Source organism: Thalassophryne amazonica, chromosome 11 (genome assembly GCF_902500255.1).
Source record: "Thalassophryne amazonica chromosome 11, fThaAma1.1, whole genome shotgun sequence".
Taxonomy (NCBI): Eukaryota; Metazoa; Chordata; class Actinopteri; order Batrachoidiformes; family Batrachoididae; genus Thalassophryne; species Thalassophryne amazonica.
The window spans coordinates 90,223,830-90,295,918 of record NC_047113.1 but is presented as its reverse complement, the minus strand read 5'-3'; the positions used below and the strand labels follow the sequence as shown (position 1 = coordinate 90,295,918).

General features: G+C 40.7%; 1 protein-coding gene across 1 annotated transcript; it reads left to right on the top strand.

Annotated features, from left to right (window-relative positions):
• Window positions 1-12,570: 12,570 nt before the first annotated feature.
• On the top strand, window positions 12,571-71,726 carry LOC117521007 (plastin-2-like). Its single transcript, XM_034182335.1, has 16 exons — window positions 12,571-12,652; window positions 20,774-20,842; window positions 28,343-28,494; window positions 28,594-28,723; window positions 34,727-34,853; window positions 43,375-43,456; window positions 46,553-46,718; window positions 47,450-47,592; window positions 51,320-51,415; window positions 60,311-60,497; window positions 63,665-63,743; window positions 63,852-63,966; window positions 64,331-64,464; window positions 70,150-70,273; window positions 70,449-70,573; window positions 70,887-71,726. Exons 2-16 carry the CDS (start codon window positions 20,782-20,784, stop codon window positions 71,017-71,019), a joined length of 1,854 nt encoding a protein of 617 aa, XP_034038226.1. The 5' UTR covers window positions 12,571-12,652; window positions 20,774-20,781; the 3' UTR covers window positions 71,020-71,726.
• Window positions 71,727-72,089: the final 363 nt, after the last annotated feature.

Genomic DNA, 72,089 nt, shown 5'->3' with positions numbered 1-72,089 from the left:
TTTTCACTGGACTGAGGAAGTACACAAAGTTTTTTTTTTTTTGGAAGTATCACGGACCACATCTTAACTGTTTTTCCAAGTTGACTGAGAACAAGAGAACAATTTTGGAATCCTATTTAAAGCTCCTGCAGGACTGTTGATGTCAAAGCACGAGTGATGCACACCAAAATGTAAGTCCCTTTTCTGTTGTTTATAAATTGATATAATATCAAATGTTAAGGATCTATTTTAGCCGTTATATAAAACAAATAATGTTTTTACATTCTTTCAATGGAACAAATAATTAATTAAATTTCGTTCCATTGAACATTCATTATTTGTATGTTACTGAGTTTGTGTTTAGGGGATCCAATCGTTCTACTCTCCAAACAGTCTTACTTTCAACTGACCAAAACTCTCCTCGATCATAGCCACACATTTTGAGTGGAATCTATAGGGTTTATATTTTATGTCAAAACCTCGCACTAAGATCTGAGCCACTTCTTGAACCAGTCACGTGGTACAGCCGGGCTGCAAGGCTTCACAACATCATTGATAACATCATTGATAACGTCATCGATAACGTCGCTAGTCTGAAATGATACAAGCCTCAAAACGCACATTGCAAAAACACTTCCTGGATTACTCGACACACATTTCAAAGCATTCGGCACAACACCTAACATCACTAGTAAATACCTGTCAATCAACTATTCATGATTATTCCTTCTGCTCACACAGTTTCATATTCAAATTGATTTTTTTTTTTTTTTAATAAAACATGTTCTGGTGAACAAAAAGCAAAATTTGTGAACAAGAAGCAAAATTTGCTCTCCCATTTGTGTACCTGAATGCACTGGACTTTACCAGAAGTCAAAGGTCAAACCCAGGATATGAACAAATATCCTCCCATAATGTCTGATGCTTCACCAACAGGTTGATTTTTAATATTTGTCCCCAGTGGATCTGTGATTTTACATGAATAGCAATCCAAAAATAGAAATAAATAATAACAATAATAATAATAATAAGAAGAAGAAGGACGTTATGGACAAAGGCCGTTCCACCCATTTATCAGTTCAGGTTCTGGAGCTTTTTGATTTCGACACACATCGTTGCTCAAGGTTCTGGTTGGCAACCATGCAGCAGACAACTCACCCTTCACCACCTCCTAAAAATAATCATCTGTTTGCCTTGTTTAAAAACAGTCATCACTTTGTCATCTTCAGTGACTCATTAGGTTCCAAGTTTGACACCCACACAGGAAGCACAGACCCTCAAGACTGCAACAGGCATCAACATCGCCAAGCACCAGATCCGCACACATTTTTGCTCAATTTGTATTTTTGCAATCAATCGTTTTTGTCTGTTATTTTAAACAATGATTGTAAAATCAAGGCAGTTGTGCTGACTCTGGGTTCTACAAATAAACATGACTTAACTTGCACTTCTGTTGTCAGAAATGTTATGCAAGTAAATTTTATCTGAATTACATTGCAACTGAAAACAATACTTACACACATGCACGCTTGGTGAGGGATGCTTGTGTCCCAGCAGTCAGTAATTCAGCACTTTTGCAAGCCCCACCCAGTAATTCCTGTAAGAACAAAGAGCAACCTGGAACAGGCCTGAAAGATTTGTCCTCGCATTATAGTTCACAAATGTATCTGGTTCCTGCTTCTTTGGTGCAAATTTCCTGCAGGACAAAATGCCGCAGTGACAATGAATAAATTCCAGCATCAACTCAGTGTTGCCTGAATTGATTAACAGATGCCTTAAAAATCAGTGGCGGCTCCACGTTTTTTTTCTTCTTCTAGGTGGGCATATGATTATTTGGTCAAGTAACAGACATGGCGTCAGATGTGCAAATATGTGTTTATACATTTCAAGTGCCCACAACAAACATTTGTTCACACGCATTGGACACAACGAACAGAAATAACAATAGCAATCATTTAAAAATCAAAACACATCCTCCTGACTGGCTATAAATTCATGTTTGCAAATCTGGTAAATCCTACAAATAACAACCCTAGCATAAGAGATAAAGCTAAAGCCATACCGCTCAGACATCACCCGTGTTTAAGAAGATCTGCAATGGGGAGGTGGTGGTCTAGTGGTTAAACATTGGGCTTCAGATCAGAGGATCTTCAGTTCAAAACCCAACCAGACCGGGAAAATCATTAAGGACCCTTGGGCAAGGTCCTTAATCCCCTAGTTACTACCATTGTGTAGTGAGCGCCTTGCATGGCAGCACCCTGACATTGTTGTGTGAATGTGAGGCATAATTGTAAAGTGCTTTGAGCTTCTGATGCTATATAAATGCAGTCCATTCTGCATGAGTTGTTGGAGAATCAAGACAATCTGATGGGATATGGGGCTCTTGGAACAGTCCATTGCTGGACAAGGAGTGCCACTGTAACAGCAGGCCCAAAGTGAAGGACTACATGCACTGTATGAAGACCAGCATCTACCCTGACTAAGAAGCAACTGGCTGCTCAAACATCACTTGTCTTGTGATTGAACGAGTGATGTTTGAGTGATTTGCTATTGCATATTGTAACACTAATAGTATCTCAAAACCCCGAACTCCCATGATGCATTGCAGCACAGCATCTATTGTTTATTGGTTAGCTAAAATTGCTAATTTCTCCAAAAATATAAGTCCTATCAACTTTCCATTTCCGCAGCATTCATCCTTGACCCAAAATACATAAACATACCAAACGGCAAATGTCAGCTTTACCCGGTTTTTGCGTGATCAAAGCCATACACATGCACTCACACACACACAGAGACCACTTGGTGATTATAATATAGATGATAATAATAATAATAATACTGATAATAGTGTGTATATGATAAAAGAACCTAAACAATTTATAAATACATTAAGACAGTAAATTAACATAAAAACAATCTGTAATTAACAGGAAATAAAAGGGTTGAGTTCTTCCCCTAAAAATTGTTGTGGTCTAAGGCTCTAAAAACATTCTGGACTCACACCATTCCAACTCATTATAGAAACTTTGCATAATTTATTACCACCCTTGAAAAATGTCAGCTACCTATTTTATAAATACTACCCAATCTAGAGCCCATGGACAACGTGCTAGTATACTTTATTTTTGTAAACAAAACTGGATCTGGTTTGTTCGCTATTTGAAAGTATTACATCTATTTGTGAACTTTAAAATCAGTCTGGCATTGTAATATACACCATCAAATAATATAAAGAGGTTAGGACCAGTGGACCCTAGGAGCAGTGAACCCTAAGACCAGTGGACCTTATTATCAGCAGACCCTAGGACCAGTGGACCCTATTACCAGCGCACTGTAGGACCAGTAGACCCTAGGAGCAGTAGAGCCTACTACCAGCAGACCCTAGGACCAGTGGACCCTATTACCAGCACACTGTAGGACCAGTAGACCCTAGGAGCAATGGAGCCTACTACCAGCGGACCCTAGGACCAGTGGTCCCTATTACCAGCGGACCCTAGGACCAGCGGAACGTTGGACCAGTGGACCCTATTACCAGCGGACTGTAGGACCAGTGGACCCGAGGGCTCTCCCTGATTCCATGAGTCATTCTTGTGTATTCTTTTCTCATTCAAAGCCCTAAACTCTCAACACTCAAAACTGCAGCCGAGAGTTCACGGGACTCTCATGCCTAAATGTACAACAAGCTAAACTAGTTTCATGCTATCCAGAAAATGACTTTTCATTTTCGACCAAGAAACTTAAAAGGGTGCCCCGGACCAAAACAGCCCGGGGAAGAAAAACTGAAAGTAGAGTGAAGAAAAAACAAAACAGGCAAGAAACTCTGGGCTTTACACAATCTGAAGTGGCCAAAGGACATGAAGCACCACACAATCCCCCAACACACAGAAACAAGAACATGAAGCAACACGAGACTCAAAACCAGCGAAGATACGGGACGGCAGGTGTCATGACGGCTGGAGCACAATGGCACGACCTTGTGACCTTGAGATGGAAATTGGTTAGACTGTTTTTAACCTCTGTGTTGTGTTTCCCCACTCAGGGCACAAACTGACAGTCTCCCAGACCAGAGGCAGACACTGTAACCACGAGGCTAAAACCCAGGCCCCTCGTGTCTGTCTCTAGAGGGGCGTGAGGCCTTCTGACTGCATGTGCACAGCACTTTGGCTTGCCTCCATTATATATGCACCAAACAAATTTTTCAAATCTGGCAGTCCACCGACGCTGTGTGCTGATTGGTCAGTCAAATAGGCAGCACAGATAGAAAGAACACGCTCACCTGTTACTCTTCCTACGTGTTCCTTCTGGTTGTGTTTGTCAGGCTGTGGACAACACAATTCACAAAATAACTTCCAAAGGACTTGTAGGAAATCTGGTGGACAGTTAGACCTGGGTTCAAAGAAAGGTGGTTCTGCATGTGGATGAAGGAGCATTATTATACACGAGCAATCAGAGATTTGTGACGTCCAGCAATCCAGATCACCTCCAGAATTTAGTGGAGTCTTCCATGGCCTAATATGTATCTGTGGTGAAAATTTCATCAAAATCCATGCAGTAGTTGTGACGTAATCTTGCTAACAGACAGACAAATAAATAAATAAACAAACGCTGATGATTTTATTACGTTCTTGGTGGACGTATTAATGGCTTCCACTGGTTACTCTTTTATTTGTAGTTTGGTGAAACAGCGCCCCTCACAGGACATTGCACACACTTAAGCACAGATGGTCGTCCTGAGCACTGGTGAAGGTTTGAACTCTTTGAATCAGAGTGAAATCTGTGTTTACGGCTCTTAAACACTTTGACCGTGACTCTGCTGTCACATGACTGCTTTTCAGTAAATATTCATGTGACAACAAAACCTCACTCACTCACTCGTTCACTTACTCATGCACGGCTGCAGTCTGACCAGTGTGACACTGATGCTGATTAATAACAAAATATGATTTTTTTTTTTCTTTTTTAAAGAACAGAATATGGGCTCCATGCAGATGTTCTCACCTTCTGGAAGGATGTTCTGCTGCAGAGGAGGAATGTTCTCAGACAAGATTCAGCACATCACTCTGTGAATAGAAAGAAGGAATGAGAGGAGGAGGAGAGAAGGAATTCCTGCATGTAGAGACTAGTAGGAAAACTCACACACACACACACACACACACACACACACACAATGATAGAATGTATTTTACAAAGGGAATAGCGACTGATCAGCTAATTTTTTACTGTTTGTTGTGTTGATGTTTTGTTGTAACGGAGAATCAGAAAGCGCGTGTGCACGTCTGCACATCTGCACGTCTGCACTCACACTGAACTTGGAGCTTCCTGTCTTATCATCAGTGAGTCAGATCATATTTGCAAATAATATTTTTAGCAGATGGGTGAGGCAGTGAGGCTGGCCTTGAGGCCTTGAATGAAATGTTGTTTGCAGAGATGGAGCTCCAAATGTTGAGTGAAAAGGTCATGATCAGCACACAGCAACCACAAAAACACTATGAACCTAAACACTGCTGGGGTCCAACAAAAAAAAAAGGAATATATTAAATACTACTTACCTTCATATACGCACAGACAGACAGAGATTTCAGACAGTCTTGAAACAAGCTACTTAAAAAAAGTAATGAACAAGTGTTTGACTTACGTGTGCAGAAGGACACTGCAGAAACTGATATCTGAGAAAGTAAAAAAAAGACTTGTTTGAAGAAAATTTGACTTCATTTTTGCTTAAATAGAAAAATAATCTTGTCATTGTCTTAATAATCTTGCATTTTGTACATAAGAAAAAATGTTATTTTGGGAAAATGTATCTCACTTTTTCTTAATATTTTTTTCCAGCTAATATCAACTTATATTTAACCAGTAACAAGGAAAGGCAACAGATTTAAAATCACCCAAGCAAAGGAACTACATTGTTTTCCTTATTTGAAGACAGAGGCTCATCTTAAAATTAGAATTCGGTGTAGTTTTAAGGCACATTTTGATTATTCATTGCCTTGACATTTTGCTAGTTTTGAGAATTCTAACCAAGTAAATTTTTCTAACCCCATTGGCATATATATATACAGTAGTGTTCAGAATAATAGTAGTGCTGAGTAAAAAGATTAATCCAGGTTTTGAGTATATTTCTTATTGTTACATGGGAAACAAGGTACCAGTAGATTCTCACAAATCCAACAAGACCAAGCATTCATGATATGCACACTCTTAAGGCTATGAAATTGGGCTATTAGTAAAAACAAAAAGTAGAAAATTGGGGTGTTCACAATAATAATAGTGTGGCATTCAGTCAGTGAGTTTGTCAATTTTGTGGAACAAACAGGTGTGAATCAGGTGTCCCCTATTTAAGGATGAAGCCAGCACCTGTTGAACATGCTTTTCTCTTTGAAAGTCTGAGGAAAATGGGACGTTCAAGACATTGTTCAGAAGAACAGCGTAGTTTGATTAAAAGGTTGATTGGAGAGGGGAAAACTTATACGCAGGTGCAAAAAATTATAGGCTGTTCATCTACAATGATCTCCAATGCTTTAAAATGGACAAAAAAAACAAAAAAACAGAGACGCGTGGAAGAAAATGGAAAACAACCATCAAAATGGATAGAAGAATAACCAGAATGACAAAGGCTCACCCATTGATCAGCTCCAGGATGATCAATGACAGTCTGGAGTTACCTGTAAGTGCTGTGACAGAAGACGCCTGTGTGAAGCTAATTTATTTGCAAGAATCTCCCGCAAAGTCCCTCTGTTAAATAAAAGACGTGCAGAAGAGGATACAATTTGCCAAATAACACATCAACTGGCCTAAAGAGAAATGGAGGAAAATTTTGTCGACTGATGAGAGTAAAATTGTTCTTTTTGGGCCCAAGGGTTTGTGAGACGACCCCCAAACTCTGAATTCAAGCCACCATTCACAGTGAAGACAGTGAAGCATGGTGGTGCAAGCATCATGATATGGGCATGTTTCTTATTCTATGGTGTTGGGCCTATATATCATATACCAGGTATCATGGATCAGTTTGGATATGTCAAAATACTTGAAAAGGTCATGTTGCCTTATGCTGAAAAGGACATGCCCTTGAAATGGGTGTTTCAACAAGACAATGACCCCAAGCACACTAGCAAACGAGCAAAATCTTGATTCCAAACCAACAAAATTAATGCCTCGCAGATGTGAAGAAATCGTGAAAAACTGTGGTTATACAACTAAATACTAGTTTAGTGATTCACAGGATTGCAAAAAGCAGTTTGAACATAATAGTTTTGAGTTTGTAACGTCAACAGCAGATTCTACTATTATACTATTATTGTGAACACCCCCTTTTCTGCTTTTTTTTTTTTACTAACAGCCCAATTTCATAGCCTTAAGAGTGTGCATATCATGAATGCTTGGTCTTGTTGGATTTGTGAGAATCTACTGAAACCTTGTTTCCCATGTAACAATAAGAAATATACTCAAAATCTGGATTAATCTTTTTACTCACATAGCACTACTACTATTCTGAACACTACTGTATTTTGCTTAATACAACACAATTTGGTGGCATCACAGTGTCTTAGTGGTTAGCACTGTTTCCTCACAGCAAGAAGGTCATGGGTTTGATTCCCACCTGGGGCCTTTCTGTGTGGAGTTTGCGTGTTCTCCCCATGTTTGCGTGGTTTCTCTCCGGGTGCTCCGGCTTCCTCCCACATCCAAAGACACACAGGTTAGTTGGACTGGAAACTTCAAACTGTCCGTATGTGTGCGTGCGGGTGTGAATGTGTTTGTTTGTCTGTATGTGACCCTGTGACAGACTGGCATCCTGTCCAGGGTGCTCCCCACCTTGAGCTCTATGACTGCTGGGATAGGCTCCCCCACATGACCCTTAATTGGACTAAGCGGTTGAAGATGAGTGAGTGAAGACATTTTGGATTATTTGGTTTATTTTGAGAGGGACAGTTTTTGCAGAAGGACAGCATGGGAATGAATGAAGCACTTTAACACACGTTTTCTAGAACTACTGTATACCAGGCAAAAACACAAAGTCAGGGTCAGGCAGCAAACAGAGAGACACAACAGCACAGTGGACACAGGAAGACTTGGCAATACACACAAGACTTGGTAGCACAAAGGAGCCAAAGGGAAGGGCTTAAATACACTGGGGAGGACATCAAAGTAATGAGGAACGGGTGCAGAGGAACACAGGAAGAAGACATGAGAGGGGACTGTCAGAATAAAACAGGAAGTGATACAGATGGAGGGAATCATGACATCAACACTTGAAGATATGAAATGCTGTATTTATTAACTCTTGTGTCAACAAGTCTTAAATAGGACGTTTTAATGGGAAACAGAATATATAATTAATTGCAACAATTTGTAGTAATGTATGCATATATCTTTATACATCACTGAATAAACAGCTGTGAGCTTGATTAGTTAATCAGGTTAATGCTATTTGTCACTTACTTTGATTTATCTGTTATCATTAACACAAAATACTTTGTCACTATTCCTGAGGTGGGGCTGGCTTGGAAGTGTTTGTTGAGTTAAAATAAAGTTGGGTACTGTGACCTTATGACTGTGTAGCAACATGGGAACTGAGGTGCTTCGTGACTGGCTGGATTTGGACCTCTAGGTTTTGCTTTTTTGCTTTTTTCCTAGGAAGGGTTCTAAATGGCAGCCATGAACCCCCCTCCCCCCAATCCCCATTAGGAAGAATACAGTCATTCATTATAATTTTTGTTTTTGATAAACAAATAACTCACAACATACATATTTTACACTTTATGTAACATTTGCACTTCTAATGTTGACAATGATCTTTGAGTTCCCCTAGGGCGTCTCAGACCCCAGATTGGGAATCAGGTGTCATCATCATACACTCAACAAAAATATAAACGCAACACTTTTGGTTTTGCTCCCATTTTGTATGAGATGAACTCAAAGATCTAAAACTTTTTCCACATACACAATATCACCATTTCCCTCAAATATTGTTCACAAACCAGTCTAAATCTGTGATCGTGAGCACTTCTCCTTTGCTGAGATAATCCATCCCACCTCACAGGTGTGCCATACCAAGATGCTGATTAGACACCATGATTAGTGCACAGGTGTGCCTTAGACTGTCCACAATAAAAGGCCACTCTGAAAGGTGCAGTTTTGTTTTATTGGGGGGGATACCAGTCAGTATCTGGTGTGACCACCGTTTGCCTCATGCAGTGCAACACATCTCCTTCGCATAGAGTTGATCAGGTTGTCACTTGTGGCCTGTGGAATGTTGGTCCACTCCTCTTCAATGGCTGTGCGAAGTTGCTGGATATTGGCAGGAACTGGTAAACGCTGTCGTATACGCCGGTCCAGAGCATCCCAAACATGCTCAATGGGTGACATGTCCGGTGAGTATGCCGGCCATGCAAGAACTGGGACATTTTCGGCTTCCAAGAATTGTGTACAGATCCTTGCAACATGGGGCCGTGCATTATCCTGCTGCAACATGAGGTGATGTTCTTGGATGTATGGCACAACAATGGGCCTCAGGATCTCGTCACGGTATCTCTGTGCATTCAAAATGCCATCAATAAAATGCACCTGTGTTCTTCGTCCATAACAGACGCCTGCCCATACCATAACCCCACCGCCACCATGGGCCACTCGATCCACAACATTGACATCAAAAAACCGCTCACCCACACGACGCCACACACGCTGTCTGCCATCTGCCCTGGACAGTGTGAACCGGGATTCATCCGTGAAGAGAACACCTCTCCAACGTGCCAAACGCCAGCGAATGTGAGCATTTGCCCACTCAAGTTGGTTACGACGACGAACTGGAGTCAGGTCGAGACCCCGATGAGGACGACGAGCATGCAGATGAGCTTCCCTGAGACGGTTTCTGACAGTTTGTGCAGAAATTCTTTGGTTATGCAAACCGATTGTTTCAGCAGCTGTCCGAGTGGCTGGTCTCAGACGATCTTGGAGGTGAACGTGCTGGATGTGGAGGTCCTGGGCTGATGTGGTTACACGTGGTCTGCGGTTGTGAGGCTGGTTGGATGTACTGCCAAATTCTCTGAAACGCCTTTGGAGACGGCTTATGGTAGAGAAATGAACATTCAATACACGAGCAACAGCTCTGGTTGACATTCCTGCTGTCAGCATGCCAATTGCACGCTCCCTCAAATCTTGCGACATCTGTGGCATTGTGCTGTGTGATAAAACTGCACCTTTCAGAGTGGCCTTTTATTGTGGACAGTCTAAGGCACACCTGTGCACTAATCATGATGTCTAATCAGCATCTTGATATGGCACACCTGTGGATGGATTATCTCAGCAAAGGAGAAGTGCTCACTATCACAGATTTACACTGGTTTGTGAACAATATTTGATGGAAATGGTGATATTGTGTATGTGGAAAACGTTTTAGATCTTTGAGTTCATCTCATACAAAATGGGAGCAAAACCAAAAGTGTCGCGTTTATATTTTTGTTGAGTGTACGAGGTCTATTAGAAAAGTATCCGACCTTATTATTTTTTTCAAAAACCATATGGATTTGAATCACGTGTGATTACATCAGACATGCTTGAACCCTCGTGGGCATGCGAGAGTTTTTTCACGCCTGTCGGTTACGTCATTCGCCTGTGGGCAGTCTTTGAGTGAGGAGTTGCCCACCCTCTCGTCGATTTTTTCATTGTTTAGGAATGGCTCAGACTGCTGCTTTGTTTGATCAAAATTTTTTCAAAACTGTAAGGCACAACTGAGTGGACACCATTCGATAAATTCAGCTGGTTTTATGTAAAAATTTTAACGGCTGATGAGAGATTTTGGTCTGTAAGTGTCGCTTTAAGGACGGCCCACGGCGCCTGACGGCGATCTACGCTTCGAGGCGGCAGCGTCTCGCCGTTTCAAGTTGAAAACTTCCACATTTCAGGCTCTGTTGACGCAGTAAGTCGTCAGAGAACAGAGAACTTTCAGAAGAAGTCGGCATGAGAAGTTTATTCGGACATTCCATTGTTAACGAACATTTTGTAATGAAAGAACGTGCGGGCAGAGTCGCATGTCGGGCCGGACCCGATCGCGGGGGGTCGCGACAGGAAAAACACCTCCGTTGGAAACCTTAACGGGCAAGTTGGAACATGCCCAAGCTGTTAAACAATTTCTCAGTTACTCACTTGTTGAAAGCCATCAAAAGCCGCCTGAATTTTACAAATGGTTTTCAACACGGAGGTGTTTTTCCTGTCATGGCGCACACAGATTCGCCGAGTCGTCACGGAAACGAGTGGGCGAATTTGCGCGCACGTCTTTCATTACAAAATGTCCTTAAACAGTGGAATGTTCAAATAAAGTCCTCATGCCGGCCTGTTCTGAATCTTCTCTGTTCTCTCACGACGTCCTGGGTGAATTAAGCCTTAAATTGGGATGTTTTCAGGTCGAAACAGGCCGACGACGGCGCCTGGAAGCGCTGCAGGACGTCCCGCTCCGTGGGAAGTCCTTACAGCGACAGAAACACCCCATAATCTCTCATCAGCCGTTAAACATTTCACCGAAAACCAGCTTAGTTTCTCGAATAGTGTCCACTCGGATATTCCTCACAGGTCCAGAAAAAATGTTGATAAAGCAACGCGCGCCGTCTCGAGCAGCGTGTGAAACAAAGGAATTCAGCCGAGAGGGCTGAACTACATCTCACTCAAGGCCTGCCCACAGAGAAATGACGTCACCGACACGCGTGAAAAAACTCACGCATGCGCACAAGGGTTCAAGCATGATTGGTGTAATCGCACGTCATTCAAATCCATATAGTTTTTTTAAAAAATAAAAAGGTAGGTTAGTTTTCTAATAGACCTCGTATGTGGCTCCTGGAGATCACCACTGATCTGTAGATAACACTGGATAGCTTATTGGCCCACACACTCTGTACAAACCGCTGAAGCAAACTGGCGGCCATCTTACCACTCACAAGTTATACAGACCGCACATTATTATTAGAATTTTGGGTAATCACTGAGCTGATTCTCTCATTTCCTTCTTTTTGTTCTCCAGATAATGTAACCTTCATCCCTCCTAATTTATGTCTGCCATGATTAGCTATTTTATGTATTTACGTTCTTTCTTTTAGTACTTTGACACATTCTCTCTCCCTCTCTCTCTCTCTCTCTCTCTCTCTCTCTCTCTCTCTCTCTCTCTGTCTCTCTCTCTCTCTATATATATAGCAATAAACCAAAAATAACAATGATAAAGCTAGTCAGATCACCTGCCCGGCATGTTTTTCAACTCTCCGTGTTCCTCCCACTACTAATGAACTAAGTCAAGTGTGCTCAGCCAAATCCACAGTTTGCCAATCTGATTGGATTAAATTTAGGGTACATGATGAGTCATCAAAAATATTTGTTATATATATAATTTAAGCATTCTCACACAGCTTAAAAAATGCTCTGGAATGATCATGTTGAATTTGGTGTGACATACAGACGCTGTCAGATAACTTTCAGTAGAGTTTTTTTTTTTTTTTTTTTTTTTGAACAGGGTATATGAACAGGGTTCGTTCGTTTTTGTTTATGGAGGGGCGAGGCGGAGGGGCGGAGCCGGCTGTTCCGGCAGGGCGGTGTCAGCTGAGGAAAACGGGACAGAGAAGTGAAGGAAAACCGACACACGGGACTCATTTCCCCCGAGTGCTTCTGACTGAGAGACGCCAGCAGACTTCAGGTGAGACGAGCCGCTTTTAGAGCGTTTTCATCTAAAAAAAAACAAACAAACAAACAAACAACAACAAAAAATCAATAGAAACCTTCTGGGTTTAACAAACAACAGAAAACAATTACATCCTACTTCAGTAGTTTTTAATTTATCAACACAGTTCATTTAAAATACTGCTTCAGGGCAGTTTTGGATATTTGACAAATGAGTATTTCATTCATAATTTCGTATTTATTGCTTCTTTACCTCTATTTTATGGTACTATTCCTTTTTGGTGCATGAAAGCTCATTTAAGAGGTTGTTTTAAAGCCTTCACAAGTTTAAAATAAGCTTGACTGTGTGTTGTGTTTGTAGACATGGTTCATGTTACAGTAGCTACATAAAATAATCATCCTGTTATCTGCTGACACTTTTAAAGTATTTACAACTAAAGGGTTGCTTTCGTTTTTCAGTAAATGTGGCAGATGAATAAAGGTGGATGGGGATTTACATTCTGTCCAAAAAAGCATAAACTAGAGTGACACTTAGAGTGCATACCTTCATCATGGCAATATCACACCGCTCCCACCGTTATGTGTATATATATATATATATACACACACACACACACAAGGTTGGGTAGGATTACTTTGAAATGTAATCCAAAAGTAATCAGATTACAAGTAATCCAAATGTATGTACATACATACATGTAATCCACATGTATTCTTTCAAAGTAATCCTACCCAACCTTGTACATATATATATATATATCGCCACCGCCTGACAGAAGACACTGTAATGAGCTGCCGCTGGCTGGGACCTGTAGTTATTACGTCCATGTGTGGCCTTTGCGCCGCACCAAACTCTGGCAGATCCAACATATTTGTGACTTGAGTTCAGCTCTCAGCCCTCTCTGAGTTCACAGGGCGATGACCTTGATCTGTTTTTTCTGGGTCTGATCAGGAAGGATTGGGATATCAGCGGGTGCTTGGACACCCGGTCTTGTACTCTGCAGTACCAATAAGCAAAGTAATCTTGGGGTGTGCAAAGGGTGTTGGTTGTTTCAGGAAGGATTTGACCCATCAATGCTGCTGCTGTGTGTTTTTATCATGTGCAGGTTTTGGGAAGCAGGTAGAGGGAGTATAGGCATTCATTTATTTATTTTCACAAAATTGTGGTATTTCAGGAGAAATAGAGGATCCAGAAATGACACCAGGTGATTTAAAAGGTGGAGGATGATTAAGTTTAAGGAATTTAAAAAACAAAACAAGAACAAGTAGTGAAGGTGTGCAAGGAAACGACAAATAGCAGCTGACATGGTGATCTAAATCTAGCAGATTACAAGGTTGAGAAAACTCTTCAATCAGCCAAAACTGACTCAAACTAGAGGAGCGATAGAGATGGTGCGTAAGAAAGACAAATGAATTTTCACCATAGACTGTGTGTATATACGCCGGACAAAGTCTGTGTGTCGTCACCCACTGGTTTTTTGTAGAGACCCTGTGTTGCAGACCGAGCAGTCCCCCCTAAAAATTGGCCCCCCTTCCAGTCATCATCTATCTCAGCAACACATATCTGAAGCTTTATCACAACAGTCATTTCCACATAAATTCAGCATTATTTCATCATAAAAGGCAGAAGCAATCAAAGCACCACGGCTAAACAAGCTGCTAGCTGATGCATTCACTGCGCGTCAGACATTTCAAAGCGTCATGTAATTTCACCTTGTTTCTGCGTAAAATGGCCTTGTTTCTGCTTAAAACTGACTTTAGAATGATTCAAGTGGTTTTACATTTATCATCTGGTGGTTAATAATCACATTAATCCATTTGATTGCTTTGGGTGAAGAGACTCCATCTCAGACGTGCTGCTGTGGTCCGATATGAGGCATGCGCAGATGCAAAAGGCGTACCGATTTTTAGGGGCGGACCATTCAGTCTGCGACACCAGTGTTGCCAACCAAACAGTCCCCCCTAAAAACTGGTCCACCCTGCCTTCACTGTGCTTGCATCATTTCTAGGGGTGGGTATCGGGAACTGGTTCTTTTCGAGAATCGTTAAGAAATGATTCAATCCACCGACATCAATAGACTTTTTGCTTAACAATTGCTTAACAATTTGCAACCAATTTTTAGGGGGGACCATTCGGTCTGTGACACTGGACTAGCCAAAATGAAGCCCGTGTCTGCCCTATGTTGTGGGTGGAGCCTGGTTCACAGCCAGTAAATGATGAAGTCATTAATGCATAAAAGGGTGGAGTGAGGGTGGCTCCGTATGTGACTAAAGGTGCCTGAAGACGCCCCTCTTATTCGGGTGTTTATTAAATCATATTTTGGGGGACTGCACTGTGGTTTTTCTAACAATTTCCTTTTGACCACACACCCCAAATATACAGAACTTTATGGATTAAAACTTTTCAAAATAAGAAGTTAGAAAACAAATTGACCCCCTGTACAGTTGTCATGGAGGAGTAAACTATCTATAGAGACCAAAAGTGTTTTTTTTTTTTTGTTTTGTTTTTGTACCAAGCTGTAAACATGTTTATTTTTGCTCTAAGGTTGGACATTTTAACATGCACTTTCGCATTGTCTTCATTTCATGTGACCTCAGGTTGACGATTGATTTTCATTAAGGAGCTCACTGATATAAACAACGTTCCAGTGTAGCTGATGTTGTTCATGTACTAAAATTAAACATGTAAATTCACATGACGTTTTTTCAATTCGATTGTTTCAAAAAGTTTGAGCGGGAAGTTCTGTCAGGATTCTGATCAATACCACAATGACACAGTAAACAAGCATGCTTCTGATTCAGAAGATATATTTCATGATAAATTCACTGTGTTTTAAATACAGGTAGTTAATATATAAACGGTGGAATTTAATTTTAACAGACGCCTGTAATGAAAATGAGCACAGCCTGAGCTTCATATGTTTAAGTTTAGGCAACAATACACTCCACAGTGGGTATACAGACCTGTTTGGACGTGGCACATAAACTGACGCACTTGTCCACAAAGGGTACATCGACTGACCTCTGGGTGGAAGCACAGCACCTGCTCTGCATGAACCGATTTCACTATAGACAGGACCTACTTGTCCTTCAGGACAGGTCCCTTGTTCTGTTTTTCTTCCCCATCCACTGCACAGCAAACCTTAGAGTATGATATAGTGTACCAGGATCTGGATTTGGACCACATGTGGACCTGTCTACTCTGGATGACAGAACGTTCCTGGATCATGTCTTTGAGCACAAATGCACTTCCTCTTAACAGAACTGAGAACACTTGATGTCTCGCTTGCCCTGCATTTGTTGAAAGTGTTTTTTTTGTTTTTTTTTTGCATCTTGTAATGTTGACACCCTGCTGAGTAGCTTCATCTGTCTGAAGCTGTATCTCCACTGAGGCAGTATCATCATCATCGTCATCATCATCATCATCACAACAGCTCAGGGAAGAACAAGGAATAAAAAATACTGCAACAGCAACAAAATGGAACTGGCAAAAGCCTTTAACCATAATTACTTGTTGTGCAATAACATGTCAGAACAGAAGACCTGCTGTGAGGTCACCCAAGAAGATACTTTACAGTCAGTCAGATGTAGCACGACCCTGCCACCTGGTGGCCACACACCAGGAGGATAGGCAAGGTGTATTTAAAGACTATATTGTGTGTGTGTGTGTGTGTGTGTGTGTGTGTGTGTGTGTGTGTGTGTGTGTGTGTGTGTGTGTGTGTGTGTGTGTGGCAGGGGTGGTGGCCAAGTGGTTAATGCGCTTGGTTTCAGTTCGGAAGGTTCTGGGTTCTTAGTCCTGGGTCTTCCCCAGGTCTAAGTGGACACACCTGGAATACCTCCCTAGGGAGCTGCCCGAACCACCTCAGCTGGCTCCTTTCAACGTGAAGGAGTTGAATTTCAGTCTGTAAATAACAAGAGGATGCAGGAACAAGTCAGTCACAGGACAACACATACCAATGTTAGAATCTCATTAGAAATACATTGTTTGTGTGTGTGTGTGTATCTACCTATCTACACACAAAGAGATGAGGACAAAATTATGAAATTTAATGTTAATTGCTTTAAAAAAAAAGAGCAAGGAATTTTCAACACAGCATTCCTAAACATCTTTGTTTTATTTTGGATGCTTACATTATTTTACTTTTGTACACAGAAACAAAACTATTAACCCCCTTAAGAACTGAGCTTTTTGTTAAACCACAGCACAAATCAGTGTTGTGCAACATGTTTTAACTCTGTAATGCCCAAAGCTGGTAAAATCAAGTAATAAGTAAAGCAGAGTCTGCTGTGGTTCCCACTGACAACAAATCACACCTGATGTACTCAGTATCACATATGTCAGCCAGAGTGCACTGTGTTTCACATTATCCAAGAAGATCCCCGCTCATGAGACTAGGGTGTGTGTGTGAGTGTGTGTGTTTAACGGATTGTATGGTTTATAAGGAGCGTGAAACATCAGTGTTTTAATTTGTAGTCACCGTCTGGTGGAGCATTCAGGTTAATGGAACCACAGATTCCTGGCTCCTGGGTTGGTAATAGGATCTGGGTGAATGAATCATATGAATCAGGACTCGCCCAACACCAGCCAGCGCTCACACGCCGCGGCGGAGGGAGGTTGCCCTTCGGTGTTGGTGTGTACTTGTCCTGTGTGTGTGAACAAAGATAAATTCCATCGACAAACTGGCAGTTGATGCAGTCTGTGCTTCACCTTATTTAATCAGCTTGAAGCCGTCTTTTTGTAGTTGTATTCAGAGGGCCACTGAGGCTGTTGTTTGTAGCAGCGCATGAGGCTAGAACAGGCTGCGCGAGCGTGCAGCTACAGCAGGAGCGATTGTCTCCCCATGAGGCAGGTTTTTTTTTTCTTCTTTTTAAACAGACTGCGTGTGCATGAAGCAGCTGCATTTCTTCCACTCAGTGATTTTATCACAATTACATTCCATTTACAAAATGAATGCAGTGATCACTTTAAAATCAAGTTAACTCGTGGTTTACATGCATTGGGGGGGTACAGTCTGTACAGATCAACTGTGATCACTTCCACCACTATTTTGCAGTGTGTGGCATGATTTCTCTATTTTTGCTCTTGGTCTTTTGTTTCACCGGTGGATTGGAAACTCACATTAAACCACATTAAAGACTTCTTCTTCTCCCCTGTAGAAGTCACTGGTGATGTCGTTGCTCTTGCAGTGTTTGTCCCTCCATGTCGACCCTTTCATTGTTGCTACTCTGAACAAAAGTGGTGCCTTTTCTGGACATTGGAAGTTGTTATATTGACTATATCCAGTGTTTGTGCAATGGCTGGTAGTTTTCTGTGCTTCAAAATGGCTTTTCATTAAGACAGTCCCCTTATTTTTGTTGGATTTTATATATATATATATATATATATATATATATATATATATATATATATATATATATATATATATTTAACACTATCAGTCAACATTATGAGGAGTTACACCTGAATCACAAGAAACACTTGTTCCATTATACTTGTATTAGGTGGGGGACAGAATTCTTCTTCTTCTGCAGCAGTACTATTGGGTGGGTTATGCAGGTTTGTTTCTATACACAGCAGTTGTATCTGTGTAGATGACCAACAGTACAGTCAGTGTGCTGCCCACATTAGAAGAAAAAAAAAAAAAAACAGATTCAGGATTTTACCCAAATGCGGATCATTCTGTAGCTTCATCAACTCCTGTCCTTCAACTACACTCAACAGAAATATAAACGCAACACTTTTGGTTTTGCTCCCATTTTGTATGAGATGAACTCAAAGATCTAAAACTTTTTCCACATACACAATATCACCATTTCCCTCAAATATTGTTCACAAACCAGTCTAAATCTGTGATAGTGAGCACTTCTCCTTTGCTGAGATAATCCATCCCACCTCACAGGTGTGCCATATCAAGATGCTGATTAGACACCATGATTAGTGCACAGGTGTGCCTTAGACTGCCCATAATAAAAGGCCACTCTGAAAGGTGCAGTTTTATCACACAGCACAATGCCACAGATGTCGCAAGATTTGAGGGAGTGTGCAATTGGCATGCTGACAGCAGGAATGTCAACCAGAGCTGTTGCTCGTGTATTGAATGTTCATTTCTCTACCATAAGCCGTCTCCAAAGGCGTTTCAGAGAATTTGGCAGTACATCCAACCAGCCTCACAACCGCAGACCACGTGTAACCACACCAGCCCAGGACCTCCACATCCAGCATGTTCACCTCCAAGATCGTCTGAGACCAGCCACTCGGACAGCTGCTGAAACAATCGGTTTGCATAACCAAAGAATTTCTGCACAAATTGTCAGAAACCGTCTCAGGGAAGCTCATCTGCATGCTCGTCGTCCTCATCGGGGTCTCGACCTGACTCCAGTTTGTCGTCGTAACCAACTTGAGTCGGCAAATGCTCACATTCGCTGGCGTTTGGCACGTTGGAGAGGTGTTCTCTTTACGGATGAATCCCGGTTCACACTGTCCAGGGCAGATGGCAGACAGCGTGTGTGGCGTCGTGTGGGTGAGCGGTTTTCTGATGTCAGTGTTGTGGATCGAGTGGCCCATGGTGGCGGTGGGGTTATGGTATGGGCAGGCGTCTGTTATGGACGAAGAACACAGGTGCATTTTATTTATTTCCACAGGCCACAATTGACAACCTGATCAACTCTATGCGAAGGAGATGTGTTGCACTGCATGAGGCAAATGGTGGTCACACCAGATACTGACTGGTATCCCCCCCAATAAAACAAAACTGCACCTTTCAGAGTGGCCTTTTATTGTGGGCAGTCTAAGGCACACCTGTGCACTAATCATGGTGTCTAATCAGCATCTTGGTATGGCACACCTGTGAGGTGGGATGGATTATCTCAGCAAAGGAGAAGTGCTCACTATCACAGATTTAGACTGGTTTGTGAACAATATTTGAGGGAAATGGTGATATTGTGTATGTGGAAAAAGTTTTAGATCTTTGAGTTCATCTCATACAAAATGAGAGCAAAACCAAAAGTGTTGCGTTTATATTTTTGTTGAGTGTATGATCCATAGGTCTTCTTTCAGTTAGCGCTGTCTTTCTTAATACACTACCACCTTATAATCTGAGTTTTTGGGAGGCATTTGTTTCCTCTTAGATGGAATGATAAAACGGTCATGGAAGTTCACTTTGGCCATGAATTTTTAATGATTACATCCTGTGCTGGCTGACATGAATCTCAGCTATGATTGGTTTGCAGTCAGTATCCATATGTCCCCTCAAAGGTTGTCCGGCCTGGATGTGTCCAAGAAGGACACACCCAGGTTGGACAAACTGATCAGGCGCGCTGGCTCTGTGGTTGGCATGAAGATGGACTCTCTGGTGATGGTGGCAGAGAATAGAACACTGGACAAACAGCTGGACATTATGGACCATGCCAGTCACTCTCTGCACACCGTCATCAGCAACCAGAGGAGCCTCTTCAGCCACAGACTGCTCCTTGCCATGTGCAGGACCAGCAGATGGAAAAACTCCTTTGTCCCTCAAGCCATCAGACTGTACAACTCGTCACTCAGGGGGAGGAGGAGTAACAGGAAGACAGAGGTCGGGAATGAGAGGAAGAGTAGAAGCCAGTAAACCAGTATTACTCAGTATGGTCTGGTTTTTATATTGCAAACTGTTTTTATTTTTTAGTTTCACTTTTGATACTCGGTGTGCTTCTTACCCTGTGTGCTGCTATACAGTGCTGCTGGAATCTCAATTTCCCAAGGGATCAATAAAGTTCTATCTAATCTAATCTAAAAGGTTGAAGACCCAGATACGTGAAATGTAAGGATGAATGATCTAGTTCCAAGGTACCTCTTACGATTGAGCCAGTGTGCATGTCATTTGTTGCCATGATGGCTATCAAGAAGAATTAATTTGCTATGATTGCACAGACTTGCAAAATGGAATTGGAAGGGAATTAATGAAATGATTTCACATTTTGCAGCAGTTTCTTTTAGACAGTTGGACGCGTGATTTCAGTTAGGTCTTGTCTTGTGTTCACCTTCCCTCTGAGATACTGTGTCAGACTATCTGTTGATAGTAGAAAAATCACTGTGGTTAAAGTGAAATGCTCGGTCCAAAGCCTGTGTTTACACACACTGTGTTTTCGGCTTTTGTAGGTGCTAGCATGACAGAAAACATCAGCGACGAGGAGCTGGAGTTGATCAGGGAATCCTTCAAAAAAATTGGTGAGTAAAAATGTGCATTGCCAACAGGACTTCAACAAAGCATCATCATCGACTACGGGGATGACATGAATTGACTACGGGGATGACATGAATGCATTGATTGTGTGTGGTGTGTTGGCTCTTAAAGCTGAGAATAACTGTTCTTTGAACAGTGCTGGATCTTACTCTGGTCATCTGATCTTTTTGTTTTTTGGTTTATGCTCAAACACAGGGCTGGTTTAAAAAAAAGAAAGAAGACTTTTTCATAAAAAACCATGACTTCTGATTATTATTTTTTTAATCGACCTTTATTGATTTAAATAAACTTTTTAAATTTGTATTTATTTCATTTTTCTATATGAGACTATACAAATAATATCATTAGTTATAGCCTTAATCTTTATTGACATGTTAACATAAAGGTACTTATACAAAATGTACACGGTTATTCCATGCTCAATATAATGACCACAACTACAATGTTCCATTATCCGAGTGGAAATTCTCGGTTTGGGAAATGTTATTGTTCAACACCTGAAAGCGTTTTAGTCCTATTTGCTACTTAGTTAGCCATATGCTGCTTTTCCAGTCCATTACTGTTTCATCACATTTCCAAACAAAAACAATGAAACTTAAATTAGGTTCTAATAAGCTGTAAGAGTTTATATTTCAGAATTTACTGTTCAATGAACAGAAGCGATATGCTACCTTTCCTGCCTTTTTTAGTCCCAAACTGGTCGTCAATGACCCATATGTGGGTTTTAGAGTACTGAACTGTCTTTCCAGGCCACCACTGTTGGCAACAGCTGAAACGAGCAGATTTGCTGCAGTGCAGAGGCTTTCATTAAAAACGCCAAAACGCCTCTCGGCTGTCCACCAAACAGGGACAAACATCCTGACTCAGATATTCTGTGTCATATGCGGCAGATTTAGCAATGTAGAGGGTGATATCTGTCTCTGGACTCGGTGTCTTAATGAATGCAGCTCCCTCTAAAACGGGGTGGGCAATGTGTTCCAGAAAGGGCCAAGAGGGTGCAGGTTTTCTTTGCAGCCACTGATTCCACCAGGTGATTTCACTCATTAATATCACTTTGAGCAGATGGAATCAGTTAATGAGTGAAATCATCTGGTGGAGTCAGTGGCTGCAAAGAAAACCTGCACCCTCTTGGCCCTTTCTGGAACAAGTTGCCCACCCCTGCTCTAAAACAATCATTTTTGATTATTCATATTATAATTTATTTTCAGTGATTTAAACCATAAATCAGCTAATTTAAATCATACCAGCAATGCTCAAACACACCTGTGGCATAATCTAAATGCTTTATTGCATCCAATTTTAGATTTGTGCGTATGTAATCTAAATCACAGAATTTGCCAGTAATCACCTCTTCTCACGGAGTACAAATTGAACAAGTGTCTCAGTACAGATATCTTGGGATTTTAGTTGATGACAGTCTCTCTTTTACACCTCACATCCAGCAGCTAGCAAAGAGCCTGAAAGTGAAATTAGGTTTTTACTTTAGAATCAAGTCTTGTCTGTCATTTGAGGCCAAAAAGAGATAGGTTGCATCTACTTTTATGTCTGTGTTGGATTACGGTGACGTAACCTACATGAATGCGTATTTTCAAAGCCTGCGTGTTTTAGATTCCGTTTATCATGGTGCCTTAAGGTTTGTCACCAACTTAAAATCTCTTACTCATCATTGTTTGTTGTATTCTCATGTTGGTTGTTCAGATCTGTCTTCTCAAAGAAAAAGCCACTGGCATCTTTTAATTTACAAATGTATTTTAGGCTTGCTTCCCTCGTATCTCCAGGTTTTTATCAGCACAAAAGCCGCAGGTAGTTATAGTCTGCGTTCCCAGGATCTGCTGTTGCTGTCTGTTCCTAAGGTCAGAACAGAACGGGGAAAGAAGGCTTTTAAATTCACCACGCCCTTCACCTGGAACAACTTGCAAAATGACCTGAAACTTCAGGAGCTGGTCTCTTTCAACACTTTTAAAGCACTACTACAAGACTTGGAGGCTGAAACATCAGTCTGTAGGTGCTTGGACAGATGATCACATGATTCTTATTTTTTAACATGTTTCATGAGTATCAATGTATGTTTTATCCTGTTTGTCTCTTTTGTTTGTTTTAACTTTGTCTCTTTTGCTTCCTGTCTTGGCCAGGACTCTCTTGGAAAAGAGATTTTCAATCTCGATGAGCTTTTCCTGGTTAAATAAAGGTTTGAATGAATGTTTGACTGATGCCGGGGCTGAGTGCAGCGTGCACGGGCTGAGTGCCGCATGCACACTGCACTTGGAGTGAAGAGCCCAACAGCAGAGATGATGCTGCAGCTGCAATCAGTGCTTTGGCAATTTGAATGCCACTCAGTCACCGCTCTCTTTCTCACTCATGCATGGGCCTTTTGTCATATATTGACACAATTTTATTTTATTTCATTTAATTTTTTTTTTGCAGTTGAATAATTAACTCTCCTGCCTGTGAGGCAACAATAAATACCTTTTAAATACAGTTACGCTCCAGACATCTGAGCATTTTTAATGTTATCATTATATAAAATTTTAACTTTGAAATTGTTCCTTAATTCATAGACTTCATGTTAACAGTCACTGATTTTATTTTATATTTTTGTTTTAGGAAGAAACTGTATGCAATTTTTTTTTTCTTTTTCAAATGGATGCCTTTTTAATTTTTGCCACGTCATATCTTTTTTATGTTAAAAAAAAAATAAAAATTAGCCGCAGGGGTGGTGGCCAAGTGGTTAATGCGCTTGGTTTCAGTTTGGAAGGTTCTGGGTTCAAATCCCACCCCTGCCACATTTCTCCATGTAATGTGGAGTTGCATCAGGAAGGGCATCCGGTGTAAAACCTGTGCCAAATCAACATGCAGATCCACCTTGGATTTGCTGTGGCGACCCCGAGTGCAAACAAGGGAGCAGCCGAAGGGACTTACTTTTTATATCTTTTTTATGTTAGGTTTTTTTGTTTAAATGTGTAAAATGAATATTTTTTATGACAAAAGTTTTGAATAGAATTTTTAAGTTATTGGCAAATATTACGGTTGTCATTTATTCAGAGTTAACCACAGGATTAATCAATGAATCTGACAATAATGAATAGATTAATCAGAAATGTAATTGTAAAGGTCTCAGGTTCGCTTCTCATCTGGTCCTTTCTGTGTGGAGTTTCTACATTCTCCCTGTGATTGCGTGGTTTCCCTCCAGGTGTTCCAACTTCCTCCCACTTCCAAAGACATGCAGGTTTGGTGGATTAGTGACGCTAAATTAACTGCAGGTGTGAGTGCCAGTTTGTCTGTCTATATATGTCGGCCCTGAGATAGATTGGCGGCCCACCTAGGGTGTATCCCACCCCTCGACTAATGACTGCTGAAATAGACTCCAGCCCCTCACCCCCTGATCCCTGTCACCCTTAATTTTAATAAATGCCCATTGTGAATAAATGGAAAAAGGTAATTAATAATCAATTCCAAAAATAAACCTTACTTGCAGCCCTAATTGGAAGGGGACCTCATGAACTCACTCACTGAACAAAAATATAAATGCCATGCGTTTGTTTTTGCTCCCTTTTTTCATGAGCTGAACTCAAAAGAGCTAAAACATTTTCTATGCACACGAAAGACCTATTTCTCTCAAATATTGTTAACTTATTTGTCTAAATCTGTGTTAGTGAGCATTTCTCCTTTGCTGAGATAATCCATCTCACCTCACAGGTGTGTCATATCAACATACTGATTAGACAGCATGATTATTGCATTGTTTCTGTACCCTTCCCCAGATTTGTGTATTGAGACTATTCTGTCTAGGAGGTCTACAGACTTGAGCTTCATGGAAAAGACTGTGAATACTAATGTACAGTAGTGTTCAGAATAATAGTAGTGCTATGTGACTAAAAAGATTAATCCAGGTATTGAGTATATTTCTTATTGTTACATGGGAAACAAGGTACCAGTAGATTCAGTAGATTCTCACACATCCAACAAGACCAAGCATTCATGATATGCACACTCTTAAGGCTATGAAATTGGGCTATTAGTAAAAAAAAAAAAAAAAAAAAAAAAAAAAAAAAAAATAGAAAATGGGGTGTTCACAATAATAGTGTGGCATTCAGTCAGTGAGTTCGTCAATTTTGTGGAACAAACAGGTGTGAATCAGGTGTCCCCTATTTAAGGATGAAGCCAGCACCTGTTGAACATGCTTTTCTTTTTGAAAGCCTGAGGAAAATGGGACATTCAAGACATTGTTCAGAAGGACAGCGTAGTGTGATTAAAAAGTTGATTGGAGAGGGGAAAACTTATACGCAGGTGCAAAAAATTATAGGCTGTTCATCTACAATGATCTCCAATGCTTTAAAATGGACCCCAAAAAAAAAAAAAAAAACAGACGCGTGGAAGAAAACAGAAAACAAACCTAAATGGATAGATGAATAACCAAAATGGCAAAGGCTCACCCATTGATCAGCTCCAGGATGATCAAAGCCAGTCTGGAGTTACCTGTAAGTGCTGTGACAGTTAGAAGATGCCTGTGTGAAGCTAATTTATTTGCAAGACTCCCCCGCAAAGTCCCTCTGTTAAATAAAAGATGTGCAGAAGAGGTTACAAATTGCCAAAGAACACATCAACTGGCCTAAAGAGAAATGGAGGAATATTTTGTGGACTGATGAGAGTAAAATTGTTCTTTTTGTGGTCCAAGGGCCGCAGACAGTTTGTGAGACGACCCCCAAACTCTGAATTCAAGCCACAGTTCACAGTGAAGACAGTGAAGCATGGTGGCGCAAGCATCATGATATGGGCATGTTTCTCCTACTATGGTGTTGGGCCTATATATCGCATACCAGGTATCATGGATCAGTTTGGATATGTCAAAATACTTGAAGTCATGTTGCCTTATGCTGAAAAGGACATGCCCTTGAAATGGGTGTTTCAACAAGACAATGACCCCTAGCACACTAGTAAATGAGCAAAATCTTGGTTCCAAACCAACAAAATTAATGTTTTGGAGTGGCCTGCCCAATTCCCGGACCTAAATCCAATTGAGAACTTGTGGGGTGACATCAAAAAAGCTGTTTCTGAAGCAAAACCAAGAAATGTGAATGAATTGTCGAATGATGTAAAAGAATCTTGGAGTCGAATAACAGCTGAAAGGTGCCACAAGTTGGTTGATTCCATGCCTCGCAGATGTGAAGAAATCATGAAAAACTGTGGTTATACAACTAAATCCTAGTTTAGTGATTCACAGGATTGCTCAAAAAGCAGTTTGAACATAATAGTTTTGAGTTTGTAGCATCAACGGCACATGCTACTATTATTGTGAACGCCCCCTTTTCTGCTTTTTTAAATAATAGCCCAATTTCACAGCCTTAAGAGTGTGCATATCATGAATGCTTGGTCTTGTTGGATTTGTGAGAATCTACTAAATCTACTGGTACCTTGTTTCCCACGTAACAATAAGAAATATACTCAAAACCTGGATTAATCTTTTTAGTCACACAGCACTACTATTATTCTGAACACTACTGTACATGTGGTTTCTTAAGGTTTTTTTTTTTTTAATTATTAATGAATTTGCAAAAATCTTAAAAAAAAAACTGTCATTATTGTGTAGACATTTGAGGGGGGAAAAATAATTTTTTTCTATTTTGGAATCAGGCTGCAACATAACAAAATGGAAAAAAATGAAGTGCTGTTAATACTTTCTGATGCACTGTAGATGTGGCCAAATGTAGATGTGGCCAAATGTCCAGCTGCAGCATTTTGAATACTTTGAAGAGTTCTTATATTACCATGCGATAAGTCGGATAATGGGAAGTTATACATGTGCTGGTCATATAATTAGAATATCATGGAAAAAGTTGATTTGTTTCAGTAGTTCCATTCAAAAAATGAAACTTGTATATTATATTCATTCATTCCACACAAACTGATATATTTCAAATGTTTATTTCTTTTAATTTTGATGATTATAACTGACAACTCATGAAAACCCCAAATTCAGTATCTCAGAAAATTTGAATATTGTGAAAAGGTTGAATATTGAAGACACCTGGTGTCACACTCTAACCAGCTAATTAACTCAAAACACCTGTAAAGGCCTTTAACTGGTCTCTCAGTCTAGTTCTGTAGGCTACACAATCATGGCGAAGACTGCTGATTGATGTCTTACCTAGCCTATAGACAAAAAGGCCTGGACTGCTGCTGAGTGGTCCAAAGTTATGTTCTCTGATCAAAGCAAATTTTGCATTTCCTTTGGAAATCAAGGTCCCAGTGTCTGGAGGAAGAGAGGAGAGGCACAGAATCCACGTTGCTTGAGGTCCAGTGGAAAGTTTCCACAATCAGTGATGGTTTGGGGTGCCATGTCATCTGCTGGTGTTGGTCCACTGTATTTTCTGAGGTCCAAGGTCAACGCAGCTGTCTACCAGGAAGTTGTAGAGCACTTCATGCTTCCTGATGCTGACCAACTTGATGGAGATGCAGATTTCATTTTCCAACAGGACTTGGCACCTGCACACAGTGCCAAAGCTACCAGGTCCTGGTTTAAGACCACGGTTCCCTGTTCTTAATTGGCCAGCAAACTCGCCTGACCTTAACCCCACAGAAAATCTAAGGGGTATTGTGAAGAGGGAGATGCGATACACCAGACCCAACAATGCAGAAGAGCTGAAGGCCACAATCAGAGCAACCTGGGCTCTCATACCACCTGAGCAGTGCCACAGACTGATCGACTCCATGCCACGCCACATTGCTGCAGTAATTCAGGCAAAAGGAGCCCCAACTACGTATTGAGTGCTGTACATGCTCATACTTTTCATGTTCATACTTTTCAGTTGGCCACCATTTCTAGAAATCCTTTTTTTTTGTATTGGTCTTAAGTAATATTCTAATTTTCTGAGATACTGAATTTGGGATTTTTATTAGTTGTCAGTTATAATCATCAAAATTAAAAGAAATAAACATCTGAAATACATCAGTCTGTTTGTAATGAATGAATATAATATACAAGTTTCACTTTTTGAATGGAATTACTGAAGTAATGATCTTTTTCATGATATTCTAATTATATGACCAGCACCTGTACAGCAAATTAAGCAAGACAATGCCATGTGTGCTTGCATGCATGCATCAGCCACAGGTTTAAAGTAGGGGAAAAGGGTATTTCTAGTCACATCTGTAATATGCAAGTCAAAAGATTTGCAGAAGATCTTTTTTTTTTTTTTAACCTGGTCACTTTGGTAGATCATGTGTCACCCAGAGAAAGTTACTGATTATACACATAACTGTCTTAACAGCACCAATAACAGCCATCTCTTTGGTTTCTGAGTACAGAAAAAAAAAAAAAAAAAAATTGATTAAATATGACAAAAGACACTCGAATAGTTGAATTTCAAAGCTGTCTTGAGTATGACATAGATTAAATCTTTAATATTATTCAGAAGCAGAAATCAAGAGTGCACACTTATAAATTGGTGCAGATATTATAAAACGTATTTCTCTTCCCTCAATAGATGTGAATGAAAGCGGGGCCATCAGTCCTTCTGAACTCAGTGCCGTCTTCCGTGAGGCGGGATGTGCTATGCCTGGCTGCAGAATCAGGGAATTATTGGAGAAGCTGGACCGAGACAAGACCAATGACATCAGCTTTGATGAGTTCAAAGCTGTATGTACAAGGAGTTCTCTCACTCAGGCAACTTCAACAAATATTGACCTCACCCTCTTCACCCAAAGCCTTGATGTGCTTTTGTGTGTTCTCTTACAGATTTACAAGGAGTTAAAGGATGACTCCACGATCCAGGCCTTCAAGAAAGCCATCAACAAGAGGAAGGGTGTCATCGCCATCGGGGGTACCAGTGCCGTCTCCTGTGAAGGAACTCAGCATTCAGTCTCTGGTTTGTAAATCAGACTTTTTTTTTTTTATGCAGTGACACGATCATGAGGGTCCGTGAAATGTTGTGGTTTTCTTTGAACCGCAGGCTGTATTCCAGAAAGTGAAAACTCTTGACTGTTAAATCTCAGATCAGGGAATCTCAACTCAAAATCTGGATTAGTTATCATGGCAACAGATTCTTTGAGCCTAACTTGCTCACTGGCAGGATTTCTTGAATAAAACTTGAATTTGGTTCGAGCAGCTGTTGAACACGAGGTGTTTTTTCCTTATTTACCCAGTGGATGTTCAATGAATTGCAGTCTTATAACTGGACAGGGTTTAGAGTTCCTGATTAGATGTGTACGTTCCTTAATGACCATTTAATTGAATGTTGCTGCTGTTCACACACTGTGGACGTGCACCCATATCACAGCAAATTATTTCTGCTGGTCTTTTATCTTTTATTTTTTACCCCCTCCCCTGCTGTAAATGTCCTTAATAACGTGGGAGACCCCCATAAGTTGGTCATCACACATATCCTGAGTGATGATGATCGGCTGCATTGAGCTCCCTGCCTGGAGGACCTTCAGCCACTGGTTTTGTTTTGTCTCAGGGCTTTCTGCCTCTGTCACAAGTGTTTGCAGCCCTCCACCTGTTTTGCGAATCTCTGCCTTCTTTCTGCTGGCTGAACAGAACTTAGATATTAATCTACAAAACAGGATCTTCAGAAAAGACCTGCAAGTTTACAGTTAAAGTTACATCTGTATGATCCTTTTAAGGATCTACAGTTTAAGTTTAGTTTGTGTTTACAGTGTGCGCAAACCTCCCTCCCGCTGTTCTCCGCCTCCACTTCCGTTAACCGCATTTGTCTGTTTCTAAGGTAAGAACACTTAATAAAACTTTTTTGTTCCCTTTAATTTATATATTTTATTATGCACAGGTAAAATATACATGTCTGTTTGTTAATAAAAAATTATTTATTATAATAAACAGGACGTTAAAGTGCAAACATCACTTTCCCCCCGAACAACATGAACAGGAAGCGATCGTAGCTCACAGCAACTCCCATTGAAAATAACGGTGAGACGATCTGAGCTTCTGGCATTTTTACATGAAACAAACGCAATAACAACATCTAAAAATCCAGTTAATATGTCCAGTAGAGTTTTAGGCACAATATACAAAGAGTTTTATGTTGCGATGTTAATGATGTTGTCCATGTGCAACAGCTTAAGTGCAGCCTGATCAGAGCGTCTCAATGCAGTTCTCAATGTTAATGACAGCGCGCCTTTTTTGTTTGGACCCAGAAGTTGAAAATCATGATGCGTTAAAACATGATGCGTTACATCACACTTAACAACCGGATACGATCGCAAATTGAGCTTTACCGGCAACGCATTGGCAGAGTCAGTAAAAAGGACTTTTAAAACTGATATTTGCGACCATATAACAGCATGACCGTCCGCAAATCATCAGACACAAGGGGGTTATTCCCATTCTGATCCAATTCCATCGTTTGCACGGTTTATTTTTCTGTAGGTAGTTCGGTTGGCGAGGCTAACCGTGAGGCAGCGTGGCTCCAACAGCAGTCAGGGCGCAGAGTAATCCATCAAATCTGACACTCCATTAGAATCCACATCAATACTTTCGTATGGTAGCGTAAATTGGTTTTACGCTACCATGGTTTTACGCCGCCATTGCCACATTTTGGCGGTGGCGGTGGTACGCGAGTTTCTCTTGCTCTCAGCTAACAGTGCCATTATGACATCTGTGTAGCAGCACGCGCGGCTGGTGTTCTGACGAATTGCGTGTCTCGTTGCATAAATTGACAGTTCCGTGTCCTGTATATATTGCACATGCGCAGCTGCATGGAGGGCTGTCCTGCCAACAGGAATGACATCTCGTCAGAACACCGGTCCGGGCACGGAGTAACGTAATTTGAAACGGTCAAATATTTTGCCACCATTACCCTGATATTATATGGTCTGAAATATCACACGATTAACCAAGCAGATTTGCGGAAAAAATGTAATTGGATTAGAATTACATTTACTTTGCTTAATATGTCAAATCTGTTTCAAACCAAAAAGAGGTGCAGTCATGAGCCTATAGGGCGAAGCTTAATATGCCTCAGCCATTTGAACCATGTTTTTAATGGTTCATTTTCAGCTCTTTCAAAGCACTTGTGCTCATGGGATTACAAATATTTAAAATAAAGATTTATTCAAATATATTTCACCATTTTTCCCACCTGTAATATACAGTAAAATTTATATAATGGATTCAGGTGGACCAGGTAATTTTGTCCATTATAATCGAAATCTGTTATATGTATGTAATGGGTTAGTTATAGCCAGGAGGGCTGAACGATCTACGGGGAATCCCCAACACCAATTAGGCTTACGTATTTCCTTGATTAAAACCCTGATCTTGAATAGGGGCCAGCATCATTTAATGACCGTCTCAAAACTTCATCTGAAAAAATAAACACCTGCGTTAAATAAGCAGTGGACATTATGGGCATTAAAAAATTACATTTGGTCGAGTCACTCTTTTTTCCTAAGTCCGCTGCGGAGTGGTACCTTAAACTCCTAAAGCCTGATTTATGCTTCTGCAACTCCATAACTCTGTGGCCATGCAATGATGTTGACGTGCGCGTGACCCTTTTAAAGTTCTCAGTCACGTCTTTATGTAATTTACAGCAGGAACAGCAGCTTTTTCTGGATTAATTTGTCCCTCAACAAGCTCCACTTCTTTATACAATAAACCCTCCAAACGAACAGTACATACGTACAGTTTCCCTCCATGAATTGTGGGTCATTTAAGCTTATTTTTCTGACTCCTTGTAGTTGGTCATATTTATGGACTTTTATGCCAAATGTGTTCGATCTATAATTGAAATGTAATCGGTGGGCAGTGGTGGGCACAGATAACCAAAAAATTAACTTCAATAACAGATAATCAGATAACTGAAAAGTTATCTTTTATAAAGATAAAACAATACCCCCCCCAAAATGTATCAGACGTTACAGATAAGCGATGACTGATAAATTCCAGTATTGTTCCTGGTACACTTACTACTACTAACAAGCTGATATTGAGTTTTAACACCACAATCACTTTTGGAAGCATCAAAAGCAACAACAGACCCAAACACTGAGTCAGCACTTCTGTCTTTGAGCGTCCTGCCCCCTGCTGGAAGCTTCTGTTTACTACATGGCTTACAGCACAGAAGCAACTGAGAGGAACCGCAAAGCTCAACTCTACCCAGTCACAGCACTGCTGTCAGGCGGAGGTCTTGGAAAATAAAGCCCCGCTAAGTTATGGTTTGGTGTATAAATAAAATGAATACTGATAGAATAACTCCATTAATGTCAGTTCTGTCATTTGTGCAAAGTTAAGATATAACATATATCTTTTAATGTGAATAATGCACTAATTCTGAAGTTTTGTAACAAACACAGACAGATGGCATTCTGGGTAAAATGTGCCTCAGCTCACACTGATTGGATGATTCATTCTATGTAAACCAACACGTTAATGTGGGGTGTGTCATGTGCTGGTGTTTACAGATAAATGTGCTTTTGTAAACTATGCCATTTTTTATTTGTAAAAAAAGGCATTTTCAAAAAAAAAAGCCAAGTTGTAATTAGATAACCGTCTGATATAACCGGTGGCAAAATAAATAGAACACTGCCATTCGCTCTATTGACGTATCCCATAATCCCTTGCGCGCCAGAGAGTCGCTGCAGTCAAGCAACATATAGAGAATCCACATGATTACAATTGTAAATTAATATTATACTACAAAAATGTATTTTTTTTAATGCTTTTCATCACATTATGCATGATACCTTGAAAACTTGCTAAAACAATTATAACAAATAATCCGTGTCTGCTACGTTTAATCTGCGTGGAATTTAATAAATGCAAACCGAATTTCAGACATCTTATATATATTAGTCTGGAACAAAGAGGACAAACAGTGTTGTAAAGAACAATAATCAAGACGTTAAAGAACAAACTTCACTTTCCCCCAGAACGACATGATCAGGAAGCGAGCGTAGCTCACAGCAGCTCCCATTGAAAATAACAGAGAGACAGCCTGTGATTCTGGCATGTTTACATAAAACAAACCCAATAACAATGTCTATAAACCCAGAGAATATATTCATGAGAGTTTTATGCACAATATAAAAATAGTTTTATGTTGCGATGTCAATGGTGTTGTCCATGTGCAGCGGTTAAAGTGCAGTTTTTGTAAATTAAGTTTGGAAAAAAAAAAGCTTCTGTTTACGTTTTGCTTCTGGAAACAAGTCCGACGTGTGGTTTGAAAATATCAGCCCAGCTTCAGTTTGAATACGGCCATGAACACTACCGGCCAGTAGATGGTAGTACAGACCTTGAAAACTTGCAAACACAAAATTCCAGATAATCTCTATTGCTACTTGCTACATTTAAGATGCGTGGAATTTAATAAAAGCAAACAAACACAATAACAACACCTATAAACCCAGAGAATATATTCACGTGAGTTTTAGGCACTAGAGTTTAATGCTGTTGTCCTGATCAGAGTGTCTGAAATGCATTTCTCCTGTCGTGAACATACTGAGATTACCCTATCCCATAATGCACCAGGACACAGCATGCCGCACACTAAAACCTTAAAAATTAGTGCATTACTTTAAAACTAAAACATATATCTGATATTTTCACTTTATAAAACTTCAGAAGTGACGTTAATTTAAATAACTTGTCCGAAATAAGTTTGGTTAAAATTTGACCATAAGTTAAAAATGTATGCCTCTGGATGACTTGGGTGATATTGGCCACATATCAGTATGAGGTAAAAAAAAAAAAAAAAATGAGGGTTTTTTTTTTTTTTTTTTGGTGACCAGTTCTCCTTTGCCTGCAGAGGATAGAGTGGTTTGAAGCAGCTCTCCTCTGTTTGCAGAGGGCAGAACTACACATATGTTCACTTTTGTTCACCACGTTAACGGTCTAAAGTTATCGGACAGATAATTAGTCCGATAATGGTTTTCAAAGTTATCTGAAAAGATAATCCGATAATGAAAACCTTATCTTCGATAATTATCAGTTATCGGATTATCGGAACTGTGCCCACCACTGTCGATGGGCACACTGCAAAAACTCTTAAAATAGGATGGGAGCTGAATCAGTGAAAACGCAAAAGTGACGAATCACAGCCCTTTGCAGTTTCCGTTGTTTCGTCTGGCCTGTGGAGAGTATTCACAGCCACACAGAGGGCTCTGATCTAAAGTGGTTGTCTTTGGTTTGTCTCACCCAGGAATATGTGTGAAACTTAACACAATATTACAGTGCAGGCAGCAAGCAACATTTTGTTAATAATCACCTGCCTTGTTTAGGTCCCGTGTCTGAGCATGGTTTGAAAAAAATAAACGGCTGGTCTTTTAATCAAGGAAATATCGTACCCACTTTTCTCAAATCGGCAAGTGTCAGTGCTGAACTTCATTTTGTATCTCTGTTACTGGGCACATCCAGACTGCTCTGTCTGGTACATGTGAGGGGTTTTTAATGGAAATGCCTCACGATGGGGCGGGTTGCATCAGGAAGGGCATCTGGCATAAAACTTGTGCCAACTCAACATGCAGATCCACCTTGGATTTGCTGTGGGGACCCCGAGTGAGGGGAATAAAGGGAGCAGCCAAGGGAACTTACTTGTGTTACGATGGGATGGAAAGTTTTGTCCGATGTGAGGAAATAGAGACGTCATACAAAAACCGGTATATATGATGTTTATTACATGGAAAACCATACAAAAGCATTGGGACTTTTTCGTTTGTCCAGTGAGTGTGAATATCCAGTTTATATGATGACTGTTTAGGCAGGTTTTACTGTAAATAGAAAGTGTGGTTAAATATTAAATGAACAGACTGCAGTAGTTTAGTCAGACTTGGCATTATGTTTACATGGTCAGCAATCATCTTATTGTGGAAATTCCTTCAGTCTCAGAGTGACAACACTCGTCCAAACTCCATTTCAGAGCACGAGCAGGTTGCCTTCGCTAACTACATCAACACTTGTCTGGAGAGTGATGGAGACTGCAAAGGTCGTCTTCCCATCAAGCCCGCTGATCTGTTTGCTGCAGTTGGAGACGGGATTTTGCTTTGGTAAACCTTGAATAACAGTTTAATTTTACTCCTAGAGCTACTTTTCCCACATTCTCCATTATACGAGGGTACGCTGAAAAGTTCTAAGGCTCCCCATGAAGGAGTAATGCATTAACTGCATTATAGTGAGCCTTAGAACTTTTCAGCCTACCCTCGTAGAGAGCAAATCTGACCTACACTCAGGTCCATAAGTATTCGGACAGCTGTACACCACCATAATGAAGTTGAAATGATGTGTGACTATAGATTTTAACTCTGACTCAAAGGATAGCAAAAATAGCACATTAACTACTTAATTACAGCCACACTCACAGAAATATTTAACCCTAACTTTTAAGATTTATGTAATTTTGTTACATGACAAATTCCCATTTACTTTTTTTTTAGATAATTTTAAGACAAACCTACCAAATAAACCTTACATGATGCATATTCATTACTGTAATTATGCTATCTATGCCATTTATCTTGTATAGGTAACATAATTATTATGCAATTCAAACAATATACTTTATGCATTTTAAATAAATACTGTCATTGATTTAGAGTAATTATATTAATACTAAATACAGTAGTGTTCAGAATAATAGTAGTGCTATGTGACTAAAAAGATTAATCCAGGTTTTGAGTATATTTCTTATTGTTACATGGGAAACAAGGTACCAGTAGATTCAGTAGATTCTCACAAATCCAACAAGACCAAGCATTCATGATATGCACACTCTTAAGGCTATGAAATTGGGCTATTAGTAAAAAAAAAGTAGAAAATGGGGTGTTCACAAACTGTCTGTGGCCCTTGGACCCAAAAAGAACAATTTTGCTCTCATCAGTCCACAAAATATTCCTCCATTTCTCTTTAGGCAAGTTGATGTGTTCTTTGGCAAATTGTAACCTCTTCTGCACGTCTTTTATTTAACAGAGGGACTTTGCGGGGGATTCTTGCAAATAAATTAGCTTCACACAGGCGTCTTCTAACTGTCACAGCACTTACAGGTAACTCCAGACTGTCTTTGATCATCCTGGAGCTGATCAATGGGTGAGCCTTTGCCGTTTTGGTTATTCTTCTATCCATTTTGATGGTTGTTTTCCGTTTTCTTCCACGTGTCTCTGGTTTTTTGTCCATTTCCATATTTTCATTGTCCAAGCATTGGAGATCATTGTAGATGAACAGCCTATAATTTTTTTGCACCTGCGTATGTTTAACTTTTTAATCAAACTACGCTGTTCTCCTGAACAATGTCTTGAACGTCCCATTTTCCTCAGGCTTTCAAAGAGAAAAGCATGTTCAACAGGTGCTGGCTTCATCCTTACACAGGGGACACCTGATTCACACCTGTTTGTTCCACAAAATTGACGAACTCACTGACTGAATGCCACGCTACTATTATTGTGAACACCCCCTTTTCTACTTTGTTTTGCTAATAGCCCAATTTCATAGCCTTACGAATGTGCATATCAATTAGTCTGGACTTCCAGTTGGACAGCGAGGGAATGGCAGCTTAAATCAGAGCTCTTGCAAGGAGAAGTAATTATACCCCACAGAACAACTAAGAAGCCTGAATACATACATCAAAGAGTGTGATGAGTGGGGGTGACAAACGTGAGAAGCGAAAGACTCGAAAGACCCGAAACAAAACTCAAGAAAAGAAATAAAAGACGGATTTTTGACTCTCAAAGATGAAGTTAAGGCTGACTTCAAGAGGGAATTTGAAACATTTAAGATGGACATAAACAAGAGAATTGACGACACTAATACAGAGCTGCAAGATCAACGGGAGACATTAAACAAAGCACAAACGCGCATAAGTGAAGTAGAAGATTGGAACATGGAAGCGAAAGATGCTCTGCTTATGGATCTTAAAGAGCAGAAAATATTGAAAGCTAAGCTGACAAATTTAGAAGGAAGGAGCCGCAGAAATAATGTGTGCATTTTCGGAGTTCCATAACTTTCCGAAGGGGACTCGGTTATACGCTTCGTGGAGGACCTGTTGCAGAGAGAGCTGGATCTCCCCGCAGAGACAAGACTCATGATACAACGTGCACACCGGATTGGGGCTGGGAGACCCGACCAAGGAGCAATGCCCAGGTCCACTATCGTAAACTTCCTTCAATTTGACACAAAAGAACTGGTCCTCAAGAAAGCTTGGCAGAAACGTGTTAAAATAAATGGAAAGCCAATATTTTTTGACCATGACTATGCCTATGATGTGGTGCAAAAGCGCAAAGCTTATGGAGGGATAAAGAAGGTACTAAAGGAAAATGGAGTTAAGTTCCAGACACCATTGACCAACATCAAAATCCACTGGCACGACGGTCCCAAGACATACGGCAGTCCGGGAGAGGTAGCGGGGGAGATGCGGAGAAGAGGGCTCGAGGTGACGACCAGAAGCGCGGAGCAGAAGGAAGACGTGATGGAGAGATGCATTCAACAGGCTTTTCCCTGGACACGCACCTCTACAGCGTCTGATACACCGAGCAGTGCGGGCCAAAGAGCGAGGGAGAGACTACATGAGTTTCGGAAATAAGGCGGAAAAGTAATTAAAGGGAGGTAACTGATTATAAATAACAGATTCTTTTTTTTTTTTCCTTATTCTTATTACTTTCTCATTGAGTGAGCAAAGGGTTGCATAGAGACATTTAGATAATATATATTGAAATTCGAATTATTTTACGTTTCTTCATATTAACACCCCTCTTATTTATTTAATTTATCTGAAAAAAGAAGCTAGTGAGTGAAAACCCGATCATCTGCCTCCCGGGGAGGGGAAAAAAGGGGGGGGGGGGAATATAAAGAACTGGCAAGAAGCAAAATACAAGTTATGTTGGACATGGGTAGATTGGAAGGACTCTTCGAGTCAACACCTACATCTACTGAGGGGCCCTTCTTTTTCAGGAGGCTTTACCCCTCTCCTACCAACGGGACTTTGGGACCAGTTAGTGGTTCCACAGGATATCAGATAGATCCTTTTCATTTTTTCATTAAGTGTTCTAGAGTTCATTCTGTTGTTATGGTCAGAATGTCTTCATAGTTATTATCTTAGTTATAATGCATCTTGATACTGTAAGGTTCATGTCACTAAATGTGAACGGTTTAAATAATCCAATAAAAAGGGGCAAGGTTCTTACAAAGCTTAAAAAAGAAAAAGCTGAGATAATTTACTTACAGGAAACTCACTTGACAGACAAGGAGCACCAAAAATTACAAAATATGGGTTTTAAAAATACATTCTATAGTTCATTTAAAGGAGGAAGAAAAAGAGGGGTAGCGATCCTAATTTCTAATCACGTAAAATTTGAGGGTTTAAAGGAAATTAAAGATAAAGATGGAAGATACGTACATTCTGATCAGGGGAAAAATGGAAGATCAAATGGTCACATTATTAAATATTTATGCCCCACCAGAATCTGATAAATCTTTTTATAAATCTGTCTTTGATAATATTACACAAACGGAAGGAATTCTAATCTGTGCAGGAGACTGGAACATAGTCCTAAATCCTTTTCTCGACTCTAATAGTACTAAAAAGAAAAGTAAAACACATTTGTCTAGATACATTAATGTAACACTAACTGAATTGGGAGTGATGGATGTTTGGAGAGAATGTCACCCTTTAGAGAGGGATTATACATTTTATTCTGCTCCACACTCAGCTCACACAAGAATAGATTACTTTTTTATGAACATAGAAGATCGGTTTCGGGTTGTAGAATGTCAGATAGGGACAGCTGATCTATCAGATCACTGTTCCTTGAAATTAACACTGGATCTCAATAGGAAACCTAAGGTTACAAACTGGAGGTTAAATATTGGTTTGCTAAACAACCAGCAATTAGTGCAGGATATAAAAAAATCAAATAAATGCCTATCAAAAAGAAAATGATAATGGAGAGATAGATCCCACAATGGTGTGGGATGCTATGAAGGCAGTAATAAGAGGCAAACTAATTTCTTACTCCTCATACAAAAAAAAAAAAAAAAAAGAATTCAGGAATTCCAGATGGTTACAGAAGAATTGGAAATATCAGAACAATTACATAAGAAAAACAAGGATCTGGAGTCCCTGAAAAAGGTTAAAGAAGCAAGGATGAAAATAGATAAAATATTATCAGAAGAAGTAGAAAAGAAAATTAGATTTTTAAAGCAAACATACTAAGGAGGCCCTAAATTAACTAAATCTCTTGCCAGGCGATTAAGAAACAAACAACAACTAAATACTATAAATAAAATCAGAGACCCTGTACACAAAACATTAATGTATAAACCAGAGGAAATTGAAAAGGCATTTGAAGACTATTATTCAAACCTGTACTCTCAACCTGAATCAGCAGAAGATGAAACAATTAAAACATTTTAAAATACATTAGACCTCCCAAATATAGGAGAAGAACAAAACTCAATATTATGTGCACAGATTACAGAGAAAGAACTAGAATATTCAATAAAAAGAATGAACTCAAACAAAACTCCAGGAACAGATGGATATCCTATTGAATGGTATAGGATTTTTAAGAAAGAGCTATATCCAATGTTACTTGCATCCTTTAATCAAACTCTGAAGAATGGTACACTGCCACCATCATGGAGAGAGGCTGTAATTACTGTCATTCATAAGGAGGGTAAAGACAGGGAGCATTGCGAAAGTTTTAGACCAATATCAATTTTGAACTGTGATTATAAGATATACACATCAATAATCTCAAATAGATTCCAATCATTCATTTCAGAAATTATAGCTGAAGATCAATCAGGCTTCATTAGAGGGTGCCAAACTCAAGACAATGTCAGAAGGACACTACATATAATAGAAGAAATACAAAAAACAAAGGAAAGTGCTGTCCTTTTAAGTTTGGATGCGGAAAAGGCCTTCGATTCTGTTAGCTGGCGATTCCTCTATCTCTGTTTAGAAAGGTTTGGGCTTTAACTCACAAGCAATCAACTGTGTTAAAACATTATATCAAAACCCAAAAGCAAGAATTAAGATAAATGGTAGCCTCACAAATTGGATTAGATTAGAAAGATCAGCGAGGCAGGGTTGCTGCCTGTCTCCAACCCTGTTTGCCATTTATATTGAGCCCTTGGCTCAGGCAATTAGACAAGAGCAAGAAATAGAAGGAATAAAAATTAGAGATATAGAAAACAAAATTGGATTGTTTGCAGATGATGTGTTAATATATTTAAAACAACCAGACAAATGTTTACCTAAGATAATGGATTTATTAAGCTATTATGGTTACATCTCAGGTTATAAGTTGAATATTGATAAAACTCAAGTGCTCCCCATTAATTATAGCCCCTCTCCATCTATGAAACAGCAATATAAATTCAAGTGGAATAAAAAGTTAATCAAATACTTGGAAATTCAAATCACCAACAACCTTACCAAGTTGTATGAAATTAACTATAGATCTTTAAATACACAAATATACCAAGACATGGTGAGATGGAACATTCATTTGCTAGATTTACAATCTAGAATTGAAACGATCAAGATGAATGTGCTGCCTAGAATTTTATATTTATTTCAATCTCTGCCAGTGCCAATACCAAGCAATCAATTCGTAGAGTGGGACAGAAAAATCTCTAGATTCATTTGGAATGGGGCCAAACCTAGAATTAAATTCTGAACACTTCAAATTCCTAAAGATGAGGGTGGATTGGCCCTGCCCAATTTAGAAGAATATTTCTTTGCAGCACAGCTCAAACATATCATGGTCTGGTGTGATTCAAACTACATGACAAAGTGGAAACAAATAGAAATGGGCAAATAAGATGATGTTTAAGGAAAGAGAAAATAAGTTGGACTCTATTACTAGATTCACCTTGGAGGTTTGGTTTAAATTAGTAAAGAGATGTAAAATAGAGGAAGAAATTAAAGTATTTAGCTGGATAGCTTTTGACTTAAACTTTAAACCAGGCAGTATGAATTCTAAATTCAAGGAATGGGCAATTAAAGGATTAAACATTCTAAATAAATTTCTTAAAGGCCAAATTGAAAGGTTTCAAACACTACAGAAAGAATTTGATTTAGCATCTCAAGATTTCTATATGTACCTTCAGGTACAGGACTATTATTTAAAAGAAGTAAAGCCAAACCTCCCATGTGAAATGAATGCAATTACACAAATATTAAATAATGCATATAAAAACAAAAGTAGTAAAGTCATATCAAAGTTGTATAAAGGATTGATAGTTAATAGGAGAACATCAACACTGTATATTAGAGATAAATAGGTAAAGGAGTTGCAGGAGGACATAAGTAATGACATGTGGTATAATATTTGCAAATCTCAAGTAACTACAACTAGCTCAAGAAATTGGAAAATTTACTGATGGAAAAATTTAGTCAGATATTTTATTACACCAAAGATAAAAAAAAATCAGTCAATATCCTTGCACCAACCCTGCTGGAGAAAGTGTGGAGAGGTGGGACATGCACACATCTTCTGGCAGTGTCAAAACTTGTCCCAATTTTGGGAAGATGTTGGTAGTGAAATTGAAAAGGTATTTGGGTACAGTATACCAAGAACAATACTGACATTATACTTTGGGTATGTAATGGGAGAAGGGATTCAGAAAAAAGATGTATACTTATTTAAAATTTTGTTAGCAGCAGCAAAAAAAGCCATCACACGCAAATGGTACAAACAAGAACCCCCCACAGTTAAAAACTGGATGGACATTGTTGAAGAAATTCACAGTATGGAAAGACTTACTTTTACTTTAAGGTTGCAAGAAGCTAAACACGAAGACTTTTGGGGAAAAATGGACAATGTATATTGATGACAACTGACCAATTGTTCTGGGTATTTTGTATTTTGTTATAATTTGTGAAAACCAATAAAAAACAAGTATTAAAAAAAAGAATGTGCATATCATGAATGCTTGGTCTTGTTGGATTTGTGAGAATCTACTGAATCTACTGGTACCTTGTTTCCCATGTAACAATAAGAAATATACTCAAAACCTGGATTAATCTTTTTAGTCACATAGCGCTATTATTCTGAACACTACATAAAGCTGAGGATTATGCATTTCAAATAAATAGGATTTATTACAGTAATGAATATGCATCATGTAAGGTTTATTTGGTAGGTTTGTATTAAAATTATCTTAAGTAAATGGGAATTTGTCATGTAATAAAATTACATAAATCTTAAAGGTTAGCGTTAAATATTTCTGTGAGTGCATTTACAGCATCATTTCAAGTAGGTCCTGTGCATGCTGTGAGGCTCACTAGGACAGTGCTGATACCATAGCATGAAGTGGATGCATCTCCATGACTCCAAATGGATGGGACACCAGTCCACTGCAGCTTACTTCCTCAGACAAGGCTGGTACCCATTTACAGCTGGATGGACTGGAATATGTAATTCAGATAGCATCCTGTCTTGAAACCTACAGGTAGTGCAAAGCACACTCTGGTAATTAAACCCAGCTCTGCATATTTGTCGTCCAACTTGTATCCCACATATCTACCTGCATGCATTCGAAGATCAGTACAAATCACTAATTGTAAAACCAATTTTCCTCAAACAACTTAGGATGTTAATATAAATATTTCCTTGTCACAGAGGATGTTTAGGACTTGATTTACTTAAGAAATACAAACTACATTATACGGTGTGGTAAATCTGTCTGGAATAGGCAGTTCTAAAAAAACACTGAGTGACTGTGCAGGAAGGAGACTAGTGTTGGAAGACACCCAGCCAACGCTCAAGGAGATGCAGGCTTCAGTAGATGTTATGGGATAAACTGGACAGTGCAACTTGTGTCTGTTGTACAACTAGTCACATCTTTATGATGGGGTGGAACAGGGAAAGAGCCACGTACAATAAAACTGGTAACTGTTGTCTTAATAAAATCCTTCTCTGGGCCACTTCACCTTGAGGGTGTGTAGCTGCTGCTGCAACAGTGCGCTATGCACAGTTTCTTCAATCACAGCCACCTGTAACTCCTTCAGAGTTGTTGGCTTCCATCACGAGTCGTCGTCTTGCACGGTAACTCGGTTTTTGAGAATGGTCTACACTAAATAAATTTACCATATGTTATACTGTTCACGTGTCTAAATGATTGATGTAAATGAAGTCCTAAACACATTCAGTGACTTGAAAATGTTCATGTATCCATCCCCTGACTTGTCAAAAGAGAACTAATAATAAAAGTGATAATTTGTATTAATAGTAATCTAATGTTTAGTTTTCCAATTGCTCTATGCCCATTTGTAATAATGGTAATAATAAAAGACTGTAATCCTGAAGAGGTTAATGCAGTATTTTCTGCCATTAACATCTCCATTGTCATTTTATGTCTGTTATGATGGTGTAGAGATTATTTATTTATTTTAATTATTGTCCATATACTTATGTACAGTATTTAAGATGATGATGTAAGCTATACAGTAAACATATATGTAACTTTCGTTTTTTTAATTCCGTTGTTAATGCATGTACTATATTGGCTCATGAACCATTGTGTTGTTCGATGTAAGATGGTTTTTGTTGGCTTTTTTTTTTGTTGCAGTAAACTCATCAACATCTCTGTTCCTGACACTATTGATGAGAGAACCATCAATAAAAAGAATCTTACATGCTTCACCACACAGGTTGGTACTTCAGTGAATTTCACCATCTCCCAATATGCCATCAAATTATGTCTGTCCTTATATACAAATAACGCATGGGCAGACCCTGCACTGCCCATGCATTTGCTTGCTTTGTGTTCTGAAGCTGGAGGTGGCAAATAGAAGTGGGTCCTTCACCGACGGCTCTGTTGTTGCTGTATAACCCTTGCACTGTTACCAATGCAGAGAACTTAAAAAGTAACCAGTGTATCTATTCATTCATTCATTCTTTGATGGGTTACAGTGGCAGCAGACTAAGCAGACTTCCCTCTAACTCTTCCAGGGGGATTCTGAGGCATTTTCAAGCCAGCTGGGAAATTTAATAGGCTGCTGACTAAGACCTCCCCACTTACCCCCCGCAGCCTAAACATGTCTATTATCCAAATCTAACATTGCATAAACTGGGATGCACTATGGAATTAGAACGCATTTTCAATGATGGTGTCAACTGCGTCAATTCACACCCTCTTTCAGGCAAAATTATTCTGTTGACAAATTTTAAAAACAAATACATATAACTAAAGCAAAAGGCTGAATCACAAGACATCAAGCGCAGGAGGCTGGCTCAAGCACTGAATTCTCCTAAACGGATGACAGACATCTGCAGTCAGCTTCCCAAGGAACTTTTCCCTAAATCATTACTATCACCAGGAGTGCTACAACAGATTTTCCATGAACCTGACTCGCCTCGCTCTCCCAGCAGATCAACATCTAGACCATCAAGAAAATCTGGAGACAGCAGCATCATTGTTGCCCCTTAATCTATAAACTCTGATTCAGAGAAACACACAAAAAAATCAAAGTCAAAGGATGCTGGACCAACGAAGGTCTCAGTGGATTTGAATTTGGAAGGCTGAGCAACAAGGAGATACAAAGCTGCTGACCCTAATCAGAAAGAAGAATCTTTTTCCCTGTGAAGCAAAATACCACAGATCGTACAGAAATGCCTATCATGTGCAAGATCCCAAAACCTGGCAGAGTGAGAAAACTGAGCAGAGGGAAGCACAGAAAGCATTGGAAGAGGCTCACGGCTTTGCCTTCAGCAGCGTTTGTGAGGTAATAGAGACGTGCTGATCAACAAGAGGATGATGAAGCCAAGTGACCTCTGAAAATTGTACATATCCCGTCTTGAAGAAACAGATTTGGAGACAGGATTGGCCAAAGCGATAGAAGAAACATCAAATCAACACGTTGATGCACTGCTGTCACTGCACGCCTTCACAGGATGTGACTCAACAAGCTGCATTAAAGAATTTGCAAAGTTGAAGCCATTGAAAACTCTCCAGAGGCTGGTGAAATATCAGACTCCACTTGCGAGATTAGGTGACCCCTGGGATCTGCTGTCAGACTTGATCAATGAATTGGATGCTTTCACTTGTGTGCTCTATGGTTGATCTGGCATCAGCCATGTAGAAGACCAGCCCAACACACAACAAAATGTTGACATGAGTACTGTACCTCCATGCCGCAAGAACCTAGAGCAGGAGTGAGCAACTTGTTCCAGAAAGGGCCAAGAGGGTGCAGGTTTTCTTTGCAGCCACTTACTCCACCAGGTGATTTCACTGGTTAACTGATTCCATCTGCTCAAGTTGCCCACCCCTGCCTACAGCAACATGTCAGGCATGTCAACTACCAGGTGGCACTTTGGAAGCATTCTCATATCTCCAAACCTGAAATTCCTGCTGCTAATGACAGTTATGGTAGGATTCTTGCTGAGGGAATGCTCAAACCTACGTATGTGGTATGATGGCGATGCTCTTTCCCAGGCACTGATAGATTTCTGCCAACAACCCAGGGCCTCCCTCAGTGGTGATTCTGATGATGACCATCATCAGTGGAGCTGACAACTATGAGTCTAACAGTGATGATGAATGAATGTATACTCATAATTTTGTAGGATTGTAATTGTATAGTATAATATATTATTTTGACCTGAACCCCTTACTATTCCATTTTGGTTGAAGTCATGAAAACTTATATGCCAGGGTAGGAGGGATGGATAATCCTGGTAAGATGATCATCTTTAAGAAGGTGAATTTTCATTCCTACTCTGGAGTGCATACATATTTGGGCTGATGCATTTGTGTGAAAGTGCTTACTGACAAATGAATGTGGAGTTGTATCTTGATATTAATTATGCAAATGGTCTTAGAGGTATAAATAAGCATAAATGAATGTCATGACCACTTTCCAATGTTATTTCCAAAAAAAAACCAAACCCTTTTTTAATATCTTTTATAGATGTTTTTAAAGGCGTTACATGGCACAAATGGATACATTGCTGTGCAGAATGTACATATCTGTAGATATTGATTAAACTTTATAATGTGGTAACAAATGAGATGATTCAGCCATAATGGATATGTTTTGAGAGAAATGTTGAGAATAAAAATGATGTTGATTACATTGTTTTCCTTTACTCATATGTATTTGTTGAAATTTCTCAACGGCATGATTTTACCTGAAAGTGGGTGCGAATGTAAATGGATCAGAAACGGAGCCATGCAAAAATGGGCTTTTTATGGTAATCCTCTTGAATTTCTCCGTTGCCACGTCTGATGAGACCGTTGCCACGTCTGATGAAAAGTGCACACACAACTTCTACTTTTGCTGGTTAGAGACCAGAGGGCACATTGCAATAGAACTGGCACCCCATACTCTCACAGTGCCCCCAATGCCACCTCAGGGTAATTGGTTCTAGGCTTTGTCAAGGTCACAAAACACATATAGAGAAAAATAATCTCAGAAAAATTAAAACGCTATAAATACAGAAGAAACCTTAGGTGGTGGTTTCAGAGATGTAAGGAATTGGACCCCACTGTTATTACACTGAAAATAGTTTCACATTCTGTGGCTTTACAGTGATGATTAGCCAGCTGGATAAGCTGATTAGATGAATAATTACTGATTTACTAGATTTGATTAAAGGTCAAAAGGTACCTTCAGTGCTCGTCCTTGAATGTCACCGAACACGTGTCTGGTTCCTTTGGTGGCAACCTAAAACCTGAACGCTCTCAAAATTCATCTTTAACTGATTGTGCTCTTCGTGAGTTTATGTGTATTTTTTCTTCTCGCCAGGAAAATTTAAACTTGGCTCTGAATTCAGCATCAGCCATCGGCTGCCAAGTCGTTAATATTGGAGCTGGAGATCTGAAAGAAGGAAAACCTCATCTGGTGCTAGGACTCCTCTGGCAGATTATCAAGATAGGACTGTTTGCTAATATAGAACTGAGCCGCAATGAAGGTGTGTGCAAGATAAACACACAGCACCATGACAGAGCGACAACACGGCTGCAGCTAATGATTATTTTTATAATTAATTAATTGGTAGGCTTTTTTTAATTGATTGGTCGATTTTAAACTTTTTTGATTGATCGATTTTAAACTTTTCCATTAATCTGTTAATTATTCTTTGATAAGTTTATTAATCATTTGGTTGACTTCCCAAGAAATCATAAATTGGACCCAATGTAAACATGTAAATAATATAAAATGCCAGAAATTCGAGAGTTGCTTTAAGGAAGAAAATCTTCCATACAGTTTTGCCTCTGCCGGAGTCGTGACTTATTCCATAGGGCTGCAACTGATTTTATCAATTATTTTTGATTATTTTCTTGTTTAGTCAGTTCATTGTTTGGTCCATAAAATGGAGATAAATGCTTGTCAGTGTTTCCAAAAGGCAAAGATGAAGTCCACAAATATTCACTTCACTTAGAGAAGAAACTGTTCATATTTAAGTAGCTGAAATCAGAGAATTTGGGCTCAAAACAGTGAATACAATATCTAAATATTTGATTATTAATATAATAATTAGTTGTTGCAGCTCTAATTGACAAACATCAGATGGAATGATTAGGATATCATCTTGAGGTGTATTAAAAATGCACCTGTTATTTAACATGTACACCTAATTTGCATTCACTATACATATTTTTACAGCCAAGTCATGTCTGGTTTTGTCTTTTTTGTATGTAGCATTAGCTGCGCTGCTTCAGGAAGGGGAAAGTCTGGAAGATTTGATGAAACTCAGTCCTGAGGAGCTCCTGCTGCGCTGGGTCAACTTTCATTTACAGAAAGCTGGCAGCAAAACCATTTCCAACTTTTCTGGTGATATTAAGGTAAGTAAATGTTCCTGTATTGTCAAAAACACAAAGGAACAATCTTTGCTGACCAGATAAATTAAATTGCTTGTGCTTTTCTGAAACATTCTAAAAAGAGGATTAGCTGGTGATATAAGAATGTCATGAAAAGGGTAAATGGAACATTACTTAAAAGTAAGAAACGCATGAAAAATATAAGGCCAGAGACTTTTGAAATGTGCTTTTGTCTTTAGAAAGTGTAAAAGACGACAAAGTGTCAGATTTCATTCCTTCAGACTGCCAGATAATGGCCCGAATCACAATAACGACACATTTTTCCTAGAAGGTCACGTTACCATGGCGGAGAAGCCAGTTACAAATTTGGCATGTATGGGTTTGTGACCATCCTGGATGAAGACTACAATTCAGGTTTTTAGTGAATTCCTGGGTCTTCATTTATCAACTGTTCATACACATGGACTTGTGCTTGACCCTCTGTGGTCCAAGGGTGTTTTCTTTTTGCTATACTTTCAATAATTCTCACATTTAGGTACTTACATTTTGTATAATAGTAATTCTGCATGTCAAAACATTCAAGACAATCTCAGCTTTCTGAATTTGAAACATACATTTGTCTAGAACTATTGTCTATAAGATGTAATTTGACAAAGCTGAAAATATGAAATGTTTTTAGATATTCTTCAGTTCATGTGGATGAACTGTTTTGGTGCTACAGATGGGTTTACCGGAGTCTTCAGGTCACAAAAATGTATGTGCAGTGCAGCATTGCGACCTCCTGGGAAATGCACAACAGTTGTCTGGAACGCTCCAAAACAGTATATTTGTAAACTATATCTCTTACCTGGGCCCCTTAACCTGGGGCTTAGTGGTTAGCACAGTTGTCTCACAGCAAGAAGGTCATGATGGGATCCTTTCCCACTTGGGCCTTTCTGTGTGGAGTTTGCGTGTTCTCCCCGTGTTTGTGTGGGTGCTCCAGGTTCCTCCCACATCCAAAGACATGCAGGTTAGGTGGATTGAAAACTTTAAATTGCCCGGAGATGTACGTGCGGGTGTGAATGTGTGTGTGTGTGTGTATGTGACAGACTGACGTCCTGTCCAGCGTGTACCCTGCCTCATGACTTATGACTGCTGGGGCAGGATCCAGCACCTCCCCCCCAACCCTCAATTGGTGTAAGCGGGTATAGAAAATGGATGGATCTCTTACCCGACTGCTGTATGTTTCCCTTCCTTTTTGGATGAATAAAATCCATTTGAGATGAAACCAGATGCCAAGAAATGTCCATTGTTGCCTGGGGTGACAAACGATGAGAGCTGGACCTTAACCTGTGGTACCTGGATATCTTTGGTCAAAAAGAGTGGATACTTGAAAATATCTAAAGATGATTACTGCTCTGAAGTTAGACTCATCGTTGGAGTGTCAGACAGTCAAAAAGGTGTCAGGCAAGCAGGACCTGTGCTTTGACAGTTTTTTTATGAATGGACCACTCCAAACTTTTCTCTTGTAACGCAGCTTTTTTAAAAACCAGATTAAAATGTTTTGTATTTGGCAGAGTTCTGATTGTGTTCAGGATGAGGATTAACAGTTTTCAGAATTATTTTACACATTAAAGCAGCATCATTTATTAACAGTAAGTGGAGTTTTACACTGTTTTAAGGTAGAATCCTTTGATGTTTACGATGCTGAATTGTGATTTAGTTAGATATCTCCTGCCTCACTTGCACTGGCTTCCAGTTGCTTTTAGAGTTGATTTTAAATTTTTGTTTGTTTTTCAAGCTCTTAATGGTCTAGCCCCACAGTATTTTTCTGAGCTCCTCCATTTCTACGCCCATGCCATAGCATTGAGATCCGCAAATCAACTGCTACTGGTCACCCCAAAAATGAGGCTATATCTAAGGGTGACCGAGCCTTTGTGGCAGCGGCCCCTAGGCTCTGGAACAACCTGCCCTGGCACATCCGTTCTGCGGGTTCTGTTGAGGTTTTTAAACCTTCTTTAAAGAGTCACCTCTTCTCTCTGGCTTTTAACCAAACTTAAGTGCACTTCTGGCAAATTTTCTAATTTATTTTTCATTCATTTTTATTTGTTTGATAACACCGCATTATGTATTTCAGTATTAGCATTTATTGTATTGCTGTGTTTTATTAATTACTGTATCTTGTTTTAATGTGTGCAGCACTTTGGTCAATTCTGCTTGTTTTAAATGTGCTCTATATGTAAAGTTTGAGTTGAGTACATTTATACTACAGATGTAACAGGAAACTAAGAAACTGCAAAGTTTTACTTGTACTGAACCATGGGGTGTCTAGTTTTATTTATTTATTTAAAAAAAAAGAGGAGAGAGAGAGAGCCAGTTGTTAAGCATTTCAAGTGATATTATTACATCTTATTAATTTTGTAGGAGCCTATTTTTCTATACCTGTATGAGGATACTGGACTGGATCGTCGCATGAACTTGAAATTGTGGTTTATACTGAACTGTGAGGGAGGACTACAGTTGCACCCCTAATTTTTACCGTATTGTGATTGTATACTGTCTGTCACATACAAATAAAGCTGCTGTGCATGTTGTCAAAGAAGTGCAGTAGCATCCAGTGTTATCGCAGACTGAATTCAGCCTGTCTGTACACACTGTAACAATCTTCTGTGTTATCTCTGTATTAGTGGTCTACATTTTTTTTTTTCACAGATGAAACTCATTTGTAACTTGATAGTTTGCCTCTCATGAAACTGAAGAATATATCTCTTTATCGCTATCTATCTCTCTGCATGTATATCTCTCTTTGTCTGGCACTGTGCATGTAAACATTTTTGGGTGCCGACCACCGGTCATCAACCTTCTGGAAAAACAATGGTTGAATATTTTCCCACTGTTCTTTGCAGAATTAATATTAATATGCACTCAGTATTTACTGCCTTGTGAGCCAGGTGGGCCCATTTTTACCTTCAGAAATGCCTTAATTCTTGGTGGCATAAAGTCAACAATCTGCTGGAAACATTCCTCAGATTTTGACACGATTGCACTGCACAGTGTCCATATCACCAGCAGCCTGAATCATTGATACAAGACATCCATGCTTTCATATTTTAACCCTCCCACCTGAATGTGACAAAGGTGCTTGAGACTCATCAGACCAAACAATCTTTCGCTGGTTAGTTTTGGTGAGCCTGAATTGACTGTACTCTCCCCTTTTGACCTGATCTGCTTCAAGGGTCCATGTGTTTGCTCAGAGATGCTCTTCTGCATATGTTGGTTGAGTTCTTCAGCTCTAATCAGTCAGGCCATGCTTACTGACCTTTTTGCCCAGAGAACTACATTTCATTGGATCTCCTTCAAATTCCCTATAGATTTGGTATTTACTGTATTTGAACAGGTGTAGCTAATAAAGTGGCTGGTGAGTGTGTATTTAATGACTTACCCTCTGCCCAGAATTTAATCCTGTCAAATTGGTGCTCAACAAAGAGCTGAGCTCTCCAATCGCATGTTCAGTTCATCCACTGTTTTTTGTGCAGCAACAGGCTGCATTTTTAACATTTGGTTTTGTAAAACTGGGTAAAAATTAAGTATGTTGTGTACATTATTACACTTGCTGTCACTGCTACCATACATCTCCCTGACATATGTTTCAATGTACATTAACCGGACAAATGGACGATGCGCTGAACAGGAAAATACATGTTTGTAAAGTGATTGACTTTTCCTGTGTCGTTCTGTGATTTTACTTATTCATTTTGTTGTCTCTGTGCAGGACTCTGAGGCATACTTCTACCTGTTGCAGCAGATCGCTCCAGACGGCAGCAAAGAGGACGTCCTGCAGATAGAGATCGATATGGACGGCCTGTATGTAAGTGACGCATCTATAGATACTCGAGTCTTTGGGAGCCAAGCATTAAACTTTCACCTTCTCAAAGGAGCATTTTACAAGTAGGATATGAGTTTAAGTTCTTTATGCATTAATTTATTTTCTGACTCATATCATTGTGGTGGCAGTAGACAAAGCAGCACCCCCCCGCGCTTCACTGACCTCAGCCAAATCCTCTAACTCTTCCCGGAGAAATCAGAGGCATTCCCAAGCCAGCTGGGAAATACTATCACTCCAGCATGTCCTGAATTGCCTTCCAGTTGAATGTGCCTGGAAGACCTCCCTCGGGAGGCGACCAGGGGTCATCCTCACAAGATGCCCGAACCACCTCAACTGAAAGCTGCAGGTCTACTCAGTCCCTCCTGGATATTCAGGCTTTTCACCCTGTCCGGGAGTGTAAACCCAGACACCCAAAGGAGGAATCTTATTTCCGCCGCTTGCATCTGTCACCTTGTTCTTTTGGTCACTACTCAAAGTTCATGACTTCAGGAGTCTCGCCTTGTGGCACAGATCTTTCTTCAACATGACGGTCCTGTCAGGGGCGTCTGCAGGACAGACACAGCCCCAATCTGTCTATTTGAAGTGAAATAATTTCTTCCTGGACATAAAACCACACGTGAGGGCGTATTTTGATGACAAATAGATAACAGCTTAGGTTGTTCCATAAACCACCTCACAGGACCTGGCTTCCTCCATCTTTCTTTGATCTGGAATTCTTCTCTCTCTTTTTTTTTTAACTCTTTCAAACCAACTGTGAACTAATCTTATGGCCAAGCATCCATTGTCAGTCCACAATTCATAAAAAGTGCTTCTCTTTTAGTTCTTGATGGATTTGATTCTGATGGTTTTCTTTGATTCAAACACAACTCACAAAAGTTTCTCACTGAATTTTGAAAATTTGAATTTTTGAGGAAAATATCCACTTTTTGTGGTGGAAACAGTGAAACTCACCCAAAATAAGGCATGTTCCCAAATTACAAGGTTGCAGGGGGAAATTCACAAAAAATTACACCATTCAAGAAAATTTACACATTGTAAAGATTTTAGAAAAGAACCGCAATTAACAGCATAAATATTTCCAGCAGTTGGTAAATCACCACCTTCCAAGACTGCTTACACATACTGAAAACATTTCACCTGGTAGTTCAGGTTTCATTCAAATATTTCTACAATAGTGTAAATGCTAAAATGATTCTTCAGAAATTGACAGCAATTGGAAAAGAATTTTATTTACAGTATGTTATCACTTTCTTCAACTGCATAGGGACCTCTGACATTGGAGCTGAGCTCCTCCAGGTGGGTGGAGATGCTGTTATCCTGGCATAGCAGACAGCCTTTGTTTACTCGTATATCTGGGAGAGTGGGTATCATCCCTTCAGACTGGAAGCAAAGGCTTGTTGTCCCAGTCTAGAAAGGGTGATCATATGGACTGTAACAATTTTCAGGGTATCACAGTGCTCCCTCTGCCAGGGAAGGTGCTTGCAAGGATTCTTTTTAATAGGATTCGGTTCCAGCGACTTGCTGCTTAGCGACCAGAACAGTCTGTCTTCATGCCCAAGTAAGTCAACTGTCGCATTTTATCTCTGTGAGTATTCATAGAATGCAAACGTGAATATCTGAAGTGCTTATTTGCAGCCTTTGTTAATGTTCGCAGAGCATTCCATTCAGTTGATTGGACTGCTCTTTGGGATGTCCTGAAAATTTGTGGGATCCCCAAGAAGTTACTGGACATCATAGCCAACCTATACACAGATACTATATGAGTGCTGTGCAGAATAGAGGCAGAGATTCTGAGTTTGTGTGCTCTTGCTCCTGCACTGTTCATTGCTTGCATGGACTGGGTGTCAGGTGGGGTTTGGTGATTTTGTTAGAGAGGACAGGTTTACCAACCTTGATTTCACAATATGCTGTGATCTTTGCAGAATCAAGTCTGATTGCAGCATTTGAGTGAGGAATTAGGGTGTCTGGGTTTGTGATTGTTCTAGATGAAGGCTAAGATTCAGGCTGTTAATGACTTCCTGGACTTGGCCATCAGAAATGTATCTGTATGTGGTGAAAGACTTGAACTTGTAGAGACATTCACTTATCTCTGCAGTGACATACTACATGTCTCTTTGTCATTGGTCTTTGAGATCATTTGGTGCCTTGGAAGAGCTGATGGAGTCATGAGTAGGGTTGGGTATCGAGAACCGGTTCTTTTCGGGTATCGTTAAGAAATTATTCGGTCCACTGACATAAAGATAAACTTTATTGATCTCACAGAGGAGAAATTCACGTTACGTCAGCTCTTAAAAAACACACAAGGTGGGTGCAAGTAGAGGAAAATGTTCATCAAACAGCGTGTGCAAGGATAAGCAATAATAATAATACTTGTAAAAGTACAACACATAAAAAACGAGGTAGAAATAGAAAATATATATATATATATATATACACACTCAACAAAAATATAAACGCAACACTTTTGGTTTTGCTCCCATTTTGTATGCGATGAACTCAAAGATCTAAAACTTTTTCCACATACACAGTATCACCATTTCCCTCAAATATTGTTCACAAACCAGTCTAAATCTGTGATAATGAGCACTTCTCCTTTGTTGAGATAATCCATCCCACCTCACAGGTGTGCCATATCAAGATGCTGATTAAACACCATGATTTGTGCACAGGTGTGCCTTAGAGTGCCCACAATAAAAGGCCACTCTGAAAGGTGCAGTTTTATCACACAGCACAATGCCACAGATGTCGCAAGATTTGAGGGAGTGTGCAGTTGGCATGCTGACAGCAGGAATGTCAACCAGAGCTGTTGCTCGTGTATTGAATGTTCATTTCTCTACCATAAGACGTCTCCAAAGGCGTTTCAGAGAATTTGGCAGTACATCCAACCAGCCTCACAACTGCAGACCACGTGTAACCACACCAGCCCAGGACCTCCACATCCAGCATGTTCACCTCCAAGATCGTCTGAGATCAGCCACTTGGACAGCTGCTGAAACAATGGATTTGCATAACCAAAGAATTTCTGCACAAACTGTCAGAAACCGTCTCAGGGAAGCTCATCTGGATGCTCGTTGTCCTCATCGGGGTCTCGACCTGACTCCAGTTCGTCGTCGTAACCGACTTGAGTGGGCAAATGCTCACATTCGCTGGCGTTTTGGCACATTGGAGAGGTGTTCTCTTCACAGATGAATCCCGGTTCACACTGTCCAGGGCAGATGGCAGACAGCGTGTGTGGCGTCGTGTGGGTGAGCGGTTTTCTGATGTCAATGTTGTGGATCGAGTGGCCCATGGTGGCGGTGGGGTTATGGTATGGGCAGGCGTCTGTTATGGACGAAGAACACAGGTGCATTTTATTGATGGCATTTTGAATGCACAGAGATACCGTGACGAGATCCTGAGGCCCATTGTTGTGCCATACATCCAAGAACATCACCTCATGTTGCAGCAGGATAATGCACGGCCCCATGTTGCAAGGATCTGTACACAATTCTTGGAAGCTGAAAATGTCCCAGTTCTTGCATGGCCGGCATACTCACCGGACATGTCACCCATTGAGCATGTTTGGGATGCTCTGGACCGGCGTATATGACAGCGTGTACCAGTTCCTGCCAATATCCAGCAACTTCGCACAGCCATTGAAGAGGAGTGGACCAACATTCCACAGGCCACAATTGACAACCTGATCAACTCTATGCGAAGGAGATGTGTTGCACTGCATGAGGCAAATGGTGGTCACACCAGATACTGACTGGTATCCCCCCCAATAAAACAAAACTGCACCTTTCAGAGTGGCCTTTTATTGTGGACAGTCTAAGGCACACCTGTGCACTAATCATGGTGTCTAATCAGCATCTTGGTATGGCACACCTGTGAGGTGGGATGGATTATCTCAACAAAGGAGAAGTGCTCACTATCACAGATTTAGACTGGTTTGTGAACAATATTTGAGGGAAATGGTGATATTGTGTATGTGGAAAAAGTTGTAGATTTTTGAGTTCATCTCATACAAAATGGGAGCAAAACCCAAAGTGTTGCGTTTATATTTTTGTTGAGTGTGTGTGTGTGTGTGTGTGTGTGTGTATGTATGTATGTGTGTGTATATGTATATATATATATATATATATATATATATATATACACACACGAGGTCTGTTAGAAAAGTATCCGACCTTTTTATTTTTTTCAAAAACCATATGGATTTCAATCACGTGTGATTGCATCAGCCAAGCTTGAACCTTCGTGCGCATGCATGAGTTTTTTTCACGCCTGTCGGTTGCGTCATTCGCCCACAGCTGCTGAGAGTGCACCGCGCTCCGAGCGCCGATCGACAGGCTGAAACGACCAGATCATTTCCAACGTGAAGGCTTTGTTGATCCGGGACGTCGTCTGACTTACACAAAAATGGCAGGAGACGTGGACATCAGTAATTTTCGGCACATTCCACTGTTAGAGGAGTTTTTTTCATGGAAAGAGAAACAGAGGGATGCGCCACCGTGCCGCTCATGGCACGGGACAAAACCACCTCTGTGTTGGTCTCACAGGACTTCACTTTGGAAATGATCTGGTTGTTTCAGCCTGTCGATCGGCGCTCGGAGCGCGGCGTGCTCTCAGCAGCTGTGGGTGGTCTTTAAACCGGCTGGAGAACTCCTTAATCTGTGTAATCCCCATAAAATCGTCCCTGAAAGCCATCTGAATTTTCCGAATGGTATCCACCTGGAGGTCTCTCACAGTTTCTGGAAAAAATTGATGCAGCAAAGCTCCAAATCGTTCAGACATTTATTCGCAATAAAAATCCAATGAGAGGGGTGGACCACTGCTCACACAAAGCCTGCTCACAGGCGAATGACGCAACTGACAGGCGTGAAAAAACTCACGCATATATATATATATATATATATATATATATATATATATATATAACATGATTGGGATTGAAAAGGAGCATCTTCTTTACAATATGTGAAATGAAGTTTAGGTGTGGTAAGGTGACATTAATGCAGGGATTTGAAAACGAGTTGTTATTGCACATGATTTGTGGAGTTGTTGAGGTGAACACCCAGGTATTTGAAACTCTCCACAGTCTCTATGTCCTCCCCCTGGATGTTCACCGGTGGGTGAGGTGGTGGTTTCCTCCTGAAGTCGAGCACTATCTCCGTCTTACTGGTGTTGAGAGCGTCATCTACCCCGATGTTGGGCCTGTAGGTGAACTGCAGTGGGTCCAGGGTGTCCCTCACCACGGTACGGAGGTGAGACAGGACGAGCCGTTCCATGGTCTTCATCAGGTGGGAGGTCAGGGCAACTGGTCTGTAGTGGGCCGGTTCATTGGCGTGCAGTGTTTTGGGAACTGGGACCACACAGGAGGTCTTCCACAGGGTAGGGACCACCTCCAGGCTGAGGCTCATGTTGAAAATGTGGCTGAGGACCTCACAGAGCTCCTCTGCACAGGTCCTCAGCAGCCTCGGGGAGATCCCATCAGGTCCTGCTGCTTTCCTCTGCTTCAGCCGCAGGAGCTGGCCTCTCACCTCGGTTGGAGTTACAGTGAGAGGGGGAGCTGAGGTGTGAGCTGAGGTGGGCTGGTGCTGAATACAGTCGCGGGGGAGGAGGGACGAGGTCCGGGGTGCAGTGGAGGTGACCAGGGGGTAGAAGGTGGGGGGGGGGTCAGAGGGACTGGAGGGCTGGCTGCTGGAGACATGCGGAGGGCCGGGAGCAGGCAGGGGGAAGGTGTGGAGGAGCTACTAAACAGCTAACAGCTATTAAAGTAGCTGTTTAGCTCCTCTGCGAACCGAGAATCCCCATCTGTAATCCTGCTGGCACCCTGCCCAAATCCGGAGGCGGTCTTGAGGCATCTCCACACGTCTCTGATGTTGTTCTGGGCCAGCTGTTCCTCCATCTTGGCTGCATGGATCTTCTACTGGAGCTCCTGTTGCCCTGCGCTGCTCCTCTCTGTCTCCCAAGTTGAAAGTCCTCTTCTTCTGGTTCATCAGAACCTTCAGCTTGGGGGTCACCCAGGGGTGGTTGTTGGGAAAGCACCATATCCTCCGGGTGGGCACAGTGCTCTCCACACAGAAGTTCATGTAGTCACTGACACACTGGGTCAGGCCGTTGATGTCTTCACCATAAGAGTTTTGAAACATGCTCCAGTCTGTGGTTCTGAAACAGTCCCTGAGCCTCTCAGTGGCCTCTTCAGTCCAGACATCAATAGCCTTTTTGCTTAACAAGTCCCTTATCGGTCCTTCAGAGCAGCCGTTGTTTTTGATGGTGTTTGTCATTTCTCTACATTGATTACAGAACCTGCAGCGGGTCTGTAATCAGCTGTTTCTGCAGCGCGGCTCTGGTTTGAACCTTGAACCAATGAAGCAGGGCTTCAATCCGCTGCTTCGTTGGTTCATTGCTTCACTCCTCTTCAGAAGCTGCAACTTCACTTAACTCCTCTCAAAGCCATTACAATATGTCAATCGTGAGTCACTTTTGTGTAGATTAAATTGACTAACTGGGACTCCTGTCTTGTTGCAAGAAATAAATGACGGATGTGCTTTTAGTTGTGCAGCATTAGCGGCTCCGTCACGACGCATGAATTCCTCCGCACGTCTTTCATTACAAAATCTCCTGTAACAGTGGAATGTGCCGCAAAAGTGCTGATGTACACCTCTTCCACAATTTATCTGGTAGTCAGACGACATCCCGGATCAACACAGCCTTCACTTTGGAAATGATCTGGTCACTTCAGCCTGTCGATAGCCGTTCTGAGCGTGGCGCGCCCTGCGCCACTGTGGGCCGTCTTTAATCGGGTTGTAATGATCCTTAATCTGTGTGACGCCCAGAGTATCTTCACCGAAAGCCGTCTGAATCTTCCGAATGGTTTCCACCTGGCTGTCTCTCGCAGTTTCTGGAAAAATTTGATTCAGCGCTGCTCCAATCGCTCAGCCATTTCCCTGACAATGAAAATCTGACAAGGGGGGTGGACCAGTGCTCACTCAAAGCCTGCCCACAGGCGAACGATGCAACCGACATGAGTGAAAAAACTCATGCATGTGCACGAAGGTTCAAGCTTGGCTGATGCAAGTGCACATGATTCAAATCCATATAGTTTTAAAAAAATAAAATAAAAAGGTCTTATAGTTTTCTAACAGACCTCGTATATGACAATATTGAGATACGATAATTTGGCCATATTGTACAGCCCTACTGTCAGCTAGCTGAAAACTTTGAATATTAATTTACATCTACATTTAAAAAAAATGCTTAAAGTAGGAGGGGGGTAATAGGGCTGTAATTAGGGGGGTCAGCTGAAAAGCAAAAAAATAAAAATGCTTAAAAAGGTGGGGAGTATGGAGGGCAGAGCTCCTCCAGAAGCTGGAAGGCAAAATAAGGAAAATGCTTAAAAAGGCGGGGAGTTCACAGCCTGTTTTCAAAAGCATCCTAAAGCTAGAAGGAGCTCTTAGTGACGTTATTCTAAGAAAAATTTTAGAATTCCTTGAATTCTTAATAGCCAGTTCTTAGAATATTCTCTTGGTAAGATAAGTTATTCACAAAGCATCTTAGGCCTGAAGAGTGCTCTGAAGGTGAAAAGGAGGGAGGAGGACTTTTAAGAAGTCTAAGAGTGTCTGAAACAGACAAGATGGCGGAAACAGAGAGGAAGGAGAGACATTCTCTGTATGTTGAGTGGCAGTGATTCAGTAACACGCTGCCGGCTTGATGGTGCAGGGATAATGTTTGTGGTTGATCTCATCAGGAATGAGCTTACTTTGCCCACCCAGGGATGTAAAGTAATAGTGCCTGAGATGATCATGGCATTGTGATACTTGGCTATGGGAAAAATGTAAATTCTGTAACATTCCTACAATTATTAACATCAATGTAAGCGATGCCAGCAGCTATACCCTAAATGGTAGCCTCCAACACTCACCTGTTTGAGAAGAACTTTGCTTGTGTGCTGCAATCTCCGCTCTTGATTTGGATTGCAGCACGTACCAGCGCTTCTCACAGCAAGGAGAGTAAACATAAGCTAATCAATATAATAATCAGAATGTGAATGAGGGACGTTCAAACATTTTGAAGCCGTGTAACAATTAATTTAATTTTGCTGAGTTTCATCATCATGACATTAAATTATTTTCACCATTACACATTTCTTCATACAGTTCAGGTTATATATTGGTTGGTTTTACTGTCCATTCATAACTAGCAGCTCTTGGAAGACTGTGTCATACCTAACAACGGGGTCAACCCCACCTCCTCACAAAGATAAAAGTTTCTGTCTCAGAGTTGCTCTCTGACACTTCCTGGATCACTCTTAGGCTAAAGATTCTTTGCCAGGAACCTTTATAGTTGGGAGCTCTCTGAGATTCTTTGTGAATACTGGCTCAAGTCTTTATGGTCCTGGTGCTGCCTGTCTTACTCTATGGTTGTGATACTTAGACGCTAACCAGTGACCTAATTTGATGGATGTCTTTGGTACTAGGTCTCTTTGGAGGATCCTTGGGTACCACTGGAATGACTGTGCATCAAATGAGCAGATATGTAGAGAGACGATGTCGATTATCACTCACATTGTGAGGAAGCATCAGCTTCAACATTTTGGCCATGTGGCCCGTTTCTCTGGGCATGATCCAATGCACAGGTACCTGAGTGTTGGGGACCTTAGTGGCTGGACAAAACCGTTATTTTAGAAATGGTGGAATGGACTGCTTGTCCACCTGGGTGGTTGCCATCTAGGACCCAGGGTGGTTCTGTGATGTTCCTGGATGCAGTGAAGCACATCATGAAGGTGTGCTCCTAGACTTGACTCAACTTGCATAGTGTGACAAAATACTTTTTATATATATATATTTGAAAGTTAAACAAATGCACTTAATCTAACTGTATGTTTGCCACCAGGAAAAGGATCTGATGAAGCGAGCAGAGAGCATGCTGGAGCAGGCCGACCGTCTTGGCTGCCGGCAGTTTGTGACTGCTGGTGATGTCGTTCGTGGAAATTCAAAGCTCAACTTGGCCTTCGTAGCCACACTTTTTAACAAATACCCTGCACTCAACAAACCTGAGAACCAAGATTGGATTTTGAAGAGTAAGTGCATGAAAAGTGCCAGATGGAATTGATTGTCAAAACAAATAAACAAAAAAGCTGCTTGTAAATCTACATGACCATTGTTGACAAAATGTAGAAAGTTTGCAGTTTCTACCCGTTTCTCATTTAGTCCAAGACCCACAGTTCTAACTAGATCTTGGCTCGTAAGTATTCAAAAACAAGGCCTTGGTCCAGTGTTCCACAACCTAGCTGGAATCTTCATTGTTCTTCGTGGATCTGAGGAGGAACAGGTTTTGGGAGTTTTTCAAAAGGAGACTGAGAAAGAAGTGGAGTATACCCTCCAGTCCCACTTTTTAACAATGGGAACCCCCTTCTACAAGTCAGCAGGTTCTGTTCCTGACCTCCATGCCTAACAGTATCCAAATACAGCAGGATCTCGGGGAGAATGTGGAGTTTGTGTACGGTGTCTTCTCTCACACAATAATATTATCATTATTATTATTATTACTAGCTGAGTTACCCGTTCTATGCACGGGTAATAGAGAAGAATTTTAGCCATGTCATTGTATATTTCATGTCACTTTATTTAAGGTGCAGTAAGTTGCATTGCATTGTGTGTATGTTGTCATCAGTAATTTTCACAGAGCAATTTGTGTCATTCATGAGACTGCAGTGAATGATGAGAAAAGGTGACAGCATGTCATATCACTGCAATGCTGTGGGATATATCAGGGGCGTAGGTTTGCATATGGACCATAGGGACAAGTCACAACCAATATTTTGGGATGGCAAAATAGTCCCTACCAATATTTAATATTTTTTTTATATAACAAAATCATTCACTATTTTTTTGCGAACTCGATACTATAATTTTAGTCGTCACGTTTTGTGTTTTCGACGTGCCAGAATGACAGGGTTACCCATGTTGCAATTTCATTAGCTCACGTTCTTCTCACATGGACGTAAACAAAGCGCATCTCGTGGCAGGCAGTGCTTAATTTGTAAAGTGGGAGGTCCCAGAGCGCAGAGGATGGGTGGCTCCGGTGCAGTGTTGCCAGATGTACGATAATTATCGTATTTGTACGATAGTTTTGCCCTCTGTACGATGTACGATCAATAATGGGAAAAAATCCAATATGTACGATAATTTCAGTTGGTTGCCCAAACACGCATCTCTCTCTGACACCCAAGAATCATTTTGCAGGTGTTGCACTCAGGCGGCATCAAATGCTGGCTTTGGGCGACCGGGACAGTCATTTGAAAGCCCGCCCCCTCTCCATACAAAGTAATGAGTTCCCATCCAATCTCTGCCGTGACAGGAAGATTCCCCAACCAACATCTTTTTTTTTTCGAAACTTTATTTCAACAAATGCAATAACAAACGAACAAAACACAAGAGCAAAGAGATATACAAGAAGAATAAAAAAAAAGTTAAAGTTCCTTATGGAGGTATCAACATTTTTTCTGTGTTCAACAAAATCTGCACAAGTGGCATCGGATGACGACAGCGACCTCGAGGTTGAATTCAACTCTTTCTAGTCTGGTAATTAACACGTTTGTGTCCCTTCACAGAAAAAAAAAATCTTTCTAGTCTGGTAGTGCATTTGCTTGTGCATTTGCGTTCTTGTTGTGCCATAGTTTCCCCATTACTATAATTACTGTTTAAAAATGTGACATAAAATTCTTTGTAAATTAAAAAAAAAACGCTAAAATAGCTACGTTGTATGCGTTTTGTTTGTGTACGATAATTTCTCCCAAAATACGATAATTTTGAGGTTTTGGTACGATAGTTTCATATTTCATATCTGGCAACACTGCTCTGGTGCAGAAAAACAAGAAGGGCGGGGGCTTGCGAACAATGCTGTGCGCCACACTTAAACTGCACACCCACACAAACACGCACACACACCTTCACAAATGACACTAACACCCTGCCTTTTCCTCAAAAATTACTACATTTATGTTTGCTGTCTGTCTCTGTACGTTTCTGTCACTTTTGCGCTCTTTTTCATACTTTTCCCTCGTTTCAAAAGTCACCGAACGCACTTTACCGTAATATATGCAACATATAGCATACTGTTGGAAACCATGGGTTCTTGGCTTGCTGTCAGTGTTGAAATTTTTCAGCGTGAGGGCTTACATGAGAACTTACGGTAATGAGAATCAGCGGCGCACTAGTGTGAAACTTCCGTGTTTTTCCTCTGCGTTATGACATCACAGGCTTACGTTTACCGTAATACACCATATATATCATTGTAAAGCCCTTTTTTTGTTGGCAAATTAGGTTGCCCGATACCTACAACTGCATTATTGATGAAGAGAATAGATTATACATCTTGGTTGCAAAAACGTTTTTTTTTTTTTGTTAGCTCCACAAGTATTTTTTTTGTTGTCTTGTTCTCTCAGGTGTAGGCCTATAGAATAGATTTGTGATTTTGGGTGCAATTTTGTTATTTAAGCTATTTGTTTGTCTGCCTACACACTTAATAATGTAAATAAAGTGTTAAATTATTCAGCATTATGTCGTCATATGTTATGTATTATGCTGTACTTGTGCGTCTAATGGTATGAGTGGGTTAGGCGGTGGTGGTGGTAGGCAGGGGGGCGGGGGGGTGGTATTGTCCTTACCAAAGCTGAGACCAAACCTACGCCCTTGGGATATATAATGTTCTTAGTTTGACCCTGAGGTGCACAAATGAAACGTCTGTCAGGGTGACCAACTCAGGAGCATCCTACATATAGCTGACCATGTGAGAAGCATGGTGTCTTCACATTGAGCCCAACCACTTTCAGTGAATGTCCCTGCTAGTTCATGGGAGGCATAATTCCAAAAACCTGGCCTTTAATTCGCACACGGTGTGTGCTGCACCATTCAGATGCTAATTAAAGTGTACCCTATCCAGCTGCTACTACATACAAAGTAAAGTGTGATGCTTCTTACCTGACCCGAGTACCACGTGAACTGCGAAAATAAGGGCTCCAGTGAGCGGGTCATGGTTGTAATTAAAGCGCACGTACGCTTTCAACCTAAGGGCCCCAGTGACCTCCCCCTTGGTGCCCCCAGTCACCATAGCAAGTTTGGTGTCAATTGCTTAATTACTGTGACTGCGTACTGCGAACACACACACACACACACGGTCAGCTTTATATATTAGATTATTATTTTTTGTTTCTGGGCTCATCTCTCTCTGTCTCTTGTTGTTTAGGTGAGACCAGAGAGGAGAGAACATTTAGAAATTGGATGAATTCTCTTGGAGCCTGTCCACGTGTTCACTATATGTACAGGTCATTATCTAGTGTGTGTGTGTGTCTGAAACCAGATCCTGGCTCTACATGCTGCCACTTTACTGATGATGGAGTTGTGTTTATATATGTGTGTGTGTGTGCGTGCAGTGACCTGCAGGATGCCATGGTGATTCTCCAGCTGTATGAAAAGATTAAAGTGCCAGTGGAATGGGACAGAGTCAACCACCCTCCATTTAAATCAACAGTGAAACATTTAAAAAAGGTAACTTTCCAAATGGCTTTACATCCATGAAAGAGCAGTTTACAACCTGAAAATAAAGGAATGGAGCTTGAAATGGCCGAATTCAGTAACTTTAACAGTAAGTCATAGTCAAAGGAGCGAGCGTTGTGTTTTACAAGAAGGATCTCATTGTTGAATGACACTGTTCACACACAGCAGCTGACTCAAAGATCTGAGAGGCTGCAGGTTTTAACATCCTGCCGTTTGCTCAAAGTGCTGTGACTCAGTTAAAGAGAGGACCTGTTCTGTCTTTCTGTGACCAGTTTGAGATCACATAGACTCACACAATGTCTTAAAGTAAGTAAGTGTTTGTGTGTGTGTGTGCGCGCGCGCGTGTGTGTGACAGTCTGAAAACTGCAGCTATGCCGTGGACCTGGGAAAGAAAAAAGCAGGTTTCTCTTTGGTGGGAATCGGAGGTCAGGACCTGAGCGAGGGAAATCCAACTCTCACCCTGGCACTGGTCTGGCAGCTGATGAGGAGGTGAGTCTGTCTTCATAGTCAAACTTTAAACCAATAATATCTTTAGCACTGATGTGTTCATACAAATATTGTCAGAAACACTTGTTCAGTGACTCTAAAGTTCATCTTGTTCACTGCGTTTTTAAATGATAAGCTCGTAAGTGTCTGTAAAATCTTCTTGTGAATGTAGGTTCATATTTGGATTTGAAAGGGATATACACTGAACAAAAATATAAACGCAACACTTTTGTTTTTGCTCCCATCTTTCATGAGTTGAACTCAAAGATCTAAAACATTTTCTATATGCACAAAAGACCCATTTCTCTCAAATATTTTTCACAAATTTATCTAAATCTGTGTTAGTGAGCACTTCTCCTTTGTCCATCACACAGCACAATGCCACACGTCGCAAGCTTTGAGGGAGCGTGCAATTGGCATGCTGACTGCAAGAAGGTCCACCAGAGCTACTGCACATGAATTAAATATTAATTTCTCTACCATTAGGCAGTTCAAAGAATTTTGCAGTACAGTGGTCCCTCATTTATCGTGGGAGTTACATTCTAAAAATAGCCCACTATAGGTGAATTCCGTGAAGTAGCAGCGTTATTTTTTTTACAATTATTATAGATGTTTTAAGGCTGTAAAACCCCTCACTACACACATTTTCTCACTTTTCTCTCCTGTGTAAACACTCTCAAAGTTCAAACCTTAGTAGAAAAATAAGTCCAGTATTATAGAATGAAACCAAAGATCAAAACCTGTTTTCAGGCCCAAACATTTGTTTGAGAAATAAAAATAGAATGTTTTCCTATAAATAATTATGATGGCTTTTAGAACTAATAAATTTAATTTTAACGATCAACCTACGAGGTTGGACACATAAGAAATTATTAATAGTAACTGACCAGTATTCCCCTGATCGCGCCTTCATCGTGGCGCCGCTCCGCAGCGTGTTTTTCCACCTCGGGGCAGGTGTCTTTTTCCGAGTGATATGGGTAGTTGTTGGCGCTCTTTTTTTCTTCTGAGCGAGAAGATTCTTATAAACAGACACACGCAGAACACAATGCGCGTGCTTTTTCTTCGCTGCTGGAGCGCTCTGCATCAAAACAGCGAGTGTAGTCTCTGGACCTGTTGCCAGATTTTGGCTGCAACTAAGCACAGCAGACAGTTAAAAAAAAAAAAAAAAAGAAGCATGCAAAATTGCACTAAAAAAAATCCGCGAAACAGCGAGACCGCGAAAGGTGAACCGCGATATAGCGAGGGACCACTGTACATCCAACCAGCCTCACAACTGCAGATCACGTGTAACTACACCAGCCCAGGTCCTCCACATCCAGCATGTTCACCTCCAAGATCATCTGAGAACAGCCACACGGACAGCTGCTGCAACAATCGGTTTTCAGAACCAAAGAATTTCTGCACAAACTCTGAGAAACCATCTCACGAAAGCTTGACGACTGCAGTTCATCATCATAACAGACTTGAGTGGACAAATGCTCACATTCTATTGCATTTGGCTGCTGATCAACTCTCTGTGAAGGATATGTGTTGCACTGCGGGAGGCAAATGATGGTCACACCAGATACCGGCTAGTTTTCTGACCGACCCCCTCAATAAAGCAAAACTGCATATTTCTGAGTGGCCTTTTATTGTGGCCAGCCTAAGGCACACCTGTGCAATAATCATGCTGTCTAATCAGCATCTTGATATGCCACACCTGTGAGGTGGGATGGATTATCTCAGCAAAGAAGTGCTCACTAACACAGATAGATTTGTAAATAATGTTTTAGAGAAATAGGTCTTTTGTGTATATAGAAAATGTTTTAGCTCTTTGAGTTCAGCTCATGTAAAAAGTGAGCAAAAGCATTGCGTTTATATTTTTGTTCAGTGTAGATACCACATTTTCAAAAATACACCTGGTGCTTTCAGTATCAGCAATTTTGCTGTTGCATTAGCAGCTGACAATTACAACTTTATTAATTGATCTAAATATTGGTGGGGGGAGAGCAGAAGATTGGTACCAAAGTTATTATTGCAGTATTATGATTACAGGGTAAAAGACTTTAACCAAATCACAAATTGTATATTAGCTGGTAGTTACATGAGGAGCATGTAACAGGTCGGTGCATTAAGGGTGAGAACTGAAATTGACCTGTCTGTTTAAATAAAAAAAAAAAAAAGGATCTACAGTTTCAATTAATCAAACTTGTAAGCTGTGCTGATAACATACAGTGCTTCTGGAAATTCCAAAATGGAGTAAATTCATTTTTCCCCACAAAATTGTACTCACGGAACCCCATAATGACAACATGAAAAAAGTTTTTTTTTTTTCTTAAAATTTTTGCAAATTTATAAAATAAAAAACTAAGAAATCACGTGCATAAGTATTCACACCTTTTTTCTTCTTATTGTTTATTTGATGAGGAAAATGCACATTAATGAACACTTTGTACATTTTCATGACATAAATATGCCAGATTTAGCTAAAAGCTACTTTCCATCTGTAGTCCTCAGACATACAACAATTACAATAAATAAAAAACATTAAATTATATACAATACATCTCACCTGTGTTGACAGGTTTGATTGTTTTTGAGCCATTTTTAAATCTCATTTTTAAAAGCACTCAGGGTGGATCTATGTCTTATAGTTGTTGGACGGCTGTTCCAGTTTGTACAACCCATCACAGAAATGGTGTTTTGTCCTGTGGCAGTTCGTATAAAGGGCACCTCACAGTCCCCTCAATACTTGTTTTGCACAACTCTTTGTTGATGCACCTTTGGCAGCAATTACAGCCTCAGGTCTTCTTGAATATGATGCCACAAACTTGGCACACCTATCTTGGGGCAGTTTTGCCCATTCCTCTTTTCGGCACCTCTCAAGCTCCATCACGTTGGATGGGGAGTGTTGTGCACAGCCATGGTCAGATCTCTCCAGAGATGTTCAGTCAGATTCAGGTCTGGGCTCTGGCTGGACCACTCAAGGACATCCACAGAGTTGTCCTGATGCCACTCCTTTGATATATTGGCTGTGTTGTTAGGGTCATTGTCCTGCTGAACAATGAACAGTTGCCCCAGTGGTGGGGCAACTGTACTCCTGACCTCAGTGTCCCTGAGGTCAGGAGTGTTCTGGAGCAGGTTTTCATCCAGGATGTCTCTGTACATTGCTGCATTCATCTTTCCCCCATTCCTGACTAGTCTCCCAGTTCCTGCCACTAAAAAAAAAAACATCCCCACAGCATGATGTTGCCACCACCATGCATCATTATAGGGATGGTGCCTGGTTTCTTCCAAACATGACACCTGGCATTCATGCCAAAGAGTTCAATCTTTGTCTCATCAGACCAGAGATTTTTGTTTCTCATGGTCTGAGAGTGCATTTTGGCAAACCCTTTTACTAAGAAGTGACTTCCGTCTAGCCACTTTACCGTACAGGCCTGATTGGTGGAATGCTATAGAGATGGTTGTCCTATGCTGGAGCTCTGACAGAGTGACCATCTGGTTCTTGGTCACCTCCCTGACTAAGGCCCTTCTCCCCCGATTGCTCAGTTTAGACAGGCAGCCAGCTCTAGGAAGATTTCTGGTGGATCTGAACGTCTTCCGTTTATGATGGAGGCCGCATGCCCGGCGCCAGAAAAAAAATATTAAGGGGGCGATGAGTTTATCACAGGGGGCGCCCCCCCCCCCCCCAAAAAAAAGTGCGCACCGGAGGCTACCTGCCTCTGAGCGTGCGTAATGAATTTGGTGCGCTCCAAGAAAGCTCGTTTATTTAGGCTACACCATTGTAAGAGACTGACTGAGTAAGAGTAAAGAGTAATGACAGTATTTTTTTAATTATTATTTGAACGTATAGACCCTCGGTCAAGTGATCTCCTGCATACCACAAAACCAAACAAACAACTGATCTGAGAAACGACACGACAGTAGATTAACCCCACATACAGCCCTCCATCACAAGCGCAAACACAGCGCAACTGGGTCAAAGATAAAACGGGTCAAAGATAAACATACAGTCGTCCCTCGTTTAACGCAGGAGTTACTTTCTAAAAATAACCCGCAATCGGCGAAATCCGCAAAGTAGTCAGCGTTATTTTTTACAATTATTATAGACATTTTAAGGCTGTAAAACCCCTCACTATACACTTTATACACTTTTCTCAAACAGGCATGAACATTTTCTCACTTTTCTCTCGTGTGTAAACACTCTCAAAGTTCAACTTTAGTAGAAAAATAAGACCAACCTGTTTTCAGGCCAAAACATTTGTTTGAGAAATAAAAATAGAACGTTTTCCTATAAATAATTATGATGGCTTTTAGAACTAACAAATTTAATTTTAACGATCAACCTATGAGGTTGGACACATAAGAAATTATTAATAGTGACTGACCAGTATTTCACAGTTCCTCTGATCGCGCCTCTTCCTCGTGGCGCCGCGTCTTTTTCCACTGAGTCACACCTCGCTGCAGGTGTCTTTTACGGAGTGAAGAACACAGTTATGGGTAGCTGTTGGTGCTCTTTTTTCTTCTGGGTGAGAAGATTCTAATAAACAGACACGCAGAACACAATGCGCGTACTCTCCCTTCGCTGTGCCGCAACAGGTGTCCCATCATCTCGACAGAACACCAGCCTGCTTGATGAGGACGCAGAGCACAATGCACTGTGTAAAAAAAAAAAAAAAAAAAAGCATGCAAAATTGGACTAAAAACATCCGCGAAACTGCGAGGCTCTATATTTTCCAGTATTTCTTTTTCTTTCTTTTTTAGTTTTATTTTTGATAACTCTCACATCCGAGGGGGCGAGGTTGATGACGTGAGGGGACGTCGCCCCCAAACGCCCCCTCGTGGCGCCGGGTCCGGGAGGCCGCTATGCTCACTGGGACCTTCAAAGCAGCAGACATGTTCCTGTACCCTTCCTCAGATTTGTGCCTCAAGACAATCCTGTCTCAGAGGTCTGCAGACAATTCCTTTGAGGTCATACTTGGTTTATGCTCTGACATGCACTGTCAACTGTGGGACCTTATATGTATGTCGACAGGTGTGTGCCTTTCCAAATCATGACCAGTCAACTGAATTTACCTCAGGTAGACACCAATTAAGATGTAGAAACAGTCTCTTGGAATCCCTGTAATCTTGAAATGTAGAAGCAGGTGTGGCTGAAGTTGCATGTAACTTGATATGAGGGTGTTTGTCAGTTTCTTTCCAAAGCTTCATTTGGTGTTCCAGTGCTCCTGGTTACATGACCAAATGCAACTTATAGTAGTAAAATATATTAGTATTTCTTGCAGTGCTATCAGGCAGTTACTGTAGTACCAACTATATCCACTGTGATTTCCTTTGTTTATAGTGGTTCTCTTAATTAACCTGTTGATCTGTTAACTTACTCAGTGCAGTCAAGGTGGTGGCACCTAAAATGTGGAATGCACATTTTCGGTGCCACCTTCACCCTTGGACCTACACTCTGTGGACTCTGTTGAAATGTTTAAAGTGAAGCTCAAGACCCGTTTGTATAGGATGGCTTTTACCTAGTTTTGCCTGGTTTTTTTTTATGTTTCTGTAGTTTTTAATTTCTTTGTTCCTATGTGAAGCACTTTGTGATTTCTATCTTGAAAGGTACTGCATAAATAAACTTTACTTACTTACTGGGTGACATCCATAACCCTGTGTGTGGTATTAAGTGTTTACTGTAGTTTCCTTGTCTGTCTGCAGGTATACTTTGAATATTCTTGAAGATCTTGGAGAGGGAGAGGTGGCTGGTGATGATTTGATTATTAAATGGGTCAACAAGACGTTGAAAGAGGCGGCGAAGAGTTCATCAATTAAAAGCTTCAAGGTAAGGTTTTCATGAGTTAACTTTTTAAAACATGGGTTCAGTTTTGCTACTGTAGTAAATGATTTGTTCTTTGCCCAAAGTCAGAAAGAAGGAAAGGAGCTGTAGTTTGAGTGCAGCGCCACCTCATGGGGGTTTAGTTTTTGTGTTCTTCTGATGTTTGCTATTTTTGTTGCAGGACAAAGAGATCAGTACCAGTCTTCCTGTTTTGGACCTGATTGATGCCCTCAAACCAGACAGTGTCAACTTTGACTTGGTTAAAACAGGAAGTCTGTCTGAAGAGGACAAGCTGGACAATGCCAAGTAATGACCTTCATGATTCGCTCTGTAAAAACCATAAAGTAAATACATCAAGTTTATGGAATCCATAATGTTTTTACAAACATTAGTGGAAGAAAACTTGCAGATATTTTCTATAGTAAATTCAAAACCCACATGTTAACATAGACAAGGTCTGATGGAAGAAAACGTGACACAAATCCAAGCACACAGTGTACAATTAAGAAAACTCAGCTTTGTTCAGACTCGCTGGTTGTAGTGACTAAGACCCCAAAACAGAACACGGAAACTGAAAGATGGTCTGATTCCTAATCACTGTCATCCCGTCCTGCATCAGGTACGCCATTTCCATGGCGAGGAAGATCGGCGCCAAAGTCTACGCCCTGCCTGAAGACTTGGTCGAGGTCAACCCTAAAATGGTGATGACCATCTTCGCCTGCCTGATGGGGAGGGGCATGAAAAAGGCTTAGAGGAAACATACACACACACCCACACAGCGGTTCTGTCGGCCACTTTATTCCTCTTCTTTGCTCTAAGTTTGTGATGTGAAAATAACTCTGGTCTTCTTAGCAGAACCGGTTTCACTTGGAAGGTCTTGGGGTAAAAATGTACGGCTGTGCCCCCCATTTACACCATGGCCACCACATCCCCATCTCTGAGGATGGAGTATGCCACCTTTTATGCCAAAGAGCTCATCAAGTTGTGTATTTTTGAGCGTGATTCCGGACAGAAGCCACCTTGTTCTTCCTGGCTCCAGGTTGTCACGTAGCCTGAAGTAATTCGTTTTTAGAAATATTATGTGGGAAGTCGCGCCATGTGAGCAGAGTGTCATCGCAGGATTCAGAGAGCGAACACCAGGACACTCAGGAACCATTTGTCTTTATGTTGCACTCTGGTGGTGCAAACACATCTTCAAATAATTAAGTTAGATGTAATCTGGAGTTCTGTTTCTGTGGCAACACTTCACTTGTGTTTTGGTGTTCATGGAGGTTGAATTTTTTTTCTGAATTACTTGCATTCCACCAATGTACTTCAGAGCAACCTAATTTGTATGCTAATAGCATGGCCCATTAGCTTCATAGCGTCATAATTCTAGGCTATGCTAACATGATGTTTACAGTATTAAGAACCAAAAACAATCAAATGAGCAAGTTGTTTGCAAACAATAGCAAGTTTTGGAAACAGGCGGCCACATCGAGGCATTCAAATATTCACTCACTCACCGCTTGCTCGTGGGGGCAGGAGCCTATCCCAGTAGTCATAGGGCATGAGGCGGGGTGCACTCTGGACAGGACGCCAGTCTGTCACAGGGTCACATACAGACAAACAAACACATTCAGACGCACATGCACACCTGCAGACAATTTAAAATTTCCAGTCCACCAAACTGCCACATCTTTGGATGTGGGAGGAAGCCGGAGCACCCGGAGAGAACCCACACAATCAAGGGGAGAACATGCAAACTCCACACAGAAAGGCCTCAGGTGGGAATCAATCCCATGACCTTCTTGCTGTGAAGCAACAGTGGAAAACACCAAAC

Bases quoted from the DNA above. Each gene is read 5' to 3' on its own strand.
- LOC117521007 (XM_034182335.1), top strand. From the start codon at position 20,782: ATGACAGAAAACATCAGCGACGAGGAGCTGGAGTTGATCAGGGAATCC. The intron at 47,593-51,319 runs GTAAGTAAATGT...GTCTCTGTGCAG, and splicing joins ACTTTTCTGGTGATATTAAG to GACTCTGAGGCATACTTCTA. The intron at 64,465-70,149 runs GTGAGTCTGTCT...GTCTGTCTGCAG, and splicing joins GTCTGGCAGCTGATGAGGAG to GTATACTTTGAATATTCTTG.